Genomic DNA, 67,709 nt, shown 5'->3' with positions numbered 1-67,709 from the left:
AGTAACATAATATCCCCTCTTCTGATATGGGTCTCTCCATCACTCGCTTTCACATCACTTGCTTTTCTCTCTGCCTCCTTTCTTCTCTTTTGGTCCATGTTGTTGTGGCAGGGATCTGCAGAGAGTGCCGATGGTTGGCAGGGCAGGTGTCTGATTTTCATTAGAATTGCAAATCACAGTGAGTGGATGCCCGATCAGATAAGAAGGAGAGGTGAGAGGAGGAGAGGAAAGGAGAGCAGAGGAGAGGAGAGGAGAGTGTTTGAGCCTTGCTTTGCTTCCTTTTATTCCTGTGGGTACAGCCAAGGCTTATCTACCTCGTCACCACACCCAGGGGATGGGACCCCCCCTTCACCTCCCTCATCCTTCCTCTTTCAATCCCCTCATCCCCAGCAGTCCCATTCTCACTATATGACGGGTAAGAATAGTTTAAAAGGGTTGAGCAGGATTCAGTTTTATCATATAAATTAAATGTTCATAATTACATTTTTCATGTTATATTTTAATTACTTCTCCAGAAGTGTTTAGTAATGGTCTTCTTTTTCTTCCTGTGACTTCATAGCTCCATCTCACTAATATTTAACACCTCATCATCAGTGCTCTTTCCTGTATTTCAAACATCATACTTCCTTATATCTGCTATTCATTTGGCAAAAATAGATGAATGAATTTGAAAACTTTTATGAGCAACTGGTCGAATAACACGTGCTTATCATACGCACACATACACACAAACATCACACGTTGCCTAACACTAACATATACCTAAACTTACCCCAACCTTAAAGCATTTATCACTTTAAAATGTAATGATTTGCCCCATGGAGACTTTCTTTTTGTACCCATAATGCCAATGTGTCAACAGTTTTCGGTCCCCACAAGATGAGTAATACCTGGACCACACACACACACACACACACACACACACACACACACACACACACACACACACACACACACACAAACAGACTGAGACCAGCTGTGCCCAAAGCTGTCAAAGCCAACAGCTGGACTTTACAATTCTCCCCTCTCAGTGAAATATCACACCATATTTCTGGAACCAAAACCCAAATTAACAAAAGCATGTCTGAGCACCAAGTGGTGTGAAAATGTTCATCCAGTAAGAAAATTCTTTTATTTATTTATTTTTTAAATCTGATTTTTGTGCTTAATAGTCTTTGACATAGAAAACACCTTGCCATCCCCACACTGAGCAACCTGCACGCTCCCTGAGGTGAAGTGTTGAAAATCATCAATTCCACTGGGCCTGTTGCCGTGGTAAAGGCTTGCAGTGACAAGGCCGGCTGGCTGGCTGCTGCACTCCAAAACGTGCACCTGGGTGTGTTTGGGAAACGCAAAGGACAGGCGAAGGAGCAGCTATGTCAATAGCGCCAAAATGGGAAAAACAAACACAAGTGTGTTTCAGTTATTTCTCCCGCTGAATAGTTTTCCCTCTGCATATACACCCCACCCCCCCACCCCCATTTCAGTACGCAGCCTGTGTATCCAGATAAAAATATTTTCCTGCAGGTATCATGTAACCTTTAAAAATGGGAAATTATGTAAATAGCTTTTTCTTACATTTTTTTCAGCTGGAGTGGTGGTAGGGGGGTGGGGGGGGGGTGTTGCAGTGGCTGACAGCGGCTACGTAGGAGTTTAAAAGAAGCTGGGTACCTCATGAGGCAGAGCACTGCAAGCCTGCGTGGGCGAGCTGCCCCTATGTTAAACTCTGCTCTGTCCTGGATCAAGTTTACAGTTCTGCTTGGTTTAATAATGTGGATTCCCCCCACAGATAGACGTGAACGGCCCCGGGAGCACCTGGCCTTGCTCTTACTCCCAGCGGGCTCTGTGTTCTCACGATACAGTGCCGCTCCGCACCACCTGTTGGTCAGCCCTCGAGCAGCAGATGTTTCGGCTGCATTCCATCCCCAAAAAGCATGACTATTGATTTGGAGGAAATCCCTGCCAGAATCCATCATGTGGTTCGCTTTGAGTTAGGAAAGCACCCTGCTCCAATTTGTCCTGCTCTTAAATGGCGGGAAGCAGGCATATTCTTCGTGAAGCACTGGAAGCTGTTTCCTATTTGCTATAAGGCTCGAAGGAGACAGGCAGGTTAACACAGGCACCCCGATGGACATGTGCATTTGCACATGCTTTTTATCTTTTTCTTTTTTGGCTTTGCTTCAAAATCTGTTTCTGCCTCTTTCATATCAAGAAACCAATTTACTGCTTTCTGCTATCCGCGTAGGACATTAATCATATTCTTTTGTCTCTTACCATCAACATGCCACCACTCTGTGAAAAGGTTATGTTTTCCTTGCGACTGTGGTGATACTAATCAGGGTTCAGCATGACACTGCAGATATGGACTGTAGTGTTTACTTGTTGACAGACAGTGTCCTATAGGAGCAAATCTGACAGCCTAAACAAGTGGGGCAAATTGGCACACAGTTATGTCTCACAAGAAGGGGCAGGATGTTGGCGGAGCGAGGGGAACCGGAAGAAGTTCAATGACAGAATGAGTGAAGAGAGCAAAGAGGGCATTTGGCAGAAATTGTGATGAAGTGAAGGACGAGTCGCGAAAGTGAGTGAGTGGCAGAAACAAGCCAAAGAAATGTGTGATCAGTTAGAGAGATAAAGGAGAGAAAAGCTTGATACTTTTAAAAGACAAAAAACATAGTGAGACTCACACACACACATAACCAACCCACCCCCTGGTCTTAAACTCCCTCTTTTTGCCATTACTGGCAACGGCCTTAACAGGGCCCTCTCAGAGAAGAGCCCATGCAGCTGCAAGCTCTAAAGTCCTAACACACAATTACAGGCTTTGGTTGCCTTGGCAATATGCTGCTTTCTTCCAAGCCGTGCCACTCAACGCTGTAATGTTCAATAATGCGAACAAAACCACGGAAAGGACAAAAACAATGGACCTTTGGCCGTTGCCTTTCTTTGTCCTTCCTTTCCCCAAAAAATGACGTATTCCCCTCCCCAACTCGATGACTTCAAACGTCCCGGTTACAAAAACACGGCTGAACGTTCTGTGCATTTGGGATCCACAGACTCAGGGGTACAGAGCGTCCTCGCAGAGGCCAAGGGCTAATCAGACTTTTTTCCTATTATTAGCGACACAGGAGAAAGACCTGGCATGGGCGTGTGACATGTCCCTTGGACCGACGCACTCTGTGTGGATGTTTCTGGGTAAGCTTGAGTGCGTGTGTGTGTGTGTCCCCTGGATACAAACCCCATCTGTTTGGTAGCTGGACACAGTCTGGGAAAGTGTGTGCAGGCAAAGAATTCACACACAGCACAAAGGTCCAATTATAAGCCCCCACTCGGAGAAGGGGGTGGGGGGTGAACGAGGGGATAATAGGGGCTTGTCCATCTCAGGAGGGGGTATGATGGTTTCCTTGCCTCTCACCTCGCAATTCCTCTCCACTCCTTGCCCCACCACAAACAAATATGTGTCAACAAAGAGTGTGGAGGAAATTCCTGTAGAGAAAAACAGGTCCACTATTTTAGCATTTTGTGCATTAGGTGCTATGAGGTAGCCCTGTGAAAAAAAGTATGTAGCAGGTATTCAAAAAGAATAAATCAGAAATCCTATACACAGCTTTGCTTTTTTGTCCACAGCACATTATGCTACCACTTTCATGTTTCATGTTCATCTGTATAATGTGTCGCCCATCTGACGTGGGTTTAATCTCTGGAGTGTTGGGCTTCTGGCGTCCGTACAGCTTCACCTCCAGTCTGTCTCTACTGTACTAACACTGATTAGATTAGCCTGTACTGGGAGAAAGTGATAGCTAACTACGTTACCGTCACCTTTTAAGTCCCAACGATGGCTCGGCCGGTGCCAGAGCAACTTTGATTCCTTATCGTCAACTTAAGTAACACACATTTGGCAAGCTGCTGTTTGATTTTTTTTTTTTTTTGGATCACAATGCAACCGTTTTATCTCAACAAAATGTCGGGCGACTCCACGCTTTCCTGTGACAGCCGCAGTACGGCAGGAGTCATGAGTCTAGACAGTCTTTGATCTTACATGTCTCGCTTGAAGTGGTGGTACGACGTGTAAAGTCCCTGAATGGGCTATCAGTGGAAAACTGTGAGCAGGAGTGGAAATTACTGCACTTGTGGTTGGAACGGAGTAAACAGCCCGAGGAACACGACCAACCTAAGGATTATGAAGGCCACAAATTGTGGAAATGTCACAATATCTTAGTTAGAGTTAAAGAATACCTACCGTTTACAGAGAAGGAAGAAATCTTACATTGGTTTTTTTTTTTTTTTTTTTTTTTTTTTAACAATCTTACATTGTTAACAGTTTGTGAAAAGGCATGAAAAAGCTTTTGTGGCGAGCAGGTGGCCAACACTGTCGAAACACCAAATGAACAAATAAAGGATCGGCCAGATCATTATTTAACTGAATAAAAATCCCTTTTAAAGCACTTGTGTGTGTGTTTTGTGTCTCGGGAGGAGCTACGTTTAACATCTCAGTACCGTGCGTGCTGCTCTAAGAAATATGCATTCATGCATCCTAAGTTATGTGGGGCATGGAGTAGCATATGTCGATGCAAGAGCGCATGTATGCATGCATGCATGCACCATGCATGCACACATATGTAAACGGTGGAATTAGCAAATATGCAGTACAGTGAATGTGTGCGTGCATATGCGTTTGTGTGCCTGACACTCAAGGATCAGCAGCTGGTGAACCGCTCTCACATACCAGGTGCAACCTGTAGCTCTAGGCAGTGTCAGCACATAGCATGGCAATCTGACACTCAAAAGCACAAACACACATAGATACACACATTTTCCATGTATATAATATTGTAAGCACACACACACACACACATGCTAACATTCTGTTCATAAAAGCAGGTTTAACTATGAACTAAAAAATTCCCTTCTTGTGTCACAGCGTTCATTTTGATCTGATAGTCTGAGAGCACGGGGAGAAAGAGAGAGGGAGAGGGATTGTATATGAGCTTTGTGTCATGTTGTCCCTGCAGTGTTCATGACTAATGCGATCGGGACACACAAGTGGTAAAGGGAGGCAATAAAAGGCATTTGGTTGCCATCTGCCTATGTGGCCTCAGTGTCAAACAGTTGGCTGTCAGGCTCATGCCATAGACACACAACCAGGATAACCATTAGTCCATAAACAGGCGCCCCTTCTATAGACAAATGGTTTGGGATTTCTATGGTCATGTCTGTGGCGGGATAATGGCTGTGAAGCTTTGACATGTGAAATACAGGCTAAATTTAACCAGAAAAGAATGAAGATCTTTACAGAGAGGGGTTTGTTTATGTGTGGAGGAATAACTGGGTTACTTACAGAGGATCATGTAGGATAATGATGCGGTTTTTAGCATGACGACCAGTCATGTGGAGTCTTGTGTTTAAGGTGTATTTTTCAGGGCTTTTTTTTTTTTTTTTATCAACTACTCAGTCGCTAATGCTTGTATGAATTATCCAGTTACTGGTTCAAAAATATTTTCTTTTAGATTAAGTCTCTCTTATCTCTCAGATCTTTTGCAATAGCAAAAGCTAGCTTAAACCATAAATTGCGCTGCTATCCCATTTGGGCCCCACAAGGCGCAGCTTGCAGCCATTCCAGTCATAACTGAAGTCAGCATTTGGATACATTTCACCTTTGATCTGATATTCATGCTGTTTGTTTTGGGAGCTGCACGCTTTAAACCCCTGTACTGTTTACAGGTTTTGGTATAGTGCACTTTTCAGATTTACCAGAAGTGTATTGCGTGTCCTTTACCTCTATTTGACCGTCTATTATTTGCTTCTGGACAAGGCATCGGCTTCTCTCAATTACTGGCTAACAGTAAGCACTTTATTGCAGCTTGATAATCTGCAAAATTAATCTTTTTCTTATGAGGAAAACAGAGTGGGCGATAGGAGAGGCACTGACAGACATGCTGAGGACACAGACACTGCCAGCTCCCACAACCAGCCTTCTCAAAGGCAGACTTCCCAATCGTCTCCGGCTTCACATAAGCCAGTCGTGGGGATTTAGAGGTTATTACTTTGTGTTCCTTTCTTTGTCTGAGGGGTCGTCTTTCCGAGTTGAGTTGAAATCAGGGCGGGAGCACAAGAGAAATGCATTGTAACTGTAATGCAGTACTGATGCTAAACACACAATCCTGAATGCTCATCAGTGCCGATGGGTGTAATCTTTGATGACACATACGGGAGTGTTTGTGTGTGTGTTTGTGCAGGTTTGCCTTATATTTGTCAGTATAAAAGGCGAAGGATGAGAGGGAGAATGGTGAAGGAGCTTGTGAGGAGGCCGGCTCCCTTATGGAGCACTCCCGGTTGTGAGGCCCATAGTGTCTGAGCACCGAAGGTCATGGGTGACACCTGTTTCCCGTCTCATCTCCCAGCATCAAGTTGGGACTCTGGGAGTGATGGTGGGGAGTCTCAACCTCCACCACAGCGAAGCACAAAACCTCCTGTGTTTCTTTCCTGTCTTGTGAAAGAAGAAGAAGTATATTAAAAAAAGCTAAAGCAGACATTCAATGTGGGAATATTAATTCTGAGGTGAAAGTCAGATGTAAGAAACCAAAAGAAAAAAGGAATCAATCTGCTTTAAAGCCATGTTTGAATGTCAAGCTTTGAAAGCTGTGCACAAACTTGAACCCTTGAGCTAAAAAGTTATGATAAATGGACTGGTTCTGGTTCACTGCAGGTACTTTATACAGCATGTCTCTTTGACGCAATTACACACACGCAAGCACTTCTTTGTATGTTGAACCTAACAGAGTAATAATGAAAAGTCAGTTTTCTGTAACTTTGTGTTGAACCCCGAAGCAACTCGGGGTTCAGTGTGCTGCTCAAGGACACTTTGACACACGGACAGGAGCAGCCAGGGATCAAACCACCAATCTTCTGCTCAGTAGACCTGCTCTACCTCCTGAGCCACAGCCATCCCAGTTACTCTTAAATCATATCATACTTCTAAGACAAGTGTGTTGTACATGCATGTGGATGGTTCCACCTGCAAATATTACAGAGAGAGTTTGCCCTCTTGTGGAGAAAGATAGCACTTCATTCTGCATCTGATAAGTGAAGGTGAAATGTATGTTGAACCTAACAGGTTAATAATGAAAAGTCAGTTTTCTGTAACTTTATAGTTCACATACAGTGAACAGAGAACACAGAGTTCTATAGAGCTTCATACAGAGCAGATCGAGCCCAAACCCTTTAAACAGGCCTGTGTATGGGGAGAACTTTCCAAAATCACAAAATCACCCGATTCGAGTCTCTTCATTTGCTGTCTGTTTCCCAGTTGACTTCACTGCAGCTGAAGCATGAAACCGCTCCATGTTTAGGCCCAGTCTGGCCTAAGCACTCAACTGTGCAGCTGTATCCTGATCGAGAAGGTTCAAACGCAGCTGGTTCTCCTTCGCTCCACCTCCTCTTCCACCATTTCTCTCCTGTACCCCCGCCTCCCCGCATCCACATGACAAAGCACTTAGAACTCAGGCTTTCTTGCACTGGGCTGCCCAACTGTCAAACAACGGATTCTGCAGCCAGATGTATGCAGCGCTTGCTGAAAAGAATAGCTGAATTAACGCTTTCATGACTTACAAAACACTGCAGCTTTAAGTATGGTGTGGTGGTTATCACTGTGGCCTCAAAGCAAGTAGGCCATGGGTTTGATTCCACTGGATGTCTTGGGCCTTTCTTTGTGGAGTTTGCATGTTCCCACTGGTCACGCTGGCTTGGTCTTGCACTCCAAAGACTGTAATGTTAGGTTTATTGCTGTTTCTCCATTGGTTGATGTGTAAATGTCAGCTTGAATGGTTGTCTGTCTCTCGGTGTTAGCCCTGGGATAGGCTCGAGCTAACTGTGACCCTGAATTGGACATGTGGAAATACACTGGAAAAATATCTAATTCTTAGTCCCTGACTGATTGTTTATGGACAGGAAATACTGTTATGTATGGAACTACAATTTGACCTTCTGGTCATAACATGCAGCTTTCTAACAGACAGCAGATGGCATCCATGTGTTTTCATCTGCGCTCCGATCTGTCCAGGTTTCTCTTAAAAGGACATTATAGGGACTGAATGTATATCTGATTGTGACCCTTGTCTGCCCTTTGTTTGTGGATGTCAGTAAAAAAGGAACATTTTGGAGGTGACGCTGCACTTTTAACTCATTCTGGGGGACTATATCCTGGAGCGTACTCAGCAAAAGCAAACACTTATAAAATTGATCAAATGGAATCACGCACACGCAGTTAATATTTTCAAACCTACAGCAATAATTTTTTTTCTAAACTTGAGGCGGTAATGACTGTAACGACAGTCTCTTCACTTCGCCACTTGCATCCAGGTGTTGTCATGGGAGCACGGGGTAGATAAGAACTGACAGCTGTCTGGGTCTGGTGGAATTATTCAGCCAATCTGGCGACCCCGCCTCCTGGACAGATGGAGAGGTTGGCAAGGTAGTGATCACATTTAGCAACGTCACACATCACTCTGGGTTTGTCATCAGCCAAACTAATTCTCATCATTTTATTTCCTCTGTCCGTGCAGGTGGATTGGCAGCATTTCTAGACAATAGGATCCAAGAGAAATGAAGACTTAGACACAGGATTCAACTGAAGGCCATCTGGTTAGTGTAAAGATCGGCAACTGAATCATTGCACTGCAAAAAAACCTGCTCATAATATAACGTCTTAGGCATTAGAAATAGCAAGTGGTCCAAGTGATTTTTCTCTCACTTTGATGATCCAAAAACACTGCACAGGAAGTTCTCTGGAAAAGCCTTACCCCGGACTGTTTGGAGGATTACTTCAAAGCAGAAGCGGCACTCACTAAATTTGGCTCATCAGAGGAACTTATCGATTTGGCCACCAAAGGCCTCATTTGTCTCCCACGTGGTGAAGTCTCAGATGACAGAGTGCTTGCATTTTACCCCTTGCGAGTGGCAGCCAACCTTAGACAGAGAGACGGAGGATTAATCAGGCCTCGCTTTCTCTGCCACCACCACTAGCTCGCCCTCGCCTCCCTGGACGCTCCAGCAGAATGGGCATCTGTTGCCAGCACTGGAAATGAGCCTTGAAAGTGTAATTAATGAGTGCAACGGTGAGATAATTATAGAGAACAAAATTATTGATCAGGCCAGCAAACTCCTGAGTCTTAAAAATGTCTGACCTGGAAAGTCTTACCTCATACTGGTGTCAGAAAATATGGTGACTGAGGTAATGTTATACAGTAGATTCTATTTGGTCTTTTTTTATCCCCCCTGTTGGATTATTAAAATGTACAAAATATGTCATTTTGAGAAAATGTCTTGAACTCTGACTGATTTAAGTTCATTAGGGATGGATATCTGTCCTATGCACAATGATTGCTCCTTCATTAAAGGGGGAAGTACCCCTATCACATCAAGAAAAGAGGAAAACTGATGCTAAGCACAGAACAGAAAAAAACAGACATGAAAACAGCACGAACAGGAGGAGCTAAATTGAAGGGGGGTTGCAAAGAAGCTTGCACAGGCAGCAGCAGCAATTTAAGCACAGTTTAAGCAGTGTGCCTTATATCAGATTGGACTAATATGTGCTGTTATTGTGGTCAGCTCTTATCAGAAAATCTATTTTCTGTCTGAGCTCACATTATGGGCAGGTTTCATCAAAATGCAGCGATTATGGGATAGACAATGAAAAAGACGATGCACTGATCAGGGCTTGCACCTAAACATAGATTCAACATATGCAGGTAACTGTAAGACAACATTAAATAAGTTACTGTGTCATTTTTGAGCATCGGTCTAAGCTGATGTTAATGCTAATGTTAGTTCTTAAGGTTCTTAATTTTGCTTTAATGTGGAAAAGACATTAATCCATCAGGAATAATAATTTAAAGTTAATGAGAGATTATTAAATATTCAAAAAATAGAATTTTACTTTATTAACCTGTATTGCGTATGTGAATATTAGTTAGATAGACTTTAGGTAACATTTTCAAGATTTTCATACTTCTTCTATTCACACTGAACCACTGCTTTTATATTTAAATGATATTTCTTTCTACATTGTGTAATATAGATTTTTCTCCCTGCTTCATTTAGTGTATATTTCATATAGGTTACTTTTTATTGCTACATCTGTTTATTTAGTTCCTTTTCATTTTTGCTGCTGTGATAATGTGAATTTCCCAATTGTGGGACTAATAAAAGCTTTATCATCTTACACACTATGTCAGTGTATGTGACGACAAACAGAAGGTCTCCTTCTGTGGAAAAAATCCATGTTTAATTTCAGTCAAAGCCAAAGTAAAATTGATTTTCTCAAGTCAAGCTTACATATTTAAAAGTAATATAAACATATCCCTCTGTCTTGATGCATTCTCCATCATCCAGGAAAGTAAATCTCCAAAAGTTGAATCTGTTCATCTAGACGTAGCGTTTTGTGGGAGAAACGTTTCGTCACTCATCCAAGTGACTTCTTCAGTCTCAGCTGACTGCAGGTTTCCCCAAACCTTATAAACAGTACATTTGCATAATGATTGAAACCAGCCCACTGAAGGAGCAATGGGCTGTGAGGTCAGTTCCTTAATCATAATTATGCAAATTCCCATGACCATTGATCAACAATCATGGAAGAAGTGGAAAAGAGGGCTTTGCTATCCTACCCTGGAACACCACCAAGCCATTGGTTCAGATATGTGGATGACACCTGGGTGAAAATCAAATCTCAGGACGTTCTACATTTCACGGATCACATTAACTCGGTGGACCGACACATCAAATTCACCAGGGAGGATATGAAAAGTAGCAGGTTAGCCTTCTTAGACTGTGAGATTTCCATCAGTAATGGGGGACATCTAAAGGCTGACGTGTACCGTAAACCTACACATACGGATCAGTATCTAAGGTTTGACTCTCATCATCCACTGGAGCACAAACTGGGTGTCATTAGGACGTTACAACACAGAGCGAACACCATCCCCACTGACACAGCGGCCAGGGAGGCAGAAGAACAGCACATCAAGAAGGCCCTGAGTAAATGTGGTTATCCCAGCTGGACTTTTGTCAAAGCTGGGAAGGCACCTAAAGAAAGCTCCAGCCGATCCAGGAGAGAAGGACAACCGCTGCCCAGGCGAAAACCTGTAGTGATCCCATATGTGTCAGGAGTATCGGAACAGTTGAGACGCATTTTTTCTAAACACCGGGTCTCTGTGGCTTTTAAACCCCAAAACACGCTGCGCCAAAAACTGGTCCACCCCAAGGATCGGGTCCCCCGACACAAACAGAGTAACATAGTGTACGCTGTTAAGTGCCAGGAGGATTGCCAGGACTTATACATCGGGAAACCAAACAACCTCTAGCGGCGGATGGCACAACACAGAAGAGCTACCTCGTCAGGCCAGGACTCTGCAGTCTATTTACACCTACAGGCCAGTGGACACTCTTTCAATGATGAGGATGTACACATCCTGGACAGGGAAGAACGCTGGTTTGAGCGCGGAGTCAAGGAGGCCATTTACGTGAAAAGGGAAAGACCATCTCTGAATCGAGGAGGGGGCCTAAGGGTACATCTTTCGCCATCTTACAATGCTGTGATTGCAGCCATTCCCCAACTCTCTGTGAATGGTACTCATGGCCATTGATCAGTGTTCTTTGATCAGTGGGTTTTGGTCAGTGATTGTTGATCAATGGTCATGGGAATTTGCATAATTATGATTAAGGAACTGACCTCACAGCCCATTGTTCCTTCAGTGGGCTGGTTTCAGTCATTATGCAAATGTCCTGTTTATAAGGTTTGGGAAACCTGCAGTCAGCTGAGACTGAAGAAGTCACTTGGATGAGTGACGAAACGTTTCTCCCACAAAACGCTACGTCCAGATGAACAGATTCAACTTTTGGAGATATCCCTCTGTGTTTTTTCTGGACAGTGCTTCATTGTAGAGGTGCAGGGGTGGAGTAATATGAGGAAAAACCTGTAAGAGAGTAAATCAAACGCATTTTTCAGGATGTTCCCTTAAAAAGTCAAAGTTGATATGAGTAACTGTCATAAATTAACCAAACAAAACACTGTCTTCAGCGTATTATAAAAGTCTTTGGCATGCATCATGACTGCGCTTTAAAGTGAGAGCAAAAATGTAACTGAAATATTGATTACAGGACCGAGAGGAAAGATGATGATATTGCCTGAAATGAGATCAAATGATTGTCTGACATAGTGCAGCAGACCTGTTAAACAGTGTGTGCTGAACAAGGGATGAGGAATGTATGACAACTTCTCTCTCTTTCCTTTCCTTTCCTTTCCTTTCCTTTCCTTTCCTTTCCTTTCCTTTCCTTTCCTTTCCTTTCCTCCTTCAACTGTGCTGTGCAGCTAATGAGGCTGCAAGCCGATGGCCAGATGAAAGATGGAAAGTGGGAGTGACAGATTTATTTTTGGTCTTGTGGAATAACAGCGAGCATGAAAAATGACATGCCAGCTTGAATAATTAAAGAGCTTCAGAGCTCCACTGATCAACCTGTCCACAGATCAATAGACAACATTCAGACGGAGCGTGCCATATGCTCTAAAGTAGCCCGCGCCGCCACACACCTGAGAGAGGACGCCAGTGTTATTTCTGGCGAGGATCTGTGTAGTACGAAATGCTTTAAAGACACACAGGTTATTGCTTTCAACAAGGCGAGAGCGACTGACTTGCAGAGCATAATCTTGTTTGACCAGCTGAGGTTATGAATTTTTTTGATCTAAACACAACATCAAGTATAATAAGAACAATTCTATAATGCCCTGCCTATCCTGTTCACTCAGCGGCTGATACGAAATAACCTCTTAATGTCTTTGCTCTTTTCTCAGGGCTCAATTTTTCATTCTATTTCTGTGCATTGAACATCAAATGCTTTGCAGGGCCCTTGTGTGGGATTAGAGGGCTTGTTCCTTCCTAATAGGCCCTTGACCTTCGCGGCTCCCTGACAGGGCTCTGGCATTACCCCTTTTTGCGGTAACGTCCGCTGCCAGGGCTCCCATGATGCAAATTTTATGTCACAACATCAAACAGCACGCTGATCAAAGGTCAGCCCTCCTTTGTGTAGGTGTTTGATATCAAAATTTCTATTTCATCTCCAGCTGTCAGGGGCTGTTAGAGCTGAAGAGCAAAGGATGGAGGGAGGGGAAAGTAGACCAGAAGGTAGCCAAAGCTGAAAAAAAAGCTCCCCCAAAGAAAACCTGGCAAACTAAGCTTGAAAAATAGGCGACCGAGGCCCGCTGTAACTTCTGATTGGTAGATGTGCATTTACAGACACGCGCTTGAACTCCTCCTGCATAGTTTTAGCATTTTCGAATTCTTCTCCGCAGATCTTTAAGCCCAGGCGGGGTAATCAAACGTTGCATCTGATAAAGTCGTATCCTTTTTTTCCCCTGTGTAGTTCCACTGCTTTGATTGTGTTTCCATTTCCTCACGCGCTCCTCACAAGCCCTTTAAAATTGTCGAGGAAAGGGAAGAGGGAAGTTGGAATCGATGCATCATTCCGATTAATTAAGGGCACGATTTGCAGAGGCGTCTCAGAAATAAAGCGATCTGAATGTGGAATTAGGATTCACGGGAGAACAGATCTGTGACATTATGCATGAAATTATGGTTAGGAAAGAAACTATCTCTGCCAGTGGGGATGACAGTGTCTTTGTACATGGATGTGCTTTATACATTTGCATGCTAATCAAAGAAGAAGAAAAAAGTCGCACATCACACAATGATGCCACCACTGCAAACACAGCACCAAATAAAAGCACTCTGGCCATCTTCATTTGTGATCTCTCACACTGGCAGGCCACTAAATAACTCGAACCCTTCAGTGAATTAGTGAATGAAATCACATCCACACAAGCCGTTGGTGGGACTTTAGGACAGGACCAATGTGCAGCATCACCTCATCCCACGAAGATAAAACACCTGGAAGTAAATGGGATGAATAAATCTCACACTGAAGGTGGAGTATTTCCATCTGAGGCCACAGTAGCAGAATAGGGGATAGGAGGTTTGTGTAGATGAACCCCTTTGTTGTTGTTGTCTGTTCATTATTTTTGGCTTATCTAGCTTCCTCGTGCTGTTGTAACAGTGATGTTTAAGGTTTTTGTGCTATAGAGTACAGACAGGTAAGATAAAAACAGTGTCGTTTGTGCAGGAGAAATATTAAAAGGTTAGTTGGATGCTTTGAGGTTTTCATAGACATCAGAAAAAACCCAACAGATTTTAACAGCTTACATGCAACTCTTTTTTTCTCTGTGTTTACTGCACTACTGTTTCTCAGTGATAGATGGCAATGTTGCTCTTCCACAAAAAACAGGCAGCATTTGGACTTTGGATATTATCTTGGAAACGTGTGTACTCAGTAGTTGTTCAATTTAAACCTTCTAAAAAGCATTTTTTGGGGAACAATGTTATACAGACACAAATTCAGGAGTCACTCGATGTTGTGAAGATAGGAATCGCGTGATAGGAGGGGAAAAAAGAGATGCACCGACATATAATAATGTGTTTTAATTTTACACTTGAGCAGCGTGTGTGAAGCATTGCATTGTTGTTCAGTTCTTTTTGTGCGGATTTACCTTTTTCTGTAAAATTTCAAAAGTTTTCAGACTTAAAAAAGTTTCACCCCTGATTTCTTCTCATGGCTGCTTTTATCTATAATCTGCTTTAATGTTAATTTGTGTTTTATGATTAATATTTATACCTTGTTGCATTAATGCATGAATCACTGCGCATGGATTATTACCAAGTGGTTGAGGTACGGTAAGGATTAAAGCCCAGGCTTCAGCTAAACTCTTAGAGCGGCTGAAATTCATGTTGGAAATCAAAGATTTTGCAATCAGTGATTAAAAAAAATGAATAAAAAGTGACTTTTGAAAAAAAAAAAAAAGATTAAATATGCGAGACCACCTCAAACAGATTGCCATGCAGAAGATAAATCAGTAGCTGCAGAAATAGATTAGCTGCATGGGGGGTAATTACTCTAACCCTGATACAAATGAAGGAGTGTGTGTGTGTGTGTGTGTGTGGGGGGGGTTATCCTCCAATCCATGAATGAATTGGCTTTGTTTTTAATGGAGAGGCTCCTTGTAGCCATGTGCAGGTACATTAATTGCCTGACAAGTCTAACCCTCGCCTTGTTCGTGGAAAGGCATGAGGGGCATAAAAGAAGCACAGCCGCCTTTCTTTCGTTTTTTCTTTCAGGTTTTTTTCTCTTCCAAGCCTCCCCACCTGCGGAGAGACAGGGCGATAGAGAGAGAGGGAAGGGGGTGGAACAGAATTAAAATGAAGCTGGAAAAGTTGGGAGATGATGGGCAGAGAAAATGGGAGAAATGGGCTGACAGAAACATGGTTAGTTCCAAAATGAAACAAACAAAAACATAACAAGAGAAAAGAGGGCAGGTGAACAATGGGATGATTGAAGCTGGTGTGAAGAAATAAAAAAAATTAAAAAAAATCCAAAAACCCAGACACAGTGCTTCCAGAGGCTGTTCAGGTGCTCCTTCTCTGCCAATCCACTAAACAGAGCTTCTTCTGGAGTCCAACACTAACTACAGCATGCCTTTCAGACATGTTTCCAACAGGGGAGAAAGAATGCAAAACATTTTCCCCGTCTGTACTGACTGTCGAGATCCCCCCCGTCATCATCCACCCTTAATCCATACAGCAGGATGAATAGGGAATGAGCGGAGTTCGCTATCAGCCACAACCTGTGGAGTGCAATCCACACCAGAGGTAATAAACTATGACATTTCCAGTCTTATTATGGCTGAGCTTCAGCTCCACCACTCCTTGCTCTGTGCTCTATCTCGGCACCTCAGGTCAGTAACTTTGACTCGCTAACCACTCTCATTAGTATTCTAGAAAGCTCCATGGCAGACATCCAGTTTCTGTGCAGGGAAAACAAAGGCTGGTGGTGTAGTTGTACTACGGGATCCAGCTTCTTCCAAACTGCTGAAATATGACCATGGCAGGGCTGCATGGAGTCATTGGGATTTTTTTTTAGCAAGACAGGAAGTAGTTTGTTGATTATTTTTTTATACAGTAGCTATATTAGCTCTAAGGTAATGTAAGGTAAAGTTAAGGTAGGTCTACAGTGCAGATGCTTATAAAATAACTTCTGGTATGTCACTAATCACATCTTGCAAGTTGTAATGTGAACATTTAAAATGCCACTTACAAACTGATGTACTGATGACAACAGTCTCGCTCTGTCCCTCCCTGTCCTGCATCCACCTCATGCTTCTATGCAGTACCACAGTTCCTCTTCTGCCTCCTTATCATATCCTTTTTCTAGAAACACGAAGAAACACTGAAGCTCTTTCCGACCTTCTCCATCAGCACAAAAGAAGTGTGCTCTTTTTTTGCACAATGCTCACTCTTTTCCATATCTGCATGGTATGATTCCTCAAGTGTATCCTCTTAAGTTTGTACAGTTCTGGAAATTGCCCTTGTTATTGAAAGTTTCACTCTTCATCTATCTTTTCTCTAACCCTCATTTTAATCTCTGTCCCTAACCGAAACTAACCTCTTTCTTTCTTCATCTCCTGATTATTCCACCTCCTCCTTCAAATCAAGTGTCAAAAAGATATTTCGAGCCAGCCAGGAGTCGAACCTAGAATCTTCTGATCCGTAGTCAGACGCGTTATCCATTGCGCCACTGGCCCTGACAATAGAGCAGTCATGCATGTAAATCAGAAACAACATGGATTGAGACTGGTTAAAGCAAGAGTTTGTACAAGAGTTCACTTTTAGCCTTTGACTGGCTTCTTTTCCTTTCTTAGATAGAGATTGAAATGCTTACAGTATCCCTTGCAAAATGCTATCCTTTGACTAAAGAAGTTCTTTTTGCATCTGAGGCCTTTCTTTTTTTTGTGCAAGCATCTTTTCTATGAAGTGAGGCAAAGAATAATGTTATTCTGTAAGTAAAAGGATCTGAATGTGTACTAAGCTCCTGATATGAACATAAAATCAAATTGGTTCAAATAAATTATGTGCAGAGGGAAAAGAAAACTCTCAGAGGCAAGAAGCTGCTAAAAGCGCTCTAAACCTGGACTAATGCTCACAAAGTATCATGCTTGACACATGTTCATAAGGCACTGAGAGGGATTTGGCTAAATTAAAAAACAACACAGGCATAAAACAGTCACTACAGAGGCTCCGTTGTAAGTTCTATTAGCAGAAAAGGAAAATGGGTTCAAACTTGGCCACAGATTTGGAGGTGTTGTACGTTCTCCCCATTTGAGTGCAGAATCTGGTTCCTCCCACCATCAATAACACTGTAGGCTAATAATCATGTTCCGATCAAGGCACTCACTTATATATAGACTTATATATACTCACTCTAAGTAAATACATGGAGAGAGTTTTCCTTAATGGATCAATAAAGCTTTCATTCTCTTCCTCATTATTTGTACATTTAACAGACCCCCAAACATCATGTTCTTATATTCAGACATAAGAGTGTGAAGTTTTTTTTTATTATCTTTTTATAGCCCAAAATAAAAGAAACTCACTGCGAGTTCTATGAGATGACACGAGTAAGTCATTAAAATATTGCCATACGGTTGCTGGTGTTGGCAATAGTTTAATAAAAATAACCACGTGCTGGCAGATATGTGTATTCTTTGGTTTTATGTTGTACATAAAACACAGAGGGGAAGGGAAATAAATGAGCGCACAGATGGTAAACAAACTGCTACAGGTAATATACAGTGCACGGGCATAACTGTGATTTATTCCAAAGCATAAAAACACGTGTTCTTTTTAAATACTGTACGTCCTAAAAAGAACACTAGCTAACGCCGCCAGATGTATTCATCAAAAAAGAGCTTTTGGAAATAGCTCCTAGTTAAACAACCTTGCCCCTGCAGTTTAAATGGCACTTTTATGCCTTGCCCACTAATTCAGTGACTTGGCCTGCAGTCATGGGATTAAAAGAGATAAGCACTGGTGTGAATATTCCATTGCTTAGAATGGAGGCCTCCCATTTATCACCCAGTGAGACCAGTGAATAATACATGGGCTTGTCCAGCCCGCGCACAGTAAAACAAGGGCACTTGTGGTAAAAAAGTATTGCCCTTGTCTAACCAGTTAGGCCTCCCCGAGGCTCATTCCGACAGGTCTATTTGGAACAGTCTTGTTTGACCTCTCCCTATGTCTTCCCTTGGAGCCAAGCATGTAGCCGATCAATCACTTGATAATACACACAGTGCTCTGTTCATTTCTATGCATGTACACACATACGCTTTTCCCCCCCTTCCTGTCATTGGCCTTCCCAACCAGTGTGACCAGCACATTAAGGCAGTATCGGATCCACTTCCTATCAAATGTGATACGTGCAGCTCCGAAACACCGATGTCTGGTATGCATGGAAGGCAATATCAATAAAGCCTCACATCACTGCTTCAGCATGCATGGTCTTCCTCAGCGGTGTGGCATTGATCACACTAGAATGACTCTGATTGCAGTGCGCTCCTCAGTGAGGAGACGGGAGTCATGAATCCAAATGTTTCAGCAGGTGTCTGCATGTAACATTGGCGCCCAGCTGTGGTGTTTTTCCGCATGGTTTGGACTGACATACGCATAGGTCTGAGTATTCACTGATCTTCAACTATGTGTGTGTGTGTGTGTGTGGGTGGGGGGTGTCAATGGAGAAGCCCCTTAACCATTGGGGACTACGCAACAACACAGCCACCATCAACGATCTGCTTTCATATTATGTGGAAAACCTTCTCATAGACTGGTGCACTAGGTACTGGTGAGATGATTAAGTGCTAAAGCTGCATTTTCTCCTCTGAGCAGGCAGCCTCGAGGCCAGAGAGGCTGCATGATTGCCTCTGTGTGCTACATTACATTGACATGATGGAGAATACTCTCCTGGGGCCTGAAATAATGTAAAAGGAAAGTGGGAGAGAGGGGGGAAAAAAGCCCATCCCAGCCTTTTCTGCCAGGACCTAGGAATTTTCTCCATGCAAGTCGGATTTGCTGATAGATCTACCCATGGCACTGCCTTACTGCTGATGACAGACAGAGTATTCACACATGGGCGCATGGCAGTACACACCAGGGAGCCCCGCCTAATCTGTTACCGCTCATAGACCCTCCTACTGGGTGACTAGAGCCTCCAGGCCACTCAGGCTCTGCCTAATTCATAGACCGAGTGCAACCATGCTGTGGATGCACAGTCTGTGAAGATGATCACAGGAGGGCGATTTAGAAGGAGAAAAAAAGAGGCTAGTCAAATTGGATGAAATGTGCGGAGTGCGTGTTTTTTCCCTTAACTAATTAGCAGGAGGCTAAAAAAAGCCCAATTTTATAAAACCAAATCCATCAGCCGGACAAGTGGAACAAATGAGTCGACCTCACAGCGGGAGGCAGCATAGCCTTATTTGTTTGCTTTTCCAACTTGAAGGGCAGACAATGCACGGTCACCCAGGAGCAGCCTATTGAAACCGTCCCCAAAGTTGGAGCAACGCGAACCTCGGCTGCCTACTAGGCCCCGTGGCTTTTGGCAACTAGATCAGAATGCTTTTGATCCGGCGTTATCAGCTCCGTTACATTTCCGCCACAGCAGCAACACACGCACACAAAAAGAGACCTATCCTTCTAGGGCTCATCTCTGCTAAACTGAGGATTTTCTTTCCATCTTATAGCTATGAAAGCATGAATGGTTAATATCACCACAGGATAAGGCCGCCCACTGTGTTTGCAACAGACTGGATAATATTCAGGCAGCTTCCAAAAGACTTTGATATTTGTACAATCTGATCTCTCCTCAAATGAACTCGATTTTGAGGAATTCAGTGTCTATGTTGTTTTGAATTATATAAAATACTTCTCTTGGACCTTTAAACTCTGTGCTGCAAATAAAGTAGATCAAACAATCTTCAGCCAAACAAGAGAAAAGTCTGACATTTTGGGGAATAAGCATATTTGCTTTATTGTTGACTATTAGATGAAAACGACTGATACCAGACTGATTTCTGTCTGCTAAACAAGGTATTAGAAGAAAGTACAGAGACTGGGAACAAAGTTATGTTACGGCCCTAGCAGGGCCTCCTCCTGAAGGTGCCTGTGTGGGCGTGTCCTACAATCTCTTCTGCCTGAGGTGCCACCTTTCTCTTTTACACAGCTGACTCACATCAGTAATTAAAGGGATTTAAGCCCAGGGAAAGGTGAGCTCTGGGTCAGAGTGCCATGTTAGTGTTTGCAGCTAGTGAGCTGTGTTTTTGCTGTTTGCAGCTAGTGAGCTGTGTTTGGTGACTAAACTCTTTTTTGACTTACTCTTCAATTTATTGACCAACGCTTGAGTTTTGTTTTGTTTCTTTAACTGGTGATAGCGGCTTGTCCGTCTCTTTTAGTTGAGTATTTGATAGAAACTTTAATAAAACTCTTTGATTTAACCCTTTTGCCTCCTTGTCTCCTTTTTCCGACTCGGACACTTTTTGTTACTTCCCCTTATCGCCTGGACCCTTTTAGGGGAACGTAACAGTTATCTCTCATAGCTATATACTGTACAGAAGCTTAAGTGTAAAAAATCTAATAACACTAAGAATAATAACAACAATAATACTTTCTTAGTCCAGGACCAAGTGGACACACAGCCTCATTCAACTTGAGGATTCACAGATTTTAATGCTTAAGGGAAATACATTGTCTGATACATAACCTGCTTGAAACTGGTATATGGCGCTTGAGTTGATTTGACCAAGGACTGCATATAGTAAATAGATTCACCAGCCAGTTTAATACGTTACTTGTACAAATGCTCATTAGAATAACTATCTAATCAGGAAATCACATGGTAGAAACTCAGTGCATTTAGGCATGTAGACATGATCAAAACGACCTGCTGAAGTTCAAACTAAAGTGAGTTTAAACATAGCAGTAGTTGATGGTGCCAGATGGGGTGGTCTTAGTATTTCATAAAACTGCTGATCTGGTGGGATTTCCCCACACAACCATCTCTGGTGTTTACAGAAAATGTTCCAAGAAAAAGAAACTATCCAGCAGCAGTTCTCTGGGTGAAAGTGCCTGTTGATGCCAGAGGTCAGAGGAGAATGACCAAAATGACTGCTTTGACTGATAGTAAAACAACAATAACTTAAATAACCACTCATTACAACCAACAAACAACATTTAAGCATGGATCCATCCATCCATCAACAGTTCAGGCCAGTGGTGGTGTATGTTTTTGGCACATTTTGAGCCCCTTGGTACCATCATTTAAACACCACAGCCTACCCAAGTATTGTTGCTGTCCATCTCCACCCCTTTATGATCACAATGTACCCATCTGCTGATGGCTGCTTCCAGCGGGCACCATGCCATAAAACTTAAATCATCTCAAACTAGTTTCTTAAAGATGATAATTAGTTCATTGCACTCAAATGGCCTCCAGAGTCACCAGATCTTAATCCAATAGAAAACCTTTTTGGGAGATTCACAGCATGGATGTGCAGCCAAACAATCTACAATAACTGTGTGCCGTTATCATTTAACTATGGACCAGAGTCTCTGAGGATTATTTCCAGCACCTTGTTGAATCCATGCAATGAGGAATTAAGGAAGTTCTGAATGCAAAACTGGGTCCAATCCAGTACTAGCTACATGTAATTAACAAAGTGGTTGGTGAGTGTAAAGACACTGTGATTGCCCCTAAATGACTCATCTCTGAAGCCTTGAGCTGAGCATTTTGTGTTTTTTAACCATTATGAAGGCGGTATGGACTTAACTGAACAAATGAGGTTCATGCTACCATGCTAGCAACTTCTCAATCGCACGGTAGTCCTGCTGCACACCCTGCTGGGCACCATAATTAAGAAAATGTAGTGAAAAACATTTAAAATTAGCATCTGATAAGGGCTGACCATTTACTGCTGACCATTAAATTGAATGCTGCATTGGCTTCATTTTGACAGATGAAGAGGCTACGTATATCGTTTATATACAGTCTATGTTTGGGACGCTAAAGTGTTACCAACAGTCATCTTCTACTGTATTACTGTGCTATAATAAAAGGTCTAAAACGAAACCTGAAAAACAAATAAGCTAGAAGTTACACCACTAAACAACAACCATTAACAAAGATCTCTGTCAGCACTTTGAGTTGCTATAGTGGGATTGTTTGGAAATTAAGGTGCTTTGGGGGAAACTCAGACCATCTGCTCATCAGCTACTCAGGTGGGGATTGCTGAGAAAGAAAGTCTGAGAAAAAGAGGAAGAAAGGGACTTTATAAAGATGGAGACGGACCTCCAACTCTGTATTTACAGCAGCCTCCCATTGTGCTCCTATTTGTCTCCTCCTGAGTGGCGTGGTGGGGGAGCCCATGGCCCTTCACAACATCTGCAGGCATTTTTCCACTGCGGGCCTCCAGAGGGATATAATAACCCATTACCTCCATTTCTGACAAAAACACACATTTAAACTGCAATTACACCCCCTGCCTCATCTTCCTCATGCATTCCATCTTGTCTCCTTTTTGTTTGTTCTGCAATTTAATCCTCCCCAAATTGTTGACAAATTCTATAGACACTGGCTAACATGATTAACTGCTGATATACTGTAGATAAACTCAGATATGTGCATTTACCTCACTTAGAACCAGCAGATGGTTGATAAACATGAGACAGAAAAAACAGTTTTAACCCTGTGTATTCCCTTGAGACACCTCCTTTACTGTCATTTGCTGGGCATAACCTGTGTCGTGTTGTAAATGCACGCTATAATAATAAATCTCTTGTTAAGAGTGCTGTTACCAGAAAATGCTGCACAAGATGGGGAGAAAGTCGAAAGAGTAGCGGGTGAACAGTTTCAATGTATCCAAAAAGGACATCTATGGGCGGGCGGTGGAGGTAATCAGAAACGAGAGCTATCATCAAATAACTGCAAACCCAGGAAGCCTTTTTCCTCTGATTCAACAGTAGCCAGGCCCAATTTCACAAGCTGCACTGTGGCTGAATGGAAAGAAATTGGAAAAAAAATGTGAAATCGATTGCTAAGATTGCAGTTGTACTTTTATTTGTCTCCTCTTCTGTCATTTTACAGTGTTACGCAGCATTAGAGTGCATTTCCAGCCTGCACAGCACTGATGATGGCACTGGAACAAAGTCCTACCTACCAATCATAAGCTGCATGTAAAGAATGCTCGGAGGTTAATCCATGCAGAAGTACTGTTAACTAGTGTTTAATAATGTCGGTTTTGACTGCATGGTTTCTGTGTAGAACTATTTTTTTATCAGAAAAATTATACACATCAAAGGTCTGATATCAAAATCACATCCATAGTGGATGTGAATAATGATTCAGGTCAGAGGTTTTGGTTTGTAATGAAACAACTGTAAGATTCATGTGACCCCTTCTTTTAAATTCCCTGAGTATTTGATTTGTACTGCATTGCAAATATAGGGCAATCTTACCTACATGCCACCCATGGAAATTCTCAAAGTTAAGCTAAGAGACGGCAGCTCACCTTCTCATTGCTCAATTTCAGGGATGATCGAAAATGTGTGACTGTACAAATACTCTGCATTGCCTAGAAAATGCTAAACTCTCTGGAAAACAAATTCAGTTTTAATGCTAAAAGTTACAACCAAAAGAGAAACACGCTACTCTCAAACTTTATTTGGTACATCTGTTCAACTGCTCTTTAACACAAATGTCTAATAGCAGCAGTTCAGTGCAATTAGGTATGTAGACAAAATCAAGATGACATGCTGGAATTCAACCGAGCATCAGAATGGGAAAGAAAGGTGATTTAAGTGGCTTTGAACAGGCTTTACAAGAGAAAATATTCAGTGAGCAGTGACAATCCGCTATCTGTGTGAAACTGCCTTGTTGATGTCAGAGATCAGAACAGAACAGCAACCTTAATTCAAATACTTTTTACAAACAAGCAATCCAGAATGCACAATATGCTGAACCTTCAATCAGATCGGCTACAGCAGCAGAAGACCGCACCAGGTGCTCCCCTTGTCAGCTAAGATCAGAAAACCATGGCTGGAATTTGCATGTGGCCACAAAAATCAGACCATGAAGGAGTGGAGAAACAAGGCCTGGTCTAAGTGTTGTTGCTGAACATATCCATTCCATTATGGACACAGTGTACAATCTTCTGATGGCTGCTTCTACCAGGATAACACACCATGTCACAAAGGTAAAGTCATCTGAAACTGGTTTCTTCAGCATCGCCATGAGTTCACTGGACTCAAATTCCAATAGAGGATGGATCAATGGGATGTAGTGGAACAAAAGATTCAAAACATGTGTGTGTAGCAGACTACTCTACTGTAACTGTGTGATGGTATCATGTCATCATGGACCAAAATCCCTGAGAATGTTTAGAGGAACCTGATTGAATGAATGCCATGATGGTTTAAAGCAGTTCTGAAGGCAAAAAGGGATCAAACCCAGTACTATGATGTCATCGTTAACGTGTCAAGTCTTCTTTGTCTAAGAGGGCCTTTAGCATCCGTGCCATGGTTCACAGTTAGTTTCCAAACCAATTTCTGTTAGTCAACAACATTAATTATCATTTAATTGCAGGTTAACTGCAGGTTCATAAATTACCAGTTTGTCATTTATTAACAGTGATTAATGAAACTTTTCATGAAAATATGAAAAAAGTTGTAAATAAAATAAAATAAAATAAGTCGGCAAGGCCAGCAGTAATAGGAGTACTAACACAGTACTTCCATATAAGCTGACACTTCATATAAGCTGAAGTGTCAGCTTATATGGAAATGCTGAGTGAAGCTATAGTATCACTTAAAGTTGCTCAAGATAGCAAAAGGTTGCGACGAGAGGTTTTTGGGGTCTTTTTATTCAAAGGTGAAAACCCGAGAATGGAAGGATTTGAAATGTCAGTTCCCACAGACTGAAGGCTAATTATTTGCTTTAATTAACTGATACAATTTCTGTTGAACTTTCAGCAATAATCATAAAAGAGAATTTTCTTATAAATTTACAAGTAAAGGTTACTTTCAACTCCTACCTTGCCACAACCGGTCATTCTTCATGTTTGATTTGTCAGGCACAACCCCAAATAGGATTTGTATCTCTGCCTGGAATCAAACCAGTGACTGTTCGCTCGTGTTAACCACTACACTATTGGGGGCGTAAATCCATTCATAAAAGCAGTAGTGATTAAAAGACAGTATGTCAATTATGGGGATTACATGGCAATCACAGTTTTCAGTACAGAGTAATTACTCTATTTCTTTTGAGGTTGCAGGTGCTGTCACATGAATGCCAAATGACCCACTGCAGCAAAGTCCCATCTCATCTCAGACAGACAGCAAATTATCAACTGCCACGGCCACCCAGGGCTTTGCTTCATTATTGCTGACAGCATGAGAAGAGCGTGAAAGATGTAATCAACATAATAATAGAGAAGTGCAATGAAATAGTCAAGTTTGACTTTATTTGCAGGAGAAAAATGGTTGTTTCCCCAAGAACATATTTATGTTGGTTTATGTTAAAACAGCACCCTTAGCCATAAATCAGTAAGTAATGCCACAGTATAGATCTGAACCTTTTAACACAATGTCGGAATTAAAAGGCTTAAAAATTGGCCTACATTATGAATTAATGGAGACTTAAATCTCAGCGTGAGGCTGAACGTTTGTTTTATTTTCTGCCATCAAGCCTCATCTATCTGATTAAAAAATGAGGTGGAAAGTGGGTGGGGGGTGTTGGTGTGTGTGTGCGTGTGTGGGGTGAATACAAACAGAGAAGGATAGGATTATGGCAACAAATATACCCATCTTTCTCATAAAAAAATCACTATTTTAAAGTTTTAATGATAAAAACCATGCCAAGTTAGACAACAGAAGTATAGATAAACACATATTAAATAAAATTCAAGTGTATAATATATATATATATATATATATATATATATATATATATATATATATATATATATATATATATATATATATATATATATATATATATATACTTAAACTATGGCACAAAGACATTTTTCATCTACTGTCATTGCTAATCAAACCTTCACCTGGTTTTTCAAGGATAAGCGTAAACATGCCAGACTGAATTAAAAACTCAATTTACTCCACTTTAAAAACATCAACCACAGTATACGTAGTTTGCCAAGCCAATCAAGCAACACAGTCCTGTTGCTCTAACACGTGTGTCCTGCAGAAAAGAAGCGCTGCGATAAGCCTCGTTTGATGTGTTAAACTGCGAAATGTGAATTTCAATAAGGAGATATTATTTGGATGAAAGCAGAACAAATGTATTACAGGGCATACGAATGAGGAGAACTGAACTATTTTGATAGCGATAGGTGAAGGGCTCCCCCGGAGTCTACCTGCTGATGCTGGTCAAGAAGAGAAAGTAGATGTCTGATGGAGACTGTGATTGTGATCCCCTCAACAACCTGAATGAGGTGGAGATGGGGAGGAGGGGCGAACTGGATAAAAAAAGGGACACAGACAGAACAGGCTGATAGACGACTGGACAAGAATAGTAAGAAAGTGAAAAAGGCCTTCTTTTCCTCAATGTTAGGCTCAATGACCACATCTAAAAGGAGACAATGTACAGAATCTGACAATGACAATGTGTTTTTCAATGTGTCAAAGTGCTTGAAATGTATGTCTTGAACTCAAGTGGCATTCAGATGCGAATGTGTACTGCATGCAGACTAGGAAATGGTAAGATAACTTATCCATGAATCTGTATGTAGTTTACTTCCAGCCTTTCACAGAGTTTCAGCACTCAAAGTTATGGGAGTGAAGAAGAGATGGAGAGTAGGAATGAAGAACAAGAGAGGGATGAGTTGAGTTTGCAGGCCAGAAGAATATGACCAAAAATTTAAAAAATCCAGCACGCGACCATGTGTGAGCGGGAAATGTCAAAGGGTAAAAATGGGTCAGCGAGTGGGGGGTGCGATGCATTCCTACAGGTACGAAGAGCAGGCTGCTGAGGTATGGGTTTGTGTATCTGGCCTTAGAGCGATGAGAGGTGGACCCACTGAAGGACCTTCTGCTCTCAGAAAGCAAATGAGAGGAAAGTAAAATGAGCAAAGATGTAGCTTTTAGTCAGTGGTTGAGTTTTGGGAGAGTCCTACCTGCACCTCAGAGTGTAGGGGAGCAGCCTTCATTAGCTGGTTGGATGTCTACAGGGCAGTGGTGGTGTTTTTTGGAGGAGATGAAGCTCCTAAACCTCAACCTAACAATTACCTGCTCCCAATGTATGATGTAGTAACTGACCGACAGCACAACATTTCCACTGTGTGACATACAGTTAGCTTTCCTGCAAGTTCTTCAGCACTTGGCAACCATGAAGGACACGCTCAAAAAAATAGCTGGAGAACATTTTCAGGACAGATAAAGATCTTGAAGAAGTTCCTAGAGCATCATTTACAAGGTGTTGGGACTCTGCAGTTACTGACTGAGTACGGTGTATGAGGACAACTGTGGCAATAACCTGAAGCCATTTCATCATCATGTTTTCGTGACATCGTGAGCACCTGTTCCTCTGACCCGGCGGCCATGTTTCTTGGCTATTTAAATACATGAGAAATACTGAGTATCGAGCTCTAAACTGCACACACAGTAACAAGAATGGTGGGCATCATTTCACTAAGGCCAAGAGACAGCACATAAGGCAAAGGCAGGTTAACCATAAGGAGAAGTCATTATTTTAGAAGGTTTCACACATGGAAGCATATGGTCTTGGCGTGAACCAGGGATTCCCAGAGGATACAATCAGTCTTTGGCTCAATCTGAGCCAGCAGCAGGAGCACCTTCCCAAAATTGGTAAAATAAGATAATTTCACAATGCTGAATATTAACTTACGTACAGAGGTCGCAAAAGTACACATATCTGTCACTTCAGTAAAGTATAGACACTGAAATGTACTCAGAATGTAAAAGTAAAAAGCAGCTCTTTGAGGACATTTCTACCAGATGTTTTTCTCTGCAAAGCAGACTAAACCTCGTGTCATATTAGGCCATTTACCATATTGATAAAATAATATTAATACATGAGACGTATTTCAACTAAAATTCTAATTCTAATGAATCGAATCAATGTGAACATCTGCTATGCAGAACATAAGCAGAGAAAAACCAAGAGAATTTTTTCGAAATGCATTGTGGATGGGTGATTTTGCCTCGATGCCTAAACAGAAAAATTAGTACAGTCACAGGTTGAAGTGAGTCAGCAGGTTCCTAAGACTGGCATTTTCTATCGTGAGTGCCTGTATATTTTGTGTACAGGCGCTGACTTGTGATGCTGACTTATGTTGTTGCTGCTCTGAGATTCACTGTTTTTGTGAATTTAACCAGACATAAAAAAAAATGTTATGTTGCCGCAGCTACCAGCAGTATAAAGCTGGTATAATCAGCATCATCACCTCAAATTTAATTGGATTTCTGCTACTCTTGGGTAAGGTACACTTCACTTTGTTTCGCAAGATGTTTCACAATATGAAACAGAAATCCAGCAGCACATCAGGTATAGATCCAACATCCAAAAAATGGCACATTACAGAAGCTTTAACCTTCTAGACTATCAAATGTCACTGAGCAGTCTTACCTTTAATAACAATCTCTTCTTCTCCTGTTGTGTCTTTCTTTCATCCCCATCTCCATCTGTGAGTGAAGTTACAGCAACTATACATTTAGTTAGAAACTGCACAGAAAGACAGTTTGTGTGGGGTTTTTTTTTATATTTGTTTACCTGTTTGAAATCTGCATTTGAAATCAACTGCCACTTAAAAAACACTCAATTTGTGCTAGCTCCTCTTTTGTAGCACTAGCTAGATGCTGAATTACTGCAACCACAGTTTATATGTACCCAAAACACAATTTCAGTGTGCCAGAAAGTGGTTTCCAGTATTTGGTAAAAAACAAACAAATAAACACACACATACACAAAACAAAACAAAAATGTATTTAAACTGTTGTAAATGACTTGTTGACCCAGGATCTGTCAAACATATCTATCATGAAAGATTATTCGTATCACAAAATAGAATTTGCAATCAATTTTTGACTTTTAAATATCCTTTAAGTATCCAGGTAGAAAGTCTTATTGATATCAAAAATGTGTTTATAAAGACAAAGAGGGCAGCAGAAACTGCACCAAATATAACATCACAGCTCTATAAATATATTTTAAGTGACCACAAAGGACCGGATTAGATTGATTAGGTATGAAACACAGAGTAGGTGCTATGATGCAGATCATAAGGGAACTTGCAAAACAGGACATTTCTTTATTTTATAGTTACCATATCAGAAATCCTGATAACTGGTGATAGATACACCAGAATTGTCTTCTGTGTGTTATTGTTCCCTCTGTTCAGATTCAAATCAATTTGAAGGTGTGTGCAGTGACATGAAATAATAATTGCCCACTGCCCAGTAACTGTCTTTAACCTACAGTAACAAACATGTAATGAAAATGTAAGGAGTAGAAAGTAGATATTTGTGTAAAAGCGAAGGAAGTAAAAAGCTGGTCAGAAACAAAACTTATGTTAAGTACAGATACCGCTACCTAAGTACAGTAACAAAGTATTTGTACTTTTAACTATACTTATGTAAGGTAAGATAATGTATTTTACATAGGGTTGCATGTGAGGTGCATGGGATAATCTACTGTTAAAGTCATGTGGCCCCCATCACTGACATGCAATTTAACAGCAGATTTACTGTTTATTAAGACAATAACAGTAATGCAACACTGGATTGTAGGGTGTTTCACTGGTGTTTAGACTTTTTCCCCACGATATTGAAATACTAGAAAAAGACCATATGTCTAGAATTAGGCATGCAGTCATAAGGAATGTTAATTAACCTTCAAAATATAACCTGTCACACTGATTTGAACATTTGCCTCCTATGGCATATATTACTACAAAATCTGCATCGGAACATAACATATATGTGTCCATCCTGCTGGCTAAATGCAAGGATGCCACAATCCATAAAACATCTTGGTTATGGCTCTTAACATGTGTCACCACATGGTTGTCAAGAATGTGGAGTCTTTTGCCTACATTTGTTATAGTAAAATGCATTATTATCTTTGCTATTTAAAAAAAATATTTTCCAACAGTATTAATCTATGTCAATATAATATAATTTATGCGTACAATATTTTTTATATGGCAAGCAATGTTTTTTCTTATTATATTACACTCAAAAAATACTAATCTATTTTTTCAGAGTTCATGTTGCACTATTTATATAGAGTCTAAATAGCTTTCATTTCAGCGCTATAAATCTATAACGGCACTCTTCTGCAAACCAAAAAAGCATGTTGTACATTGTAGAATAAGACGCTACTGTGTTTATCCCCATGTGGAGTTAGCCTTTTGCCTGCTGGTGAACTGATGTCTACCTCCAGTGTTCCCACCAAGATATGAAACCAACCTCTGCTTTGGATGCACCTGTTTAGATACTGCTGATTTGACTTCTTTTGGTTGGCTCTAACCGAGTGCCCCGTGTGTAATTTATCCATGCAGTATTAACTTTTTCCTATTTCAGAAAAAAGGAAAATGATTGGCTCTGAGATCCGTGCTCCTCTTGCGATTGGCTGTTCCTTGTTTCCGGGGCTCCGCTCTGCACTCATTTGACGTTTCTGTCGGTCTGCTCTGAGACAGACTGGAGAGAATGGCTGCCAGTGGAGGTTAGCAAAATCTTCATTGTTTTGTGTACTTAAATATTGCTTTTTAAAGTTAGAATATTTAAGTTTATGTGTTCATCAGGCGTAGCTTTACAGATTAAACGAAGACGTCTTGACATGTTGCAGTTTCATTAAATAAGGTCAGGTTCTAAACGACTCCTCAAAACTGTTGGCTGTCGTTAGCCCGGCTATGTAGCTAACGTTAGCTGTGTGGCTAACTTTCGGCCGGTTAGCTCGCTGCCACAGCTGACTGTGTAAACACTTGTTTATGACAAGAGACAAAGGTTGGACAAGTTGCAGTAATGGCTATAGTCATCAAACGAATACACTAGACATTGCGCTACACACTCTTATGCTTCTATAAGGTGAAGACGTCAACACTTAAAACACTTCAGATTTTTATCGCCATTTATATCTTGTAATGTTGTGTCAAAGAAAGCTTTGCTAGCATTAGCTTGGTGTCTAGCTGTCTGCTAAAAGTTAAGCTTGCTCCTCAACTAGCTAAGCCAACCGCGAGCATTACTGTATTTTGTGAAACACAAGCATTCAGACGAAGTTGTGTACACCGTCGCTCTTCATTAGTGCCTATTCTTCAAGTTTGTTTTCAGTCTTATTAGCTAACCAGACCGTTACTGCAGGCACAGGGCAGCGATGAGAGATGTTAGCAAGCTAGCTACCACCTGGCGTGATAGTAGTTTTCTATTTACCCACTGAGAGTCTTTGTCCTGTCAGCATTGCACAACCCGAGACATGTGTTGTAAGTTTCTATACCGTATAAGTCAAAGTGAAGCTTTACAGCAGTCATAAAGTTGGGGTGCCACTTTTATAACTTGATATAACACATGTGATAAGAAAGACGCTCACTTTGTGGACGCTTATAAGGGCAGTACTGCTGTACTCACGAGTTTCTAGGCTCATGTATTGTCCTGCTGGCTTTATTCAGGATAAGAGAAAGGGAACAATCTCTCGGTACAAATTTAGAAACAAGCAAATATAGCGAAGGGAATAGTTATATTTATACAGCTGTATCAGTCATTATATCTGGACCTTTAACCCAGGTGGCATGCATCCTTAAAATTTGGTCATCAGGTTTTCACACACTCCACACTTTATGTTATTACACTATAAATGAATATGTGTGGCTCCATAGTATAATGGTTTACACATTTATCTAACAAAAACTATCCCACAGTTTTGCTGTTTTTTGTATTTTCATTTATGGAACAACTGAAATGTTCCAGCTTTATTCAGTTGACATTTTTTTTTAAAATAATATGTAATTAATGTCTGTATAAAGATGTATTGGTTCATATTTATGCTAATATGAATGTGGATCAAATATATTCATGTGTATGAGGGTACCACAATGATGATCCTGTTAAATTGGCAGTGTTGAACATGGGGTATGGATTATAAGCATGTGCATACTTCTTTGTACTCCAGTTTGGGCTTTGATTAATTTTTATTTCATGTAATGCACATTTGTTTGTCGTTTGAGTTTATTTCCTTATATATTTGAATGTGTTTAAAATCCAAAATAAAACTGTATATCATATCATGTATATCATATCACAAGTAAAAGATCCTCAGTTCAATCCCAGGAGGAGGCATAAGTCCCTTTGAGGGCCGGTAGGGCATCAAGCGTAGAAACATGCGAAGCTACCCGCTGTGGTGGCCCCTTGTGACAAGGGAGCAGCTGGAAATTGCTTTATAATATAAATATCATTAGAAGGTTTAGTATTTCTTTTGAAGATTTTTATGAGAGAAAACTAACAATATTTACCTACAATGTCTATAATGATCTCCAAGTAAGTGTTGCTTAAAAGTTTGAGAAACATTGAGTAAGATTGAGTAAGATCACGAAAACTCTTGTATTTACACTGTAGTCATGTACACTAAGGAAATTCAGATATTTTGAAATCTCTTAGGCAGTGGGTTAGAGGCTGTGTGCTTTATAGAGTAGTTATGATACTAGAAACTCAATAGCACTATCTAAGAAAATCACATCTTCAATACCAGTGGAGAAAGAAAATGACAAAAAATGTGTTTAAAAAACCGACAACAATACAAACTGTAACATCAGTGATAACACTGTTTCTATATTATTGGACAAAAAAACCACATTAAAATATGACAGATATTTTAAGATTGTCTGAAATAGTGCTTTGCTTCTTTTGACTTGGCACTATATTTTTGTTGTTGATCAAGTAGAGTTAGTCTGCTAGGTTCTAACTGCTGCTGTTGCTGTCTAGCTGCAGGTACAGTGCAAACACTTTACACTTCCTATATACACTTTATATAGACACCTTTAACTGACACTGCCTATCATAACATTACACATGAGCAGGACTGATCACATTTGCGGCTTACCTGCTACATTAATGTTATCTTTTTATTATTAGTCATATCGGCTAGCCCAGGGGTGGGCAATCTCAGTCCACGAGGGCCGGTGTCCCTGCAGGTTTTAGATGTGTCCTCGAACCAACACAGCTGATTTAAATGGCTAAATTAGCTCCTCAACATATCCTGAAGTTCTCCAGAGGCCTGGTAACGAACTAATCATGTGACTGAGAACCTTCACAGACATGTGATTCAGGTGTGTTGACCCAAGGTGAGATCTAAAACCTGCAGGGACACCGGCCCTCGAGGACTGAGATTGCCCACCCCTGGGCTAGCCACTACCTTAAAGATAACTTAACACACAGCTAGTGCTTCTCTTATGTAAATGCTAACAGTTAATGGTGACATGCGTGCCTACAAGGTTAATATTCACGATAAATGTTTAATACTTTGATGTTGTTGATGGGAATTTAAATGACCTCTTAACATTTCTCTTAAGAGATGTTCAGTGTTGTGAAGATTAAACTACTGTTCATGTTAGGGATGTCCCGATCATGTTTTTTTGCCCTCGAGTCCAAGTCATTTGATTTTGAGTATCTACCGATACCGAGTCCCGATCCGATACTTCTATAATACATAAAAAAAGAATAAAGAGGAGCGAAGAAACAGATCCTGGATGTTGCTCATTTTTTTATTTAATTCACCTTATTGTGCCATTCAGCAACTCTGTTAACAAACAAAGCACTTTTGTGAGGTAGCTTGAACAATCAAGTAATAAATAAAATAAATTCTTCACTTATGGACTTTAGTGCAACAGTAAATATAAAAAAAAGTGTAATATAAAAACAAATAGCACCTCAACTTAAAATATCCGGCAAGCATCTAAACAAATACAAAAATAAAAGTGCCACAGTGTTTGCAAAGCCAGTAATGTGCTTATAGGAACTGCACTCCTAACTCTTACTGTCATCACAGTAGTATGTTTCACAGAAGGAAATGTATGTTTTTCTTAATGAAAACTAACATCTCTACCTTGTCAGGTTTGAGCCTGTTTCTGTTCTCATCAAGGACATTTGCAATGGCACTAGAAAGTCTCTCACTGTCCACAGAGCTACAGGGGACACTGAGATACTGGGTTGCAACTGGGTCGATACTGGGAAACTCATTAGCATGTTCTTTCCAGTACTGAAGTGGGTCGCTTTTCTAAGTTTACATATCTCATAGTTTGCTATGGCAATGTTGTTGTCATCAACTTTATAATACCTCCAGGCCGCAGACATACTTGCGCTTTCCGCTTCAAGCTGCTTCCGTGTTCTAATTTGCCAGCAGGTGTCTCTGCAACAAAGTGATGTCATGCCGCATGCGTTGCTGTTTCTGTGTGGAGTCAAGAGGTCTAAAATAATGAGTGTACATATATGTATATATATATATATATATATATATATATATATATATATGTATATATATATATATATATATATATATATATATATATATATATATATATATATATATATATATATATATATATATATATATATATATATATATATATATATATATATATATATATATATATATATATATATATATATATATATATATATATATATATATATATATATATATATATATATATATATATATATATATATATATATATATATATATATATATATATATGTGTATATATATATATATATATATATATATATATGATATATATATATATATATATGGTATATATATATATATTCGAGTCCTGATCGGAGGTAAACCACGTTCGATCAGTCCCAAAACCACGTGATCAGCCCCAATTTCCGATCACGTGATCAGATCTGGACATCCCTAGTTCATGTGTTCAGCCGCTAGTGAGGGAAGCATGGCTGCTTGTCTGCAGCTGGTCTGTAAAATTGTGTGTCAGCTGGATGGGCTGAAGATGGTACTGTTGGTATTGATACTCTTCCAAATGGCTATATAGCAGTTAAGTATTAAAAATGCACATTGTATAAACTGAATAGGCAAACGGTACAGAGCACTACACTGCCAGCTAAACAAACACATCAGAAGAATTGGTAGCTTCATATCAGAAGCTGTGGCTGCTATTGTCAGGTATGTTAACATCATATTTAAGTCCTTTCTTCTGTAATAATCTATTAATTTTTAATTTAAAAAAATGTTTCTACATAAATGAGTGTTTAAACCAGAGCGCTGTTGACTATTTACACTGTATTACTGTTTAAAGAATTTAGTAATTATCATTATTATATGATTATGTGTGGTTTTGCAACCTGTTTACAACTCCCCTGATCTTGTGTCCCCAGGTAACCTCAGGTACCGAAACCTGCCATTAGACATCCTCTGGACCTGACCTATGTCTTATGCTAACTCAGTCAAAGGGATCTGTTTTTTTTTTTTTCTTTTCTTATTCATTCTCAAAATTGACACTTTGCATTCGTCAGAACAACTAAAGATACTGAGATTAAAGTGCTTTAAATACTCATACCTCGTGCACTGTCTTTATTCTTCTCTTACAGTATATTTTTTTGGCATACTGCATGTGATATTCTCTTGTAGCAAACAAGAGCTTGCATATCTGGAGTGTCTGTGAGGCAGTTTTTTTTTCTGCAGCGTTTTCTGAACTTTTGGGGCTGTTTGTAAATACCCTGGTATATACATGTAGCATTTTGTGTTTTCACGTCAGTCATACATGTGTTTAGAGTTGACTGAAAAAATTAAAGTGAGATGATAATATTTTTTTCTGTTTCTGCTCTTGTTCAGAGGTAGGGAAGCTGTTACAAGTACAAAATGGGACGCCTCCAATCACCAACTACAATGGGGTAGATGCTGTTCATGCTTGTAACATCCTGCAGCAGCTCAAAGCCTTGTACGATGAAGCACAGCTCACAGACATCGTTGTAGAAGTGGACCATGGCAAGACTTTCTCATGCCACAGAAATGTTCTTGCTGCAATCAGCCCATATTTTAGGTAGGAAATTCAGCACTGCATATGTGCATTTGTACGTGTTTGTTTACAAATATTTATTAGTTGCTTTCTTTCTTGGTTTCACTGTCATTTTGACTAGAGGTTGTCTAGAAAATACGATTTTCTGATAAACTTTCTCAGTTTTTAAGATGAGAATTTATAATAATCATAAAAGAATTTGTGTTTTTTCAAATGTTCCTCTAGGTCCATGTTCACCAGTGGCCTTACAGAGAGCAGTCAGCGTGAGGTTCGAATCGTTGGCGTGGAATCTGAATCCATGCACCTTGTCTTAGATTATGCCTACACGTCCAGGGTCTCGCTCTCTGAGTCTAATGTCCAGGCCCTATTCACTGCAGCCAGCATTTTCCAGATTCCTGCACTGCAGGACCAGTGTGCCCAGTTCATGATCAGCCGACTTGACCCTCAGAACTGTATAGGAGTCTTTATGTTTGCTGATGCATATGGACACCAGGAACTGAGGGAACGCTCACAGGATTATATCCGCAAGAAGGTCAGTTGAACATAAGCCTAAATTGGTTATTAACAGTTACTTTTGGACTGTGATGTAATGAATGTCTTCAGCTGTTTTATACCACAATTTTTAGACATGTTGTGGTATCTAGTCTTGCAGTCCTGCTTGCTTTATGACCAGGACATTTTGGTGCCAAAAAACTAAGGATGTACTGAGTGTTAAATTTCTTGGTTGGTACTAATATGTAATGATAATTTGGTAGACAGCTGATATAATTTTTTAATTCCTTTTTTGTGTTTATGGCTTTTTCTACTTTTATGTATTCCTTGTTTAGTGGCCAGGGGAATTGCTAAATAATTTAGAGTACTGTTTTATAGTCTTTCAGGTCTTCATCAAGAGCTTAAAAACTTTTAAGAATTAATGTGACACAGTCCCTGCTTTTGGCAAATGTCTGTTTTTTTGTGGGACAGTGGCAGTCAACAACATTGACACCGAACTTTGTAATGTCTGAACTGAAACTCTAAAACTTCTTTTGTTTTAGTTCTTGTGTGTATCACGGGAGCAAGAGTTCCTCCAGATGACCAAGGAGCAGTTGGTCAGCATTTTGAATAATGATGACCTCAATGTGGAAAAGGAAGAGCATGTCTATGAGAGCATTGTCCGCTGGCTAGAGCATGATCTGCCTGGCCGTGAAGCTCATCTAGCTGAGGTTTTTTCCCAGTGTATCCGTCTGCCCTTGCTGGATGAGGCCTTTCTCAATCGGATACCTCCCCCTTTTGCTTGCGCCCTCTCGCTGTCAACAGACCCTGCTGAGGCCAAAGCTCGCCTCACTGGTACAAATGGTTGTCCACAGCGCCTGGGTATGACTGCTTCTGAGATGGTCATCTGCTTTGATGCTGCTCATAAACACTCAGGTAAGAAGCAGACGGTGCCTTGTCTGGACACGGCCACAGGAAGGGTCTTCAAACTCTGCAAACCACCTAATGATCTCCGGGAGGTTGGCATCTTGGTGTCCCCAGAAAATGACATCTACATTGCTGGTGGATACCGTCCGAGCAACAGCGAGGTGTCCATAGACCATCGAGCAGAGAGTGACTTCTGGCAGTACGAGCATGCAGGCAACCGATGGCTTCCACGTGCACCTCTTCTGAGAGCCCGGATTGGATGCAGGCTTGTGCACTGCTGCGGGAAGCTTTATGCACTGGGAGGCCGTGTTTATGAAGGTGATGGGCGAAATGCATTAAAATCAGTAGAGTGCTATGATGCCAGAGACAACTGTTGGACTGCAGTCAGTCCAATGCCAGTGGCCATGGAGTTTCACAGTGCTGTGGAGTACAAAGACCGTATCTACGTCCTCCAAGGTGAGCCTTTCTGTGCTCAGGGGAACTTATGCAATTATGTTTTTTTCTTTGTTTTTTCTTTGTACAAAATATGTAAATGAAGCGATATTAATACAACAGACATACTGCATATGATCATAACTCTAAATGTCTCTTTGTTTCGTGCAGGGGAATATTTCTTCTGCTATGATCCCCGTAAGGACTATTGGAGTCATCTGGCGCCAATGAGTGTCCCTCGGAGTCAGGGTCTGGCTGCCTTGTATAAAAACTGCATCTACTACATAGCTGGTATCTGCAGGAACCACCAGCGTACTTTTACTGTGGAGGTCTACGACATTGAGAAGAACACATGGAGCCGCAAGAAAGATCTACCCTTTGACCAAGCCACAAGCCCGTATATCAAGGCCATGCTGCTGCAAGGCAAGCTACACCTGTTTGTACGAGCTACACAAGTCATGGTGGAGGAGCATGTGTTTCGCACTAGCAGGAAGAACTCCCTTTACCAGTATGACGATGAGGCAGACGTATGGACCAAAGTCTATGAGACACCCGATCGCCTCTGGGATTTGGGCCGCCATTTTGAATGCGTGGTGGCCAAACTTTATCCACAGTGTCTCCAGAAAGTGCTTTGAGGTATCTGAATTTTGCGGACCCCATCTCTGAGGCAGAGGGGGGGATAGTGTGGTCCTGCCTGCCTTGTGCCTGGTGTTACCTTGGGTTTGCACCACATGCACCATTTTTGGTTAAGTCTTAAGTTGTTCAACTTCTGGTTTAACATGATCAAAATGGGGGTGCTTTTAAAGATTGCAGTATTTTTTTTTCTTTCTTTTTTTTCAAGACAGCACCAACTACCCACACTGAGGCTTGTTTAACAAAACCATACAATGACTCATAAGTGCAATTATACTATTTTTTTTTGCTTGTTGTCGAGCCATGTTGTTCTATTTTTGTGTTAGGTGCATAAATACACCAGTCAGCCACAACGTTAAAACCCCTGAGTTGCAGGGTGGGGCCTCTGTGGATTGGGTTGTATTAGTGCTATCTGTAAATGGTTTTACTGTTGTGGCTGATTAATGTGTGTATGAATTTTTACAAATGATAAGCATGCGACTGAGGGTGTTGCCTCTGGAGATATGGATGCTATGTGTCAGCATAAAGTGAAACTCTATATAGATATAGAAATATTCAAATAGTCATATAAACTATATATTCATACGGGTAAGATGAGTACCTTAGGTCATTAGTAGATTGCTGGCTCTGAGGTTTGTGTGGATTTGTTTCCTGTTCTGCGTTTATGCCTCTCTTCAGTTTATTTCATATGCAAGTTTTAATTTGAAGTGTGCTTGTGATTGACATTAGTGTTTTTAGAGGTTGAAAGTTAAATGGTAACTTTTTATTGCCCACTCTTCCTCCACAGGTGTCATTGTGTCAAACATACACTATGTGCGGCTTCCAAACATTTTTTTTTTTCCTGCTTTGAGTTGGCATCCATTAAGTGAAATGTTAGAATATTCACTCTCCACATTGGAGAAACAAGGACGGAGTCAAATTTGTTGCAACACTAAGTGGCTCATTCAGACCAACTAACAGGTTTACCTCAGCAACTTCAGAGATTTTTGATTAGGAGCAAAGGGACATTTCAGGCCATTGTGTTGATATAAACAAGTGTTTGCTCTGAGTTTGAGCTCTGAGTTTTTTCTTTGACACCGGTGATTAAACGCTTGAAAAAAAGGGTTCCAATAGCCTTCCTCGTAATGCCAAAAGAGCATTTGAGGTCTTACTATAGTTGTCGTGGAAGTTGGAAACGAATTTTGTGGTAGCAATAAATCATGGAACTGTGATTAGGCTATATTACATTGTATTACCTTATTAAAAGTGCATTAATTGTTTTGTGTGCTCGTCTCTGCTAGTGAAGATCAGTAGTACCCATAACGATTGTTTGGCTGTTGGCTGAAGTGATGTGGATTTTTCGTGGAGATCTTTTGTGATGCCAATGTGCCTGCAGCTAGAAAAAAAGGGGCATCAGAATCAAAAACTGTTCCTCCTGATGAAGAATATCTGAAAAGTCTTACTCAGCGTTGCACTGAATAACTCGCCACTTCAGCGGTCCTTAACTGCAAACTTTACGAAGCACCCTCGAACAAACAGACTATTTAAACAAGTGGGGGTGAGCCCGAGTTGTGTGCTACTTCATTTAAAAGCTATGAATCCGTCTTTACACGCCATCACAGAGAGGATACAAACTGTTGGTGCTGGTGCTTTTTTTCTGGGTTTTTTTTTTTTTTTTTGCTGTTTTTTTTGACAATCTTGTACAGAAGAACGCCACCACTGGAGGGCGTTTGCTGTCAAAGTGTGACATTTTTAGTGCCGTCAGTTTCCTCACGCAGGTTCCTGTTTCATCATTGCACTACACATTTCTTGTGTATTTTATCTAAGCAAGGAGTGCCCCTCTATTAAGTGAAAACATTTTAGCAACCATATAGCAATCATCTTAAGAGATTTACATTGGCATTTAATACAGGAAAAGTCGCATTCATTAAGGACTTGAGGATATAATTAACTTCTCCAAGAGAAGATTCACTGTTGACTGACTTTAACCTGATTTCTAGTCGACCCAGCTTGAACAATGTTTCCCACGAAAAAGGGTCAGAGTGGGTCTGGGCTTCACTCACCTGTCCACAGACGGCCATTTGCGAACCAGGAACGGAGAACTCTCAGGATTTCTACTGATACCCAGTACTGTATTTAAGTTGTTTTTGTTATGTGTAATATACTGTACTATAGGTTTGCTGTACTTGCACAGTTTTTTAAAGTTATCTTCAGTTTCTTTTATAACTTGAAAAATAGATGTGATTTCTTTTTGTTGTCTCTAGTGGCTGTTTTGTTTTTTCTTTACATAATTATCTGTTTAGTTATAATATAGTAATCCTGTTCTGTTGAGGGAAAAAAAAATTACCCGCACGAGTGATATATTTTGATTTGCTCCCCCCCCTCCACCCCGTAGTACAGTAGTATCTTTGTAACATCTCACTGAAACTAAGCATTACAGTTGAAGTAACTACATTGTTACAACATATTTCAAACACCAGTCATGTAATACACAAAGCTATAAAACCCGCTTTCTCCTAAGAGTTGGCTGCCCTGTGTGGCCAAACACAGCTCGTTCTGGTCATCTTCATGCATCACTTATGGGTGCTATTCCATTGTGTCTTTTTAATCCATTTATTTTTCTGTTGTTTTTTTTGTTTTTTTGGGTTTCAGGTTATAGTGGTTGTTGAGCTCAACTGTGAAATTCACCTTGCACATAATTTGAAAATAAAACTATTAAAAGTGAAATGTTTTAGTTTTATTCTGTTTATTCTTAACTTCCAAGTGACTGAGTGAGGCCTTTGGATCTCAAGTGTATATTGTTGTGTTCCACTGTGATATTTTTGATCCCAAAAATGTTTCCTACCTTGAACTTCTCTGATACTTATACTGTAGCTGCTGTGTCACAGATAGTGGAAAGCTATGCCAGGTCATTTACATTCACTGGACACTTAGTGAGCAGTTGAACAGATGTAACTGTTATCTACTCAGCTAATCACATGGCAGTAGTTTAACACTTTGAGACTTGCAAACATGGTCCAGAAGACCTGGTGGACTTTAAACTGAGCATAAGAATGGGCAAGAAGGATGGTTTTAATGGCTTAGAGTGTGCAATGGTTGGTGCCAGATAGGCTTGTTTCAGTGTTTCAAACTACTGAAATACTGTGATTTTCCTACATAACCATCTATAGGGTTTACAGAAAATGGCCTAACAAAGAGAAACAGTCCAATAGTGGACTATGCCTTGATGCCAGAGGTCAGAGGAGAATGCCTAGTGTTCTTTGAGTTGATAGGATTATAAAAGTAACTTAAATGATCAGTTGTTAGACCCAAAGTATGCAGAAGAGCATCTCTGAATGCACAACATGTCAAACCTTGAGGCAGATAGGTTTGAAAAGCAGAAGACCACTCCTGTCAGCTAAGAACAGGAAGATTATGCTTTGTGCTCTGACATTTGGTAGAGTTACAGTTTGTTGTCCATGTCTATGCATGGATCCTTTTTGCCCCGTATCAACAGTTCAGGCAGCTGTTTGTAGTGTAATGGTGTCAGGGTTATTTTTTTGGCACATTCTGGGCCCCTTATTGTCTACTGAGCATAATTTAAACACCAACAGCCTCCATGAGTATTATTGACGACCATATCCATCCCTTTATGGCTATAATGTACCCATCTTCAGATGGCTGCTCCCAGCAGGATAATATGCCACGCCACAAAGCTCAGATCATCTTGAACTGGTTTCTTCTTCACTGTACTCAAATGACCTCCACAGTTAGCAGATCTCAGTTCAGTAAAGCACATTTGAGATGTGGATGAAAGCGACATTCAAATCATTTTTGTTAATGTGGACCAAAATCTCTCAGAAATATTGCCAGCACCTTGTTGAATCTGTGCAATGACGTTTTAAAGCAGTTCTGAAGGCAAGAGTGGGTCCAACCCAGTACTAGAAAGCTATACCTAATAAAGTGTCCAGTGTGTGTGTATTTCACCCGGTAGAAGAGGCAGGTGTTGAGTAGTTAGATTATGAGCTCAATTAATAATGGGGATGGGTCAGATTAACTCATTTTGGCTTGGAAAACGCCTGAAAACCATCATTAAGTACATGAAAACATTTTATGTCTGCCAAAGGTAAAGGACACACAGCCATAACAGCTTTCTTCCTGTTGTAATAGCTTAGTAGTTTCTGTGTAGAATTTAGTTTTTCCTTCGACTGTCATACTGAATGCCGCCGCAGACAGCAGTGTGACCAATAGGCTGAAAAACACGCAGAGGAGACAAAGCTCATGTCCCATTGATTTAGTGAATCGGATCACCTCGGGCCCATGTGTGCGACATGTGACCAGCAGTCAAATAAAGCAGTAGGCTGATGAAACTTTGGTCAGGAACTTCGTAAAGAGAGGCTGCGCAGACGCTCAGTGAACGGTAAGATGCAGTCAGGCTTTCTGCAGTATATCCACGCACACTGGTTAACCGGTTTCTTTGTCCACGTGGTGGTGAGTAGCATTCCTGCCCCACTCTGCGCGGAACGGTTTAACGAGACGGAGTGATCGGAAAACTTATCTTGGCTTTTAAAAAACTCTAATGTGGAATTGCAGTGTCAGACATTTGGGTCTTGCTGTATTTTCATACTTCTAGGGTAGAAATCACACACTTCCCATAATGACGACCACCACCAACAGCAGCAGCAGTATATTACACAAGAGCTTGCTTTGTTGCGTAGTTTTGCAGGTTATTTCCCCCGCTTCTGTTTACAAACATGGCTGGTGTGGTCTAGCATGTCGCAGAATCTGAAAACAGCCCAAACTTTAAGTTCGGTGTGAGTCCATGTCTCAACTACCTGTCAGAAAGTTTAGAATGATGTTGAGACTTTTATTTTGAAATCCGACTCCTCGTTTTTAATATGCGCTTGTGTTTTACTTAGATTGTACTGCTTTGTTCATGTATGCAGCGACTGTAACACTGTGTCCTCCTACACTGTACACTCTGAACAGGAACATGCCTCCTGCTCCAGCAGATGTTTTGGGCTCCAAGCCCCTGGATGGCGGTTGGGGCTGGATGGTGGTGATTGGGGCCCATATTTCCATTGGGTTTGCCTACTCCACACCCAAAGCCCTTTCCATTTTCTTTAAAGACATTCAAGAAGACTTGCAGGCTGGCTACAGTGAAATAGCATGGATTTCCTCTATTATGCTAGCTGCCATGTATGCAGGAGGTGAGTTGACTCTGTGTGTGCTTTATTGGTTAAACTGTTTCTAAGCTTTCCTATCAATATAGAGCGCCTTAAGGCAACTGTTGTTGTGATTTGGCGCTGTATAAATAAAACTGAACTGAATTTGAATAGTCTTCTGCAGTCTGTTTTTGTCAGCTGTGATATGTAATGCTACATCAATAAACCACTTGGTGAGCATAAATATGATAATCTCAAACCCAGAGCTGCTTGCAATGCAGTGTAGTGTGGCCTCATACCTTTAGGCCATCACACTTTTTGTAGTCAGCACCTCTAAATCAGTACTCTTATCACTACTAGAGAACACATTTGTATTGGCTGGTAAATAATAGCCTGCAGGTTAACCAGCCTGAGTTTTTTTTTGTGTGTGTCTCTTGTTCTTTTGTGTTTTATTTAGTTGTCCTAGGGCTCTGACATACCACGTACACCCCATACTAGCACTGATAATGGTCTGATGATCAGACTTTTTCTACACCTTCTGTAAGAAGTTGCAACAAGCATTACTAAAGCACAGCTTCAAACCAGCCGACAGCAGACAGATCAGTATTTTGAGAAGTCTGCTCTGTGCGTTTGTACTTGGCGATAAGCATCATAAACACAAAAATCCCAGTTTCATAAAGATCGTTTTTTGTGGTGTCTGTGTCTGCTGCAAAGGCACGACTGTTGTGTACGGTTGTAATTTGCACAGAGAAATACAGTAACGAGTAAAATTGGCTTCACATGAACGTTGCTACCGTGTAAGTCACCTGACCTAAATTTAAGTCTCTTCACTGAGGTCCAAAGAGAATTTATGGAAGTAAGCACCACTGCATGTGACATCTACATTTGGGTTTGTAGAAGTGAAGTCAGATGTCACAAATCAGATCCTACTTGGATATATTATATACTGTCTTCAAAATACTAAAGTTGAGAATAAATAAAAGTAACAAAAACTGTATTCTCTAAGATTTTGTGAAGACATAAATATTTTATTCACTGCTGAAAGAAAAAAGTAGAATCTTGAGTTTTTATTTAGTGTGATTTTCTTCTTTTTTTTTTTTACCGGAGTTTGTTAGTATCTGCTTTCAAGGTTACAGGACAGCACGCTATGTTACTCACCTGCACTCAACCCAGAGCGGCCTAACTAGTGAAATATTCCCCTCCAATGTGGCTCAGGCACAGGACTTTATCATATTGTCCTTGGCAAGGATTCAACAATGTCACCTAGCGGAGGAGAAGGAAAGAGGGGAATATATCAGAGGAAGGTTCAGCACAGTGGGGTCTGACACCAGGCCCCCATGGGAGAGACATGACAGCCTTTTCAGGAAACCTCTGACTCAACGAGTCACAATGATAAACTTATAATGGAAATGGATATGGTGGTAGAACAAGAAATGCCCTATTGTGACACGGCTACAGCGAAAACGATGATCTATCTTTGACCCTGCTTGGAACCTGTGTAACTGTATAAACAGCTGGGTGGATATTTGATTTCCCATACAGTGTTGTGCAGAAGTCTTGAGTCACCCTTCATTCCTTTATATTTTGCTAGGAAAATGGGACATAGGTGCAGCAATTTATTAAAACATGTCAAATCATACATGGAAATAGAGTATATAAGGTGAAAAGAATAAATATTGTATAATTCTAACAAGCATGAAAGTCAGTATTTGGTATGAGCCCCTCTGTTCTTCACACAGCCTGATCTGTCTTAGGCACGCTTTCTTGTCATTTCTTTAAGTAGTCTTCAGGAATAGTTCTCCAGGCTTCTTGAAGCTGTTGTTTGGATCTTGGCTGCCTTTTGTTGTTTTCTGTCAAGAGTTTGTATTTTTATTTTTTAAATTCAGGTATGTTTTTACTGCGTTGGAGGTGTGTTTTTGGATCATTATCATGCTGAAAAATGAAGTTTTTGCCAATCAGACACTTTCCAGATGGCATTGTGTGGTGGATCAAAATCTGTTGGTGCTTTTCTGCATTTGTTATTCCATCAGTTTTGACAAGATGCCCAACACAACTGGCTGATATACAGCCCCAAACCATAACAGAGCCTCCACTGGTTGTAGACACTCACTGATCTGAACCAAAAGTTTCACATTGGGATTAATCACTCCATAAGACCTCTTGCCACTGATTTTAAGTCCAGTTCTTGTGTAACTAGGAATACCTCAGCCTTTTCTCCCTACGGCCTCCCTTAAGAATGCTTTTTCCCTATTTCCCAAGGATACAACTTCTACTTGTCCAGTTTTCCTAGATTTCTTTATGGACACACTGCACCATGTTGACATATGCAAGGTCTTTAGCTAATGGCTCTTTAAGAATCACATTGCTAGTGCAAAAGTGAAAGAAATTGGAACAAATCATGCGTTTTTGTGACATGCAAAAAGATTTAATCTATCACTGCTACCACCACTGAACTACACTGCTAAAACAATTAAAGGAACAGCTTTTAATCAGAGTATAGCATCAGTTCAGTTAAACTGCTGGGATATTGATTAGGTAAGTTAAGTAGCAGAGGGGGCTGTTAATCAGTTTCACCCACTTTGGTGTTAATGAAATTAACAACAGCTGCACTAGAGGGGCAACAATGAGACAACTGCTAAAACAGGAACAGGAACTCAGTGATGCCTGGGTCCAGATCTGGGAGGAGATCATCCGGTGTCTCATTAGGAGCACACCCCAACATTGTCACACATGCATACAGGGATGTGGGGGACAAACAACTGAGCATCATTGCTGCATCGTTTTTTTCACCTTGATTTTTAGGGGGCAGGTTGATCATTTTTATTGCCTTCAAATGATGTGTGAACTTTTCATTCCTAACACAGTCCACATCAGTATACGTATCTTTTTTTCCCATTGAGATCTGATGCATTTTCAAAGCGTTCCTTTAATTGTTTTTTCGAGAAGTGTGTGTAGGTTCACGGAGTTTGTCTTTTAGCAATAAGAATATAGAGGTTTTCATTATTCTGGAGAATGACTGGTGGTTCAATGTCACTCTTTCAGGCAAGGTTATGAATGAAGGAAAGAGTGACAGCATATAAAAGGCTTTTTAATTGCTGATTGATCACTGGGTGTAGTGTTTTACATTATCAGGGGAATGTTTAATGAGTTGCCAGGTTGCTTTGCTGTGGAGGTCTTCTGTCACCCTCTGATGTCCTTTTGCCCTTGGTTTAGATCAGGGATGCTCAACAGCTAATGCGCAAATAATAATGCTTTTCAGATAAAATGAACAGGCATTAAAAAAAAACCCATGAAACTCATCCTTTAAGTTATTTATTTTTTTAAATGAGCTATTCATTACAAAATTGTGTGCCAGAATTTAGCCTTATGATCACATGATGAATTTCACTGGTTTAGACCCATCAGTTAACCTTGAAGTAGTGGGTACCCGGACTGCTAAAACTTTGGCGAAATTAAGAAGTAACATAATGCAAGAATGCACTGCTCTTTCTCAGTGCTCATCTGTTTTTTGCAGGACCGGTGAGCAGCATGTTGGTCAATCGTTTTGGGAGCCGACCAATTGTCATCATGGGTGGACTGATGTGTGGAGTGTCTATGGTAACCGCCTCTTTTGGGAGCTCCATCGCTTATCTCTACTTCTGCATTGGCGTCATTGGAGGTACAGTACTTTTATTTCTAAGCAGTATGTGTTACTGCTGCTTGAACAGTTTTTACTTTTTGTGGTCTCACTTTGGGAATTCATAATTGATCACAGACTAAAACCAAGATATCATGCCATACTTGTTTACCATTCAGTTTCCATTCCCATCAATCCCGGTTAAGTCCCAGTGGGATTGGGATGTTGGCAGTCTGCATCTTTTCACATCCCTTTTAGAATCTCTTGGTTCAGATCTGCTCCCCATAACGAGACTGCCATGCCTTTCCTGAAGGCCCTGGGCATCTGCCCCGGCTCCTAGGGTGCAGTTAGAGCACCGAGGGGACCAGGACCAGGACAGTAATTAAGACAGAACTGTCTCTGATCCCAGAGAGCATGATCTTCCATGGCCCTCTGTACTCTTCCGTAAGCTCCAATCAGGTTCGTCACATGGGGGCTCTCTGCCATCCTAAGAGGCTCATTACCCAGCCAAGGGCCCCTGTGAAGGATTAATAGGCACAGCGAGTGGCTGGGCCATGTGTGGTGCCTGGGGCATGTGTGGGCTCTACACTGTTCCCCTGTGCCTAGTGCACTGACACACAGGCATTAGGCAGTTTTACCTAGAAGTCATGCAGACATATGCTTACACATACACAAATACCCGCACATTAATAAAAAAGCACCCCACACACAGTGAAATACATCTCAGAATTATTCCTCCTCGTATACTCCATTATTCACTCTCTCACTGGTGTTTATGATGCTGAGAAGCTGGTGAGGTATGCTGTCCTTGTCACTGGAATAATGAATCCTTCTGATTGGTTAGAGCACCCGCCTGGCACCGTTAAAGCACAACACAAGATCACATGAACAGTTTCATGGTTTGTCTCTCTGCACATACCTCAGCTTTAACAATCTGTGTTGCTAAGATTGACTGCATTGGCAATACACAGAGTGGACTTTATAGGACATTTTGATGATAGTTCATATTTATAATTTAACTAAGAGCGTCATTTGAAATATTTCCATTTGTTTATATAGTGCTTTTCACAGACAAAGTAGCTGTATAGTTTGGATCTTGTCCATTTAGTGCTCTGTATGTAATACAAGAAATTTTAAACAAATTCTAAAGTCAACTGGGAGCCAAATTAAAAATGATAAAGCAGGGTTAATGTGAGCTCATTTACTAGAATGTGTTAGTGTGGTTGCAGCATTTTGCATTGCTTGGAGGCGTTAAAGATGTTTTATCTAAGCCTGTAAAAATAAGGCAATACAATAATACAGGTGTGACAGCACAAATGCACGGAAAATTCCTCTATTGCTATTTTTGGTACTTCATGATTTGGGGTTCCTTGATCATTTAAAACACACTGTTATGCATTAAAATGCATTAAAAATAAGATAAATAGAACACTTAATAGAACCTAAAGGGGTGTCAGTCTGTGCAGTCAGAAAGCATGAACCATTGTGAATCCATTTCACCTGCTTTGGTGCAAATGAACATGGCAACAAGTGCACTGGACAGGCAACAGAAACGTAGAAACTGTTATGCATGTGGTGGCCACAGACCACAGGTTTGCCATGGCATCTCCAGACTCTTTCGGATCTGTCAGATGAGCTCTCGGTGAACCTGCCAGTTCTGATGTTCTCTGGCGAATGCCATTGGAGCTGCACGGTGCTGGTTATGAACACTTCACGGAGTCTGTTTATGACACTTTGGTCAGAAACATGCACATGAGCAGCCAGCTGGAGGTCATTTTGTTGGGTCCTGTTCCTTCCCATACAAAGGAGCAGACACCACTCCTGCTGGGTTGGCACCCCTTAACAGCTCTGTCTCCTTGTGTAATGGCCTCCACACTCTTGAGACTGTGCTGGGAGACACAGCAAACCATTTTGAGAAGGTGATGCGCCATCCTGGAGGAGCTGGATTACAACTAAATGATGCCATGTGGCTTTTTGGAGGTTGCCTTTCCAATGAAGACAACCTGTTGTCACTTTGACTTGCACCAAAGCAAGTCTGGCAGCAGCTTTAACGTATGTTATCATACTGTGATGATTAAGTGTTCCTCTTAAGTTTTAGGGGACTGTAATAATTCGGTGACTTGTAGATGTCACATTTATTGTGATTACAGTCAGTCTTTTTAATTGAAAGTCAAAATAATGTGAAATTCCTCATTAGGAAAGAAAAAATTGCTAAATTACACTTTTTATGTCCCCCTAAAAGCCTAATATAGTAAATCCCAATTTAAATGCATTAAAAAAACCAACCAAACAACAAAAACTTTATGCATCGTAAGAATACCCTGACATTAGAGGGAGAAATTTTAAACACCGTAGCTATCTAACTGTAACTCTTCATCTTCTTCAAAATAAGGTGCAATTAGATTAAAATGTTCTGCATAGAAAGGCAAGTGAGTAAATGTATTACCCAGGCTCTCCAATTTATTTCTACTTGAATGGAGAAATTATTTCTGAAATAATTCCAGAGTCCTGTAATGAGATTTTAGATGGCAAAAGTGAAATGAGATGGAACCTTAATGAGCAGCCGGCAGATTTAGTCTTAATTTAATTAAGTACCCTTTGGAGCTTAGGTTCAGTAGGGTTTTTCTTCCTGAGGGTTTTTGGAATGTGACTGAGATGTTTTCAATGTTTCTACATGCAGGTTGTGGACTCGCCTTTAACCTGAATGCATCTCTCACCATCATCAGTAAATATTTTCTGGCCAGGCGTCCTTTAGCCAATGGACTTGCTATGGCTGGCAGTCCAGTGTTCCTTTGTTTCCTGGCTCCTCTTAATCAATATCTACTGGGCACATATGGCTGGAGAGGAAGCCTCCTTATCCTGGGGGGTCTGATGCTCAACTGTTGTGTTGCTGGAGCCCTCATGCGACCTGTTTGTAAGCCACTCTCTTGTGCACCGCAGCAAAACGTGGATCGGCCAAATAAGTGCAAGACTAAGATAAAAGGAAGCTGTGTGAAGAACACAAAGAAGTTTGTGGATCTGTCCTTTTTCAGGGACAGAGGCTTTGTCATTTACCTAATAGGAAATGTCATGTTCATTTTTGGAGCGTATGCACCCATTGTGTTCCTGTCTACTTATGCAGTTAGCCAAGGTGTTGAGAAGTACTCTGCGGCCTACCTGCTCTCCATTATGGGCTTTGTTGACATGTTTGTTCGACCCGGCACCGGCCTGGTAGCCAACAGCAAGTGGATCAGGCCTAGAATTCAGTACTTCTTCAGCTTTGCCATGGTTTTTAATGGAACGTGCCATTTGCTGTGCCCTCTGATGAAGAGCTATACCCTCCTGGTGGTCTACGCAGTAGTTTTTGGTGTGGGGTTTGGGATGGTTTTCGCCCTGATATTTGAATGCCTTATGGATCTGATGGGAAATCAGCGCTTCCCCAGCGCCGTTGGACTTGTCACGATCATGGAGTGCTTCCCCATGCTACTGGGACCACCTGCTGCAGGTAACACATCCTTCATTCATACATAATCCTTTTTCTGTCTTTCTCTTACACAAGTACACATATTTACTCTGAGATCACTTAAGATTGCTTTATGCTGCTTCCTTCTACAACTGAGGCAAAGAGCAAGGTAATATATACTTATAAACATGCAGAAACACTTGGGGAAAAGAGAAATTTCCACCGTTACAGAGGAAATAACCACTTTCAAGCGAGAGCAGCCTTGCAAACAATATTTGTTTGTTTATCTCTTTCATTCACAGGCTGCGCATTATGTTGCAGTAAAGCTCGGTAACAGTATCATTTCTGTAAGACAGAGCCGCATTATCACCGAGTATGGATGTTTTGTACTGTATGAGACGCCCACACAAAGATGCAGTTCGTCATGGTGATTTACTGCTGGAAAGAAGCCATCTATGCTCATGGGCACAGGCTTTCATGACATAATAGAGCATCTAGGGCAAATCCAGGCTTCATTTAAAGATAAGAAAAAAAAGCTGCATTTTATTTACAGTCTGACTTTAACCGCAGCTGGAAGAACATTTGCAGTAACAACAGGTTGGGTATAAAGAGCATCTTAGTGAGGCACTCAGAAATACAGATGGGGAGTTTACCAGTAAGAAGCAAACTGTGTCTACATTGTGGAACAATTTCAGATTAATGTTTCTCAACATAAAATTGTGAAGACTTTGAATATCTTATCATTTACAGTACATACTATCATCAAAAGATTCAGAGAATCTCTGTGCACATGAGACGAGGGTGGTATTGTTTGCATTGTGGTATTGTTGGTTCTTCATTGCAGTTATAAAATATTTTCATGTTGCAAAACTGATGGGGAAAGAACAATGCCAAACTTTAAGACTGATTCACTTATCAAATCAAATCAAATCAAATCACCTTTATTGTCACATCACATGTGCAGGTACACTGGTACAGTACATGCATGAATTGTGCAAAATACAATAACGTGCAACAAGCAAAATATAAAAATGGTTGAATGCATGAATCTACATCATAGTGTATAAAAGTCACATTAGGAAGCGCACAGTAAGGTTGGGTGATTGGACCCTTGCCCAACCACTGCTCATGTAAAAACCTTTGATCGTTTTTACAAGAGCGATTTATTTATTTGCCCATGAGTAAGTTTGCTAATAATGTTGGTTGAAGCTAACAAAAGCAGTCAATGGAAAAAATAATAGCGCTGTTTTAGCGGCACCGTATTCCAGCTGCGAACAAACGCACCCTCCTCAGAGTGCACCCAAATGCAGCGTTCATTTACTTAAACTCATAATAGAAAGAAAGAACAGCAGTAGCCTATGTTCAGAAAAAACAAAATCATTTTATTTAAATAAAAAAAACCCCACAATGGTGGGCAGGGAAACAAAGAGAAACTGGCTTCTTTATTTTTCACTATAACCGTGTTTACAGGCTGTTCCAGTGTTTGTCTGTCTTACACACTCGACCAAACAACAAATACAAAATTAAACAAAAAGTAAGTTAAAAATCAAAATATCGCTTCGAGCGAACATAAAAAAAAAAAAAAATCTCAGACGTAAAGTCTTTTGTGTGATTTGGCGCATCTCAAATAAATAAATAAATGATTCAATAATCCAAAAAGTAGCTATATTAATACTGAAACAAACAAGAAAAGAAGGTAAAGTATCCCCTCCAAACGAAACTTCTAAATTCTAAGCGTGTAAATCAGTCAGTGCATGATTACATTCCCCCGCCCATCAAAAAGTCACCTGCGTGAATATATCGCCTGTCGTCATTTATTGGACTGACGAATGTCGGCTGGAAAACTTTTACATATCCCCCAACCTCAGCACACAGTACTACACTGACCACCTGTTCAGCATTTTGGCTCATTGTCCCTGTAAAACAAAAAGAAAAAAGCTACTAACATTACTATGAGATATAATGTAATAATCATTTTAGCCTAGAATTGATTTTGCAATATCAGTCAAAGTATTTCCTCATTTGGTCTAAAAAAGCACGATGGCATCATTTGCATGTTGCTTTTTTTGAATCATTTATTCCCCGACTCTTACTGCTTTTCTTAACAAGTCGGGGCGAAGGTGATGGTTTGAAAGAGGAGTGAAAGAAGCCATTTACGTCCACTGTGAGCGACCATCTTTGAACAGAGGCGGTGGTTTACGACACCAACTGTCTCCCATCTATAATCCAGTTTTGAGATCCCTTCCCAGACGCCTTAACGCCCACTCACATCCTGGGCCATCTGACCTCAGGAAATCACATGATAGGGTGGGGCCAGGTTTCACAACGAGCTCACCCGAAACCCTGGCTGATTGGGACCCACACCCGCTTTCACACCTTGGCTCATGTGATTAGGTAGAGGATCATCAGAGGGTCCTTTGTCCCTCTTTGGGGGGAAACTCCCACTAGGTTTAAATCTGGGACTCTCCACCATTTGACCCTTAGAACTGAAGAAGCTTCTCGGATGAGAGGTGAAACGTCTTCAAGCAACTCAAAGAAGTCCAGACGCTTTTCTTTCCAAGCTCCTTAGACTACGCTAAACTAGTTACCATCTTCTACATGTAACTTTTTTCTTAACTTTTCTTAACTTTCTTCATGCATGTAAGGATAGACTAGAATACTTGTAGGTGTACGCTCCCTAGTGTTTTCAGAAATTTGGTTTTGAAAAGTATTTATCATTTTTTGGTGACGTCTGTCAATAACACATACTGTATTGCAGTGAGCAAGCCATTCACTCTGTTGTTGCTCAACTTGTTCACCAGTGTTCATACAGGCCTAATGTCCTAAATAAACAAGGTGAGGATGTACAGTAGTTTAGCTGAACATGACTTAATCAGCTGTGAATATCATCCCGCTGACAAACGTGTCCTTTGCCTCCAACCTGACTTTTAATGAGGTGAAAAGTTACAGGCCCCCCAGTTTGTCTAGAGCGACCGTGTTCCGAGGCGCTCATTTAATAGGGTAAATAAGTGCCTCCCTGCACGTCTAACAATCTCCTCCAGAGGGCTCAATCGTTATGTCTCCCCTATTCTGCTTGTTACTGCTCCCCCAAACCTTCGGGTCAATCCAATTAGGAGGAAGTGAGGTAAGCGAGTGTAATTACCCTTTTGCTTTGGGTGTTTAATGATGCTCAGTTCAAACTCTCGTCATTAAAGTCCTGTACCTGGGCCATAATTAAGCTGTGAATACATTAAAAAAGAGGTGACTATGCCAGATGGACTTAATTACTGCTTAGCCAATCAAGGGCTGTCTTAATGAGGGTGATGGTCATTGGAGTACAGGCACCAGATGAGTGCTATCAATCAGATAATACAGCCGGCATTCAGATGGTTGAAATTGATCCAAATGCAAAGTGACCCCCTCCTAGTATAGTACAGTACATTGCATTCACTCACACAAACATTATTTTAACACAATCTTCCACTGCAAAGATGGCAAGTGGTATAGTTAAGGAGATCTGCTAAGGGAATCCGTTTAATTTCCTTATAGTTTAACATCGTCTTTAACTGGTTTCAAAAGGAGACTGTAGCATGTTTGTACTAAATGTGCTTCCTAATATGTTTGACAAACATCAAATTTAAATGTCTTTTGAAAGTTGGGTGTTCGAATTTTATAAAACTGACCTGATGATTAACACAGTCATCTTTACTAACTAGATGTTTAATAGCGGAAAGAGAAAGGAAGACTCTAGGAGTAAGAGAAAATAAAGAGAAACTAATCCTGCTCAAAATACTTCAGCTTCCGAGGCGAGCTGCCATGATTCCATACGGCTTTAAGGGGGATTGTAATGCAGTGAGGTGGACAGTCCTAGATGCTGAGACTGAGAAAGATGGCGACATTCGCCCATCGATCGGTGTCTGGAGGGGAAAACGGGCGTCGGGGCGACTCGTGCACTTAGGACTCAGAAAAGCCGCAGGCTCAAATCTGATCTAAACCACATTTGTCACTTTTCTGCAGACTTGAGCTGGATATTTATGGTTCTGAGAATATGCCTTTCTTCTGATTCGTTTTGGTAGCAGCCATCCAAATTGCCTTCCCGGCAATTCAGGAGAGCCAAGAAGGGTGTAATGGCCCCGTCATTTCCGAGATGGCTCTTCTCAAATTGGCCTATGCTCACTCTCGCTCTCTTGCACGCACTCATAAGCAATATCTGAGTCTGATCTTCCTCTTCACCTTCAAACTTGCCGTCTAGACGCTATAGTCTCACTGTGCTGTGTTTTCTTTGATTAGTTTTAAATATTCTTTCTGGCCTCCTCCACACAGGGTTACTGGTAGACATCTTTGGCGACTACAAGTACCTTTTCCTCATGTGTGGTTCAGTCATCACGGCTGGCGGGCTTTTTCTCTTCGTCATGAACATCTACAACTACCACATGCTGGAGAAAGAAAAGAGAGCTAAAGACCGAGAGCGTAACCAAACTAACATAGAGAACCAGGAGCAGATGAGCATCTCAGCGGCAGAGATGGAGCAGCCTGAAGCTGAGGAGACGGAGATGAGCGCAGCCCAGCAGGACCCAGAGAGCGCCGAAACAAAATGAAATGTGATTGCTTTATTAAGCGTGAATGCAGCGGGATGATAGTTGTAGCTGTACAGGTTGATCTTAGCACAGATTGCTTTCTGCTTGCTCACACTCATTTTTAACAGACTGATTTATTCGTTCAGTCAGTCGGCAATTACTTTGACATTTGATGAACTGTAAAGTCTTTCAACCAGCAGACAACACAGAGACTACAGCCATGCTAACAGGCTGTATAGCTATTTGAGCTAATTGCTAATATCGGCGCGCAAAGCTGCTTAAGGTTGTTAAACGTGGAGATTTCTCACTGGTATAAATTTGACTTTATTCACCATGTTAGCTTAGTGTGTTTACTTTTATTTTTGCTAATTAGCACAAAGTAGAGCTAAAGCTGATGGAAGTTTTGCTGTACAAGCCATACATGAACAACTTTGACCTGATTATGGCTCTTCATGAAGAATTTAAGAAGGTTAACCAATTTTTTGAAAGTTTAAAAAAGATTAGCTACCTTTCCTGTGCATGTGAGTTTGTGCAGCCTGTAAGTAAATATCAGTATTGGGTCAAGTTTTTTTTTTAAGATGAGAAATGCATCTTGTTGGAGTACCTTTTGTGTTACCAAAAACAAAAACCTTTTTGCAATTCATTCTTGATCCTGCCAGTTATTTTGTTCTGAAGGCACGAATCTTATTATACATTAACCTTTTGAATTGTTATTGAGCTACCTCATTGCAAACCGATATGAGCGCCTTTTACTATGTAAAGAACAAAAAGCTGTTTGTTTTCCCACAGAGTAGGTTGAGGAACTAAAACTAGAAGTTATTATTTCTGAGTTGATTCACTGGCATCATCCTCTTTATCAGTGGACCTCGCCAGCAGCTGTTGTGCTTTTTCACATTTCAAGCAGAGCTGTTTGTAGCTGAGAGACCTTCTTTTCTCAGACACAGTCTGTGATTTCTTGTATTGTTGTTCTTTTTTCTGCACGATTGAAAACTGATGCGAATATTTACCGTAAAAAATTTAAATTCTGGAATTTACAGTTTGTTGATTAGGTCATGTTTTCACAATGATGTGATGCTATCCTGTGCATCAAGTTTGGTTGAACTCTTGATGGTTCAGGAGGGGTTTGTGGACAGACGGAGATTTCTGTTTTTATAGTAAGTTACAGCAAATCTCATGTTTTTATTGTTTTCCTCAGTATGCTTCAGTTGGATGTTCTAAGGTTACATGACACTTCCTAGAAACTTTGTAAATTATCCCACAGCACTAAGGTCACACAGAGGAAGAAAAACTGTGACAATGATTCTTAAAATGAAAGAGAATCATATTTTCTATCTATTTATATAATGCACTATTAATGCAGGGGGTTAAAAAATGGGTTAAAAAAAGTTACATTTGAGTAGTAATGAATGGAATAGATGCCACGAATTGCAAATGTGTTATGTTACCCGTGACAACAAAGAAATAAAAGAGTACTGTCACAAAGTACAAAGCTAAGACCTTTAGGTATATGTCAAACTTTAGCTGCTCTAAACAGCAGCTTTTAGCTAAATTTCTCTCTTTTTTTAATATCAGTCATCTCTTTAACATTCATGGGGAAATTATGACCAGCATGTTTTACTAATTTACAGTCATCTGTCCACTCTGTCAGCTCTCTAGAGGTATGACATTTGTACAACTGTACCTGCCTGGACTCTGGAGCAATGTTGAATTGTGTACTTCCCTTTAAACCTGTGATGTTTTTCCATCTTTGTTTTCACCGTACTGAAACACTGATAACATATTTTGTTGTAGTATACTGTGAGATCTCTTGCACATGCAGTGATTACATTTTATAACCTCTACTTTCTGTATGTGAAATACTGTATCTGCTGGTCCATATTTTTCCATTTTTTTGGTTGGTCTTTGTAAAGTCTGTAAAGTTTAAACATACACTAACAAAGCCTGTTGTTGAGTCTTAAACTGACTTTAATTCTGTAATCAACAGCACATGATAACACCTTTTTAACCTTTTTAACCTTTTGTCAGTATTTATTAATTTCAAGCTGAAACACAAACTAACGAGTGCCCGGAAATGATGCCATAATTTTGTGTTGACATTTAGCAGTCACATTTATTTTATGGAGAAGATGGTTTTGTATGAACTGTTAATTGATTTAATGCTGTGTATTTGCTTGTCTTATTGGATTTCTTTATCTGAGTAACAATTTTAAGGTTTACTCTTCGATACTGTTCTGATTCTTTTGAAATTTACAGACCAGATCTGACATATTTTTAACATGTGCGCATTGTACCAATAATAGTAGATGACACTATGTGGTTTATCTATGTAGATGATTATTTAGGTCTTCAAATGAGAAGGATGAATAGCCCTGTTTAATTTCCCTCCTCACTTTTTGCACTATCCAGCCTGCTTTTTTTTGCATTTCACTTTCATCCGGTGATGCTCAAGAAATGCCATCAGATCAAAATGTATCGTGCAGCTTTTTCAATGTTGGCGCCTGTGTCCAATTTTTCACGACAATTAGAAAACTGGGGAACAAGTTTGGAAATGTCAGCAGCTTAAGGGTGTGAGCGCCTAATGAAGCAAAGCCCGGCTGTTCCAGGCTAGTGCTCTTGTGTGCGGCCTCACACGCATCAGCAAATCAGTGGGCCAATAAATTAGAAATGCACAGGCGAGTACACATACACACGTGTTTGCTATCTCCTGTCCCTTTGCTGGGTATTATACAAGGTCTTTGGACATGACAAGGTGGAAAGATACCCGAGAGACGAGGCTGCGGTTGCAGCGGCCAGAAATCTGTTTGTCATTATTATATTCACTCTCACCTCGTGCTCCCCTCTGGCCTCCTGACCCTCCTCTACAGGCTGCCCTTCTCATAATGTTTGTTCCTGTGGAGTTCCATAAATGTTGTCCTCCATGCCCAATGGTAAAAAAAAAAAAACAAGACTTCTGGATCTCCAGAGGGTCTTGGAGGTGGTCCAATGACTAGGCAATGCTGGGTGAAAAGTGCTGTGGAGCAAAAAATAAACAGCCGTGAATAAAATGGCTTGAGGGTAGTTTACACTTCTGCATTGCTGTTTAGTAATTTCACAGTTAATGCAATGTTATGTGATCATGATCTCAATAAACAGGGGCTATGTCCTTACTAAAGGGTTCTTTTGGTGTTCTTTCTCCTTGCATCATGGGTTTTAGTGTCTTGCCCAGCATATCTCGGTCTGCTGAGGTTACAGCAAAATTTAATATAATTGCAAAACAGCTGGAAACACTAATCAGCATCTGTGGCTGTAAATGTAAACAGGAAGAGTAGTGCTAGTGTTAGAGTGCATCTTCCTTATCTGTTTATGACGACTACAATTAGAATGTATCCGCTTGTTCTAAGTGTAACTGGCAGCTCTCAGTTACAGTAACTGTCAGTCGTTGTTAAAGAGGTAGCGAGCTCAAGAGTGCGTGAATCTAAGTGGGCATCACTCTTCATAAAGCATCTTATGTACGCCACGAAACGTTCTTAGATTGGCGTGTGGATGTTGACTGTCAGCCGTTCTCTTGACCTTTGGATCTGTGCAAATCAGATCCTACTTGTTTACAATAGGGGGGGCTGACCTGATGAATCTAGAGTGGTCTTACACAAGCGAAAAGTTGGAGACGAGCAGGAGAGAAAGAATGTACTCCCGAAGGGCTCAAAGAGCACTGGCATCTATCAACAGAAGAAATTGAATGGGATGTTTCGGAGCAGCAGAGATTAGATAGACTCGGGGTTGTTGAGCAAGCAGAGGCACCCGATGTAATGGTTTCCTCGCTGCAGTGAGATCAAACTTATAGAACGCAGCGAAGGAGGACAAGTGTGCACACACAGAAATACACAGACACACTGCAAAGCCTACAGTGGCCTTTAGGGTTAAGAAGAGATGTGGTGCATGGTTATTGGCTCAGGGACTGCACTGTATGGGATAAGAGAAGATGACACTGGAGAGGTGCTATTTTCACATTAGCCACATTTTCATTAGCACATGCAGACGCTAGGTTTCTTGTGATTGATTTCAAAAGTTAATCAAATCAGAGAGATTATAGATCAAGTTTAATTGAGTAGAGTTGGAAATACAGTGCTGTGCAAAAGTCTTGAGCCACAGTTGACAGTTCTCCAGGCTTTCTGAAGGTCTCTAAAAGTTTTCTTTGGATATTAGCTTCTTTTTACACTTATTTTCAGTCCAGTTCCTGCATCTGACTATTTTTAGAGTAATGTTTTTTTTAACCACTTTACACTAAATCATTCAAAGATAAAAAAGGAACCTAACACAAGGGTTGAGGCAGTGTTGTGCTGACACATACCAAAGAACAAATTTTAAATTGCATCTTTAGGTACTTTGTTACAAGCAGCTTGCAACAAGAGGGCATCATCTCTTCAATTAAATCTACAAACACTGTCAAGGATAACATACCCAGATTTTCAAAAATAGTATTTTTGCACCAACAAGGTGATTCCCAAAGAGCTGTTAGCTGAAATATTATATTGGCATTGTGGACAAACTGGACAGGTGGAGGACAAAAGAAAAAGTAGCAGGCCTACAGCAGATGAACAGCATCTGAAAGTGATGTCAGCAAGAAATAAGAAAAAAATGCCAGACACAGGAACTGAGAGATGCATCTGATCCTCGTGTTGATTCATCGACTGTCCGCTTAAGCCTCTTTGGAAATGGTTTTATTAGAAGGGGAAACAAGGCTGAGGTATACATCAGAAAATCAGTGGTCTGATGGAGCGATGAAGGCAAATGTGAAAATTTGGTTCAAATTGCAGGAGGTCATTAGAGAGGTACAACAGGCTCCGTCATGGTTTTGGCTGTACTTCAGTCAGTGGTGTTGGACACATGAGCAATTATGAACAGAGAAAAGTAGGGTCAGATTTTATTCACGTTTCAACTGGAAAGTGTCCGATTGACAACAACAGCTGCACAACACTGTATTATAACATACCAACGACAAACCTGGGCTTTGTTTCCTATGGTTCATATTCAGTCTAAAGAAAATTAAGCATACCTATTGGGTCCAGAAAGTACCACGATTAGTCATTCATTCATTCAGCTGATCCAAACAACGGTCTGATGGGGGCAATTTTCCCCTACGGCACATTTTGCTCTCTTCCATGTGACAGAGAACAGACATTCCCATTGTCTAGTTGTCACAAAGAAAAAGCTGGGATCATCTGAGGGAAAGATGCGAAAGACAAATAGGGAAATGCAAGTCATGGGATAACTGGTGCAAAATAAAGAATGAACACGCCAGAAAAGGGTGAGAGAAGGTAAAAGAAGGGGCGTTTGCTACTTGGGGAAGTAAAGCAAACCCCTTTCCATCCATCATCCCTGTCTCTGTCCCGTCGACTGAGCAGGGGAGGTAATGAAAGTAATTTAATGTGTATCTATAATTAATATGCTCTCTTTGGGCGGTGTGGTTGGGCCGAACGGGTGATAGAGTGTGTTTATTGTGCGTGTGAGGGAGCTGGCGTGACGGGGCACTGGGCCACTGACATGGTAATTCACTAGCCATCACTCCTGCAGCGCCGAGGTCAGATCGGTGCAGCTATATGTGGCACCACTGGCTCAAGCGTTCCCATAGGTCCATGTAGAAAGTGGGTTTTTGTTCTTTTCATCTCGTGTCTATTCCGTCTCTCTGAGAGCCTCCTGAAGAAAGGGGAGAAAGAAGGCAAAGCACGTAGCAGCGCCCCGGGCCAGTGTTCTCCCTCTGTGTCCCTTTTTTTCCATCCCTTTCTTACCCTCCATGCATTTCTCTCACTTGCCTTCCAGTCCACAACTTCCCTCCTCTCCCTGCTCCCTGCTCGGTTAGTAAACCCCCTGTCTTCACGTCTGTCTAGCTCCACCACTACTTCTTTATATCCCCTAAAATTTGCTCCCTTTCTAAGAAAACTCAGTGAATGCACTTCAGGAATTAATTCTTTGCTTGTCTCTTTTTTAAAAGGCAGACTGCTTTGCACAAACACAGTTCAAACTCAGCTGCCCTCAGTGCTGTCTCCTTTTGAAAGTGCCTGCTCTTTGAATACCACCCGTTTGAAGAGAATGCCCTCTGCATTTCTTTTACAGTCACTCAGGCATGCTCTCAGAATCTTTTTATTACACACATTAGACTTCTTGCAACCACGCCTGCACACATACTCAGATTTGTAAACTTATTACACCAAATTAAACACGCGTGCACACCTAGTGCATAGAATTCCATCCGTGTAATCTCTACAGAGACTCTCTTCACTTTCAACTCCAAGTCCCTCATTTGATTTCTCTGCTTCTCTCTCAGACCGCACTTATATGCATGTCCTTACCTCGGCTACTGGCTATTCTCCAGTAAAGGTCTAATTCAGGTTAAACTGCTTACATGCAGCTTTTAAACCATACAGCTGATTATTCCTGTTGCAAAGCAGTCATATGGCTGATTCTATTAAAAAACAATCACTAAACTTTAGCTAGAACCATATCAAGGCATGCTGATATAATTTGGTTTACTTGCTTGAAAACTTACACCTTTAGAAGCAGTAAGATGAAAGTAAGACATTTATATCTTCACTAACATTGAATAAACAGTAATTCTCAAGTGCAGTGTAACAAAATAGCTATGGATTGAGTGTACTGTGCACAAAGGTTGACCGCGATGAACAGAATCAGGTAAAGGTTTGAGATCTGATCACACAGAATACAAAGCTGTTAGAAATGCATTTTTCATGCTGCTATCACTACAACCGATAATTTTCAAAGGTAAGTTAAGCTATTCATGTTTGAAATGATTTATAACCACAGTAGAATATGGTTAGGGTCTGTTGTCTAACATTCAAGCTCAGTCCTCTCCATGAATGTGTCGCATATAGAAACTGGGGAGTAATGAGCAAAAATCCCTGCAGAGCCTACAGGTGGGGAGTTCGGCAGTGGAGTGGCTGTAACAGCAGGGAGTGTTGCAGAGCAGGGCAGCATCTCAAAGGGAGAGGTTGGAGTTTTTTGTTTTTTGTGACTTCATTTCAACATTTTTCATTCTTTATGTTGAAAATTAAGGTTAATTAAGTATAGCAAAGGTCACTATCTGTGATGGAGCCTGATCTTTGCTGATGGATTGCAAGGATGGGATAGAACTCTATTTGGATGTCCACTGAACTCACCAAATGTTTTTTTTTTTACCCAATAAATGGTTAAATAGGCCACCAAAGTCTGAGGGTGTGTTTGGCATCTAATGCGAGGAGACTGAGGCATGTTATGTGCATGTGGAGCAGTCAAAATGGAGTAAAATGCCTTAACTAGCTTGCAGTTACAGATCACCTCAGTTATTGGTTTGGTATAACTGTGCGGATATTCTGTACTTTACCTACTGACCTACTCAGGTATCTGTTTAGCCACAGTTTAATATACAGTAGTTTAAGTCAGTTCATTTGTATTTAGTGCCAGCTCATAACAACAGTCACCTTAAGGCACTTAGTAAGGTAATATAAAGTGCACACTACAAAGAAACTCACAACCCCTATAAGCAAACATGGGCGACTTTGGGAAGGAAAAACTCCCTTTTAAGAGGAAGAAACCTCCAGAAGAACGAGGCTCAGGGAGGGACGGCCATCTGCCATGACTAGTTGGGGGTAAGAGGAAAGAGGAAAGAGCAGAGAGACAGAATAAAAGAAACATTATTGGAAAGTCAGGGTTTAATAATTACTATTTATTAAATACAGTAGTCGTGTATAAAAACACAGGTAATGAAGTGATGAGTGAAGAAGAAATGCTCAGTGCATCATGGGAATCACCCCAGCAGCCCGAGTCTATTGCAGTATAACTAAGGGAGGGTTCAGGGTCACCTGTTCCAGCCCTAATTATAAGCTTTATCAAACAGTTTTAGGCCTAATCTTAAAAGTAGAGAGTGTGTTTGTCTCCCAAATCCAAAGTGAGAGCTGGTTCCACAGGAGAGGGGCCTGAAAGCTGAAGGCTCTGCCTCCCATTCATACTTTAGGAACTACAAGTAATCCAGCAGCCTGAGAGTGAAGTGCTCTGTTAGGATAATATGGTACTATGAGGTCTTTAATACATGATGGGGGCTGATTAATCAAGATGTGAGGAGAAGGATTATCAATTCAGTTCTGGATTTAACACAGAGCCAAAGAATAGAAGGTAATGTGGGAAAAAAATGATCTCTTTCTAATCTCAGTCAGTACTCTCGCTGCATCAGTTGAAGGCTTTATTGTGCCCCGTTGCTGTGAATGTCCAAAAACAAACCAGATCAGATGTTGTAATAAACAAGAGGCTTTTAGTTTATTCTGTGTTTACCTTACAGGTAAAAAAAAAAAAAGAAGAAAAAAAACATGGTGTGGAAATTAGTGGGCCTGAGGCTTCGTGCCACAGGCGGTTTAGAAAGTATTGACTCTAAAAAAAATAAATAAATAACATTTTGTCATTTAAGATTTGGATTAAAATTGCCACTAAAAGCAATACAACATGAGGGGTTTTCTGGCTGTTATTGTTGCTTTTTGAATAAATTAACTCTTTCACTGAGAAACTGTAAATGACTAATTTTAGGGGAAGAAAGGCTCAGCAACACGTCCACCACAGACTAATTCCTCTCCATCCCTCTGGCAACCTCAGGCAAGCAAATCGTGAAACCCTTTAGGGGATTGTGCACATAACTGCATTTGCATCCAGTATCTGCTACTTTTATAGCGCAACCATTTCGCTGTGCCCATTGTTTCCACATGGACACATTGTAACACAGCAACTGCACACTGAAGTTGTATCTTATAACCCTATTCAATGATTAAAAGGTTTAGCATCAGTCTTTCTTTAATCAGTTTAGGGTTGCATAAAAAGCTTATTATAGATGAGTCCTCGTGGCGGTCATGTCTGCATTAACAAATTATGAATGAGTGGCTCAAAATATGAGTATTTGATCTACAGAGATTTGACACACACACACAAACACAAAAAGTAGTTTCTCTGTTCGTTGTGAGTAACGGCCTCAGCCTGGCGAGCCCTCTATAAAAAGTGTCAAGCTCGGACATGCTGTGTGACGATGACGTGAGTGATAAGAGCACATCTGTCACGCAGTTTACTTCGCTGCGCGTTCGGAAAAGTGAATTTTTAGCATGTAAACGTTTCCCTTTGTTCTGCCTCCCCTGCCGACTGTCCTTTCCCCCTTCTCCATGCTGCATGTGTTTAAGACTTTGTCAACAGATGTGAGCAGGGTCACTGGGTGCGTGGACTTTGCCAGCCGAGTTCCTGCATGTCTGATTTTAATGGGCAGCATATGGAGGCGGTGAGTGATGAGTGGGACTCAACCGGTGACAGGTGCTGAGTCGTCTGTTGCGCTGACCCTCGCACCACAATGGACCAAATCAGAGGACACCTTCATTCAGCGGGCCTGACCCTTGCAGACACACAGACGCACACTAGCACACACAGACACACACCTACAGATCTCTCCAACTATTACATTCATTTGCTGGCAGAATAGCATTAATAAAAGCTTATGGGGATCCTTCAGTCCTTAGTGAGCATGTGGTATCCTCATTCTCGACTTTCTTGCTGCCTTCACTGTATGTTCTGTATTACATTAGCAGTTTCCCAGTTAGTAAGCTAGCAATAAAACATATCAATGTAACACAGACAGAGAGGGGCATGCATGCAGTCAGATTTAGAGATTTGACCCAAAAACAAAAGATGACCAGAGGGGAAAATCAGACAAGTCACAACAAGTTCTTACAGTACATCTAATGACTAAAGATGCAATGTTGTCAGGAGTAAGCCTGAAAGGCCAAATGAGACTGCGCAAATGAGTCCCTGGTTATCCAATTCAGGAAGACGTTGGTAGTAACATTTCCCCTCGGGCCTTGATGTTTGTGTTTCTATTTTTTTTTTCCATGCATTATAATATGTAGTGTCACCAGCACTAATTCACAAGAGCTCTGCTAAAGCTGCTGCTTTTTAATGTTATCAGAAAGATTTATAAAGTTGATCCTAGTTTCACAAAACCAATTTCATCTTTGGCAAACCTGAATTTTTTCCTTTTTTTAATATTTGAGCTGCATTCTTTGAGTCACCGTCTGTGAGATAAACATAATCTTGTGTACAGAGTAAGCCGCCTAAGAACATACGCTGTTAAAAAGCTATTAAATAGCTTCACATTGTGCAAGCTGACAAAGACTGAAAAACACCGCTGTTTACACATTATGCAATTTACATGAACAGATCATGGACAAATTGTTCTCAAATTGCCACCTTAAAAGTATTCACAGAGCTGCGGAAGCAAGTCTGTCTTGCAAGCCAATATCTCTGCTCTGTGTAAGCTTATTTTGTTTAGTAATTGAGTTTTTTGGGGTTTTTTTTTGAGGTAATGACCTTGCAGCTTCCTGCCCTTCCTCTCCTTCCCCCTCTTTCCTGTGATTCAGAGATGGAGGAGATGCAGTTTGACGCAGGGCCCAGAAGATGTAGCTCGATTCTATGGCAACTGGCGCCTGCAATAAGGTCGCATAGGAGGTGTTTAATTAGTGGGCCACAGCCGTCCCCGCGGAGGAGCTTTTTATTTCCTCAATATGTCATAGAGCGCATCAGCTAGCAGCAAAACACACGCGGGTGCACAAGTACATGGAAACACACACACACAAAACATACCAGTGCTGCCCAGTGAGAGGACAGTGGTGCAGAAAAATATTGAATTTTGCGTGATGGAGAAAGCAAATGGAAAAAGAGGACACTGATGCAGAAGAAGCATGGGAAACGATAGAGGGGCTGAGCGAGGGTCAGCAAAATATCAAATAAGCCAGGATCAGCCCCAAAACTGGCAAGAGCAGGAAAAGGACAAACAGAAAGTAGGAGAGCGAGAAAGGCGGTCACCGTGGCGGGGCGCCACGCTGCGTTGTCACACAGCAGAGACTTCATTTCTCTCATTACTAGCTTGCTGAGATTTTTTTTAGGTGCTTAGCCAGCTTATTGCTGGGTCACTTTGGCCAGCAGAAATGAGTGGCATCTGTTCAGTCCACGACTGCGTGTGCGCCCACTAAGCCAGTTGGACGGATCACTTTACTGGGGTGGCTTGGGGTGCCAGGACCATTAACAGGCGCCAGCCCTGTGAATGGCTATGTGGCTGCGGTGCGCGTGCCAACACATCATTAGTCGAGGCAGAGGACGACTGTGAGACAGAAACATACACAGATTTTTTTTGTTTGTTTGAATTCAGTGATTTCTGATAACTGTTTGCACAGAAGCTGCCTGCAGGTGAATAAACTCAGTATGTGGATGGTCAAATTGAACTCAGAGTGGGACATGAGTGTGTGTCTCCATGCTTGTTTGGATCTTTCATCTTTGCTTATGAGCACATATAGGCATCACAGGAGCCCATGGATGAATACCAGGTCACATGCTTTCACATCAGTTTACTTGCCTCCACTTTACGGCTTCTTTTTCACTTTTTGTTTGTTATCCATGCTCTCCTCACATATAGACGGAAATATTAATGGGAGCTCAGAGGCAACCATCATCTCCACCCTGTCTCCTCTCCAAACATGCTCAAGCTGCTGTGAGTTTCAGGTGGCATCCTCAGTGCCGGTCTGAAAACCCACTGCAGCTCTTACAGAAGAACAGAGACCTGCTCGGGTTTCTCAGAGGCAAAACCTGCATGTTCTTCCTGAATATGAATGAGAGAGAAATGCTGACTGTCATTGTGAGTGCTTCATTTTCTTTAACCATCATTTCTATATTTACTAAAAGTTTCACTGTGTTATAAACTGCAATGCACTGTTACCTCTCACCCCCACTCCCCTGGGTGACCTTTCCCTGTTGCTGTGGCATGCAGAGTGTTAAACTTGGGGGGTGGGAGGGTTGCATTGTGTGTGGCCAACACTGGAGCGAGTGATTGATTACATTTTTATAAGAGCAATGTAGAACCCGAGTCAGTAATTGGCAGCATGCTTTGTGTTTTTCCTCATTATTTCTACTCCTCAGCGTGCTCGATCTCTGTTCCCTCTCACTCACACGCTGGATGATTTAAGAAAGCAATTTTAAAGCCACTGCCGGGGACTTCGAGCGACAAAGTGACACCGACAGGAGAGGTGTGTTAGCCAGGAGAGGTCAGTGTTGCTCCACTGATGAAATTAAGGGCCGGCTTTCTTCCTCTGTCCATCATCTTCTCTCTTCGGTGTCTCATTCAGATTACTCTTTCTCACGTTGTCATCCACTCCCCCCACCATTCATCTTTCTCTCCGGGTCATGCATTAGGAGAAGTGGGAGCATTGCGTGATTATCGTGGTACAGCATACATCTTCTCTCCCTATACTGCCCCCAAATGTGACACATAACCCCACTTTGCCCTCGCTGAACAACTGTGTGCCGTAATTGCATTTGACTCCACTTAATCTAATGTCTTTAGGAACAATGGAACATAAAAGACGTGCTTTAAATGAGGAAATCCAATGAGCATCCTGGGAGAGAAATTAATAGAGTTGTGTGTGTGCATGTGTGAGAGATACTAATGGGATATTGACACACACACACACACACACACACACAA

The 67,709-nt window shown here is 41.0% G+C and overlaps 2 protein-coding genes and 1 non-coding gene across 4 annotated transcripts; 2 read left to right on the top strand and 1 right to left on the bottom strand.

Moving 5' to 3' along the window:
• Window positions 1-16,608: 16,608 nt before the first annotated feature.
• On the bottom strand, window positions 16,609-16,681 carry trnar-acg. The gene has a single exon. It is a non-coding gene; the product is annotated as a tRNA-Arg (tRNA).
• A 13,981-nt stretch (window positions 16,682-30,662) lies between these two features.
• On the top strand, window positions 30,663-40,918 carry kbtbd8 (kelch repeat and BTB (POZ) domain containing 8). The gene is made up of 5 exons (XM_031752431.2): window positions 30,663-30,678; window positions 35,797-36,004; window positions 36,206-36,512; window positions 37,015-37,834; window positions 37,982-40,918. Exons 1-5 carry the CDS (start codon window positions 30,663-30,665, stop codon window positions 38,443-38,445), a joined length of 1,815 nt encoding a protein of 604 aa, XP_031608291.1. The 3' UTR covers window positions 38,446-40,918.
• Window positions 40,919-42,664: 1,746 nt separating this feature from the next.
• On the top strand, window positions 42,665-58,336 carry LOC116330177 (monocarboxylate transporter 2-like). 2 transcript variants are annotated; one of them, XM_031752417.2, is made up of 5 exons: window positions 42,665-42,821; window positions 43,391-43,611; window positions 47,081-47,224; window positions 49,863-50,666; window positions 54,927-58,336. In XM_031752417.2, the coding sequence occupies exons 2-5, from the start codon at window positions 43,395-43,397 to the stop codon at window positions 55,199-55,201; spliced, it is 1,440 nt and encodes a 479-aa protein (XP_031608277.1). In that variant the 5' UTR covers window positions 42,665-42,821; window positions 43,391-43,394; the 3' UTR covers window positions 55,202-58,336. The 2 variants fall into 2 exon arrangements, with proteins under 2 accessions (XP_031608277.1, XP_039468670.1); XM_039612736.1 differs by having other exon boundaries at window positions 42,820-42,892.
• The last annotated feature ends 9,373 nt before the right edge of the window (window positions 58,337-67,709 follow it).

The sequence above is a fragment of the Oreochromis aureus genome, linkage group 5 (assembly GCF_013358895.1).
Source record: "Oreochromis aureus strain Israel breed Guangdong linkage group 5, ZZ_aureus, whole genome shotgun sequence".
In the NCBI taxonomy this organism is placed as follows: Eukaryota; Metazoa; Chordata; class Actinopteri; order Cichliformes; family Cichlidae; genus Oreochromis; species Oreochromis aureus.
The sequence above is the reverse complement of the archived record's forward strand: the minus strand, read 5'-3'. Positions and strand labels throughout refer to the sequence as shown.

Bases quoted from the DNA above. Each gene is read 5' to 3' on its own strand.
- kbtbd8 (XM_031752431.2), top strand. The intron at 36,513-37,014 runs GTCAGTTGAACA...CTTTTGTTTTAG, and splicing joins AGGATTATATCCGCAAGAAG to TTCTTGTGTGTATCACGGGA. The intron at 37,835-37,981 runs GTGAGCCTTTCT...TGTTTCGTGCAG, and splicing joins CCGTATCTACGTCCTCCAAG to GGGAATATTTCTTCTGCTAT.
- LOC116330177 (XM_031752417.2), top strand. From the start codon at position 43,395: ATGCCTCCTGCTCCAGCAGATGTTTTGGGCTCCAAGCCCCTGGATGGC. The intron at 43,612-47,080 runs GTGAGTTGACTC...TGTTTTTTGCAG, and splicing joins AGCTGCCATGTATGCAGGAG to GACCGGTGAGCAGCATGTTG. The intron at 50,667-54,926 runs GTAACACATCCT...TCCTCCACACAG, and splicing joins ACTGGGACCACCTGCTGCAG to GGTTACTGGTAGACATCTTT.